The sequence below is a fragment of the Gracilinanus agilis genome, chromosome 1, assembly GCF_016433145.1.
Source record: "Gracilinanus agilis isolate LMUSP501 chromosome 1, AgileGrace, whole genome shotgun sequence".
In the NCBI taxonomy this organism is placed as follows: domain Eukaryota; kingdom Metazoa; phylum Chordata; class Mammalia; order Didelphimorphia; family Didelphidae; genus Gracilinanus; species Gracilinanus agilis.
This window is the reverse complement of record NC_058130.1, coordinates 739,946,479-740,001,417: the sequence shown is the minus strand read 5'-3', so window position 1 is coordinate 740,001,417 and position 54,939 is coordinate 739,946,479. Positions and strand designations below refer to the sequence as shown.

Below are 54,939 nucleotides of genomic sequence, written 5' to 3'. Positions count from 1 at the left end.
GCGGGGCAGGGAGGGGGAAGGGAGGCCGGGGGCGGGCCCAGGCCGGGCGCAGCCGCGCTCCGGAGCCGCCCCGCCGTCGGCGGATCCTTGCGTCTTGGCTGGATTAGTCAAGCCTGCGGCTGCTGAGACCCGTCCGCCCGCGCCCCATCCCCAGTGCTGTGTCCAGCGCCGCCTGCGTGCAGGCGGGAGCCCCGGAGCTGCGGAGCCCACGCCCGGGCCCCGAGAAGGGCGCGCGCTGCTCGGCCGTGGGGCCATGGCCCCCGAGCCCTAGAGCTCTCGGAGCGTGGCGTCCTGGTCTTTGTAGCTAGAGTCCTCGCTGGAGCTTAGCCCGAGCGGGAGGATGCGCGCCCCGCTCTCCTGGACCCTGGGTTAGAGCTCGGGCTTGGCTGAACAAGCGGGCCCGCGGGAGAGGGACCGCGCCGCCGCCGCCACTCCAGACCCACGGCCTCCCCGGGAGCGGAAAGGGAACGAGGCCGCCGCTGCGGCGGGAACTGTCCTGAGCCGAGCCGGGGCCAAAGGCCCCTCCGATTCTTAGCCCAGCTGCCTCCCGCGCCCCGGCTCAGGCTCCATGCTTCCAGTCCGGGCTGCCCGGGGCGGGCTCGAAGATTAGCCGCGTGCGCCCTGCCGCCCTTTGTGGATTACCGCTGAGCTGCGAGCTGGCTGGAAGCTCGGACCCGGACCCAGACCCGGCCCCTGCGGAGCGGTGAGTTCCGAGCGAGCGGCCGTGACTTTGATTGAGAACCGCAATGCCGGGGCCCCCCGCAGGGCTCGGACCAGCCGGGGCTGGCTGAGGTTGACTGGGCTCGGCCACGATCGCCCCATCCCTTTTTCTGGCCCTCCCCGATCTCCCGGGAGGCTCGAACCTGGGAGCCCGAGGGACCAGCTCGCAGCAGTCTTACCCGCCTAAGTCTGTACGGCGGTTCTTTTTGGCCCTTACGTGGGTATAGAGCACATGGAAAAACCCGGAGCTCCGGGCACTGTGTGTGTGTGTGTGTGTGTGTGTGTGTGTGTGTGTGTGTGTGTGTACATACAAGATTTGGGGGGGAGGGTGTGCCCTGGGTAGTAGTGATTTCCCTCCCCCTTCCACCACCCCCACCCCCCATCTTATCCGCTGAGAGGGAAGAGAGAGTTGGTTTGGTAGGGAAGAGGGCGACTGGGGCGGCGTCCGGCCCGGGGGAAGAGCGCCCTGTACACGTGCCCGGCCGCCTTTGTGTGTGTGTGTGTGTGTGTGTGTGTGTGGCTGCCCCTTTTGCGCAGCTGGTGTGTCCGTGTAGCCTACCTAGCCTGACCCCACCTTTCCCTTCCTGGGAGAGCTCCGAGCCCCTTCCGTGGCCGGGGAGGATTTCTGAGTTGGCTTTTCCTTCTTGGCCTGAGGCAGGCTCTTCCAGGGAGGGGTAGCGGCTGCTCCTGCTCCAGGAGAGCTCTTTTCTCTGTGGCATTCCGTCCGTGGCAGGCTCCCGGGCTCCCTGACCCAGGGGCATCGCTAATTTCAGGCTTCCAGAAAATGGTTGGGACTCTGTAAAGGGTGGTGATCAAGGGGCTCTCGACCTGCCCCCCTCCCTCCGCCGCCGCCGCGCACCCGGCCGGGGCCCCCTAGGCTTTAGCCCAGCAGTCTCCGAGACAAAGCCCGTTTCTGACCCTGCTGCTGGAGGAGGTGGGCTGGGAGCCGGGATTGCGCCTGGTGTCCCGGGATGCTTGTGGGAGGAGAGGGGGTTAAGGACCAGAGTGGTGGTCCCTGCTGATCCGGGAGAGAAGTTTTGTTTTGTTTTTTAAAAGGCTGAGCTTTGGGACTAGCCCCAGGCACAGGAAATCTTGCTCCTTGTGTCCGATGCCTTGCCTGCTGGGAAGCCCCTCCATCCGGTGACCTCTGTCGCCCTAAGACAGCACGACCCCTTGACCTCCGGAGGCAGTTCCCTTCCTGCCACCTGCCTGGGCAGGTGGTGTGTGTGGGGCCTTGGAATGACCGGAGGAGACCCAACTGGTCCATGACTGCCCAGCCGGGAGTCACGGAATTAAAGCCGCCTGGCCTTAGGAGAGTGAGGCTCCTGGGGCGAGGACCCTCCGGTGGGCCGGACCTCGGGAGGCTGGGGGAAGGGATGCCTCGGCTGGGCTTGGTCTGGTGCCGACCTTTCTAAGATTGATATGGGCTTCCCTAAGGGACGATATTGAGGAAAAGTCCAGGAAGAAATGGCCGGGTGTCTGCCTGCCTCGTCCTTCCTCCAGCCCTGCTCTCTCTCTTTTGCCCCTAATGAAGAGCAGATGGGTTGAACCGAAGCCGACCCCCACAGCCCAGGGAAGCGTGTCTCTGGGGTTTGGTGAACTGCCAGAGTGGGGTTCACGGGTCTTGGGGGCGCCCCAGGGAAGGGGGCATAGTATCATGGGGGGGAGGGGAATCCAAGGACGGCTTTCCCAGGGTTCCTGACTTGAGTTCCTTGGGTGGCCGGGCTATCGGACACCTATTGTCTCCGTCTGGCAAGTGCACCTGGGACTTCGGCTGTGGAGCCAGCCATTCTCCAGCCTTGCTCCTAGTTCTCTGTGGCCCCGGGAAGCCCTTGGAGCCTCCAGAAGCCAGACGCATTCCCAGCCTCCCTAGAGAGGACTCGGCAGAGGCCGGGGTCGCTGGCCTGAGGACGGGGGACCCTCCCAACCCCCAGCCCGGCCTCTGGACTCCCGGAGTTCTCTGGGTGTGTGTTAGAGCACAGAGGCTGGGGGAGTTGGGGGGGGGGGGGCATGATGGCGGCCCTCCTCAGGGCAGCCCTGCCGGACTGAGCTTTCCTAGTATGTGGGGCTCCACCTTGTGGCAGCGGCTGGTCCCTGCAGGGGCTGCTCTTCCTCAGCCATGGAGTGGGAGGGGAAAGTGAACCAGACAAGGTCCCTTCCTCTTACAGAGATGGTAGAAGGAGCTTCTCTAGAGTCTGTCCAAGGCTCCAGATCCATTCCGGAGGTCCTCCTGGTCAGCTGCGGGGAAGGGGGGAGTAGCCCCTTTCCCTGGATGGGGGGTGACCCACCTTCCCCCCCCCAAAGCAGGGCCCCCCATTTCCTGTGACTGCCTTCGTAGGCTCCACCCTGAAAGAAGAGGGTCCCTGGTACTTCTGAGGGACCCAGCTGGTGTCCAGACAGGACTCTTTAGGTGATTTGTTCTCGTGTGTCTGAAAAGATGTGCCCTATCTAGCCAGGAGGGAGCCAGGGTTAGGTATTCCCAGCATGCTCTTCATGGGGTCACTCATTGTCCAGCCACCTTGAGCTCCCTCATGATAGAGGGACCAAAGCTTCAGGGCCCCCTCCTGAGGATAATCTCATTCCATCTCCAGGCCTGAGTTCCAGGATGACCCCAGGGCCTGCCCCCTAGAGCTTTCCCCTCCAGCGAAGCCCCCCTCAATAAATAAAGCGCCTTGGCCCCGCTGCCCTTTCTTGCCTTTGGTAGCAGAGCTTGAATTTCCTTTCTCCTGGAAATGTCATGGGAAGGCCCCGAGAGTGGCATTATTCCTCTGTCCCTGAGCTCATTTCTTTTATCTGGAGCTGTAATGATAAGGCAGGCTGGGCTTGGCCAGCCTGATAAGATGCCTGTTTATAAAAGTTCATGCAGATCTGGGTGGGTTAGAGCCCCTCCCTGAGCCTGGAGCTAATGAAGATTTTAAAGGGGGGACCTCTTAGGGATTAGAGAAGCCCTTTTATCTCTCCTGGATGCTGTCCTTCCCTCTGCCCTGAGCCATCTGGGGCTGCAGGATGCGGGGATCAATTCTGCTGGCAACAGCTCAGCGGTAGCATCTTCTCTGAGAGCCTAAATACATAGGGAAGGGCCTCCCTCCCTGAATCTCAGGGGTGGAATCTGTCCCTGACTCCAGCCTCAAACCCAGCCAGTGGCTATTTGGCTTCTGATGGATCCTCTCTGGTGATGGGGCAAAAGCACCAACTCCACCATGGAATGATTGGCAGGAATTTGTCTGATGGTCAAGAATAGCCCCCCAGTGGCTGCCGGTTCTGCCCTCTGGGGCCTGAGAGAACCCAGCAAATCCGTCTTCTCCGTGATACTTCAGACACTTCAAGGCAGCGGGTAGGGGTAGGCTTCCTCCCCGCCACTTCCTCAGTCTTCTCCTGTTCTTTCATCTAGTTCTCTTAGTGGCATTCAATTCTGTTCAATAAGCATTGAGTACTTTGTACAGAACCAGGATGCAGAGACAGAAAGTGGACAGCCTGTGCTCCATCTTCCTTCCTCTGCCCTTCTGCCCCCTCTCCTCTGGGGGCCCCCCTCTTCTCTAGGAGCCCGTCCCTGGAAGCCAGGCCCCTCTCCGGATAGCACTGGCTTTGTTCCTCGGAGAAGCCTGGCCAAACTGTCTGAACGGCGCGGCCCATGTTACATCCTAGCTGACCTTGTACTACATCTGTCTATGACCCCCCACCCCTTCCCAGGAGAGTGCCGGCGGCCGCCTTCTCTCCACACTGCGCGGCGGCGGACTCTGGAAGCGAGCATCCCTGCTGGGGCTGTGGAGGAGAAGCCTGGGGCCCGAGGGGGGCAGACAGGGCAGGACCCCCGGAGGGGACGGGGAGGGCTTTCCCTGCCACCCATCTGGTAGCGTGGACAAAAAGTCATGGGATGTCATTAGCAGAGCCTGGATTTAACAGATGAGGCGGGGCAGGCCTTGGGGGTGGATCCCCAGGAAGAGACCCTTTTATCCTGGGTTTTTCGGGCCTTTTCGTTCCGTTCCTCAATACTGTAGCGTCACGTCGAATGGCTTCCCTGAAGTCACATCATAGATGAGCAGAATTTGAACTCGTGTCCAGTTTTCTTTCTTTCCCCCTTTTTTTTTCACTCTCACCTTCTGTCTTAGAATGAATACTGAGTTTCCGTCCCAAGGCAAAAGAGCCCTACAGGCTAGACCACCCGGGTTAGCTAAGGGACTTGGCCAGGGTCACACAGCTAGAAGTATCTGAGCTGGGCGTCCTGCTTCCCTGATTACAGTGTAGCAAAGGCTCCTGATGCCTCTCTCTGCTAGCTGTCAGACTTCACACAGAGCGCGTAAGGCACGCTGGCTGGTCTCCCATTCTCCCGGTTTTGAGTTTGGGGCTCTTTTCCGTGGCCGTGCGCATTAGAGGCCCCACTGCACGGGCCGCCCTCCCCTTCTCTGGGCACCGTCCCGCCTCCCTCTGGGAAGGCTGGGGAGAATGGAAGCTCGTGGCTGGGCGGGCTTTGTGGGGAGGGAGGCCCGCCCGGAGTCCTCCCCTCCGTCCTCCCCTCCCCCTCCTGGCTCTGCCTCTGCTCTCCTCGAGGGACGTCCCACCAGGACGCTGTTCTGGCTACTTTCTGACCTTCCCTCCCATCTTAGAGCCCGCATGGGGTGTCCATCCCGGGGCAGAGGAGCGGCGAGGGCCAGGCCTTGGGGCTCAGGGTCACCCAGATCTGAACCCAGGACCTCCCCTCTCCAGACCCAGCTCTACGCATTCTGCTGCTTAGCCACCCCTTCTGGAAGCTTCCAAGGAAGACTTTGGTAGAGCCGGGGCAACCCCGGGAGAGGCAGCTTTTCAATCCCAAGATCCCCCAGAATGGAAGGTCTGCCGGCCATCAACACCAGACCTTGCTAAGTCTCCCTTCCATCCACCAACCCCGTCTTCAGAGGGCGATGTGGAAGCGCTGGATTTGAACCTGGGTCTCTCTGACTCCCAAGGCTGGTGGGCCACGTGGCTGCATGTCTCCAGGGTGCTCCGGGATGGAGGCACCAAGAAGCCAGCCCCAAGAGGCTGACATTCTCCTGCCCTTCCTCCTCCTCCTCCTCCTCAGGCTCCCAGGCAGCCCCTTGGGGCGGCGGAGAGGAGCTTGGCCTCCGCTAATATCTCTCCCTGCAGGTCTTGGCGCTGATAAGCCCCAGGAACGTGGCTCAGGCTCATTCCTGGCACCGAATGGACCCCTGACAGGGCCGGTCTGTGGTGGATGGACGCGTCCTCGTCGCCCCTTCTGTGGGGTCCCTAGTGGCCTTTGGGGGGTGGGCAGGACCTTCCTTCTTCTCCCTCCCTCTCTTGGCCATGCCTCTCGCCCTCCGCTCTGGGTCCGAGAGGAGGAGAGATGGGCAGAGCCTTCCCCAGCCGGCTGGGCCGGGGGTGCCCTTCAGAATCAGGACCTGGATTCAAGTCCCTTAACTTCCCTTGACCTGAAGGCTTCAGCTTCCTCCTGGAGCCCCTGCGGGGATTTGGGGTTCTGGGCTCTCCCAAGCCCAGGCTTCGGCCGTGGCGGGCAGACGGCGGCCTCAGGGACCCCCGGTTTTCACATCTGGGGGAAATCCTTACACGCCGACCGCCTGCTCCACGCCGAGCCCTCCAAGGGACAAAGACGCGGTTCCTTCTCTCTGTGGCTAACCCGGCGCTGGGTCTGCAGCTTCAAACAGAGGTCGGCTCTTCAGATCTTGGGAAGTTGTGGCGCCGGTCCGGACCCGGCAGTGCCCAGCTCTGCAGGCAGATTTTATTTCCTTCTTTACACCCTCCTGCCTTGACATCAGTACCAGCTATGGCTCCAGGGTAGGAGAGCAGGAAGGGCTGGGCGGGGGACGAGTGACTTACCCAGGGTCACACTGCTAAGAAGCGTCTGGGGTCCCATTGGAACCCAGGACCTCCTGCCTCTAGGTCCGGCCCGCGATCCTCTGAGCCACCTAATTGCCCCCTAAAAGCAGATTTTAGATTCCTGCCTGTCACCCCCATACCCAAAGTCGGGGCTCTTCTTTCTCCCTCCGTCCCCAAGTCAGCACTCATTACATCATTTACCTCGTCCCAGCACTGGGATCTTCGTCTGGGAACCAGAAGAAACGGTCGGCAGTACCAGAAAATGAGTCTGCCCTGGGACCAGGCTCTGCACTCCTGTACACGGGGATACCGAGGCCCCGAGAGCGTCTGTGAGCCCCCCAACGGTGCCCAGCCGGCGAGGGCCAGGATTCGAACCTTGGGCCTTCCGGGCTCCGAAGTCCAGTTCTCGATCCCCTGCAAATCCCAAGCTGAGCCCAAAAGAGGGGGCGCCGGAGCCGAGCCTCCCACCCTTCCAGGGAAGTCCCCTTCCCCTTGCCCGCACGGTGGGCCGTCGTAGCTCCTTTTACAGATAGGGAGACTGAGGCCCACAGAGCCTCGGGGGCTCTCCCTGGGGTCTGCGACTCTGAATCCCGGCCTCTCTCCGGGCTCCTCCGGGGACCTCCATCTGACGGGAGTTGGGGGTCAGTGCCCTGACCACCGCCAGGCCGCCGTGTGCTGACGGAAAGAGCTGACGTCGGTGTGGCCGGTGCTCCTGCCACGGCTGCCCCTTCGCCGCGGGGTGCCTTTTCTGACCCAGCTGACTTGAACCCAGATCCTCCCCTCAGGAAATTCCCGTGTGACTGGCGGTCTGAGACGGGCGCCTCGGGGCCCTCGGGGCGACACCAGACGGTGACAGAGACCGCGTCCTCGGCGAGCCTCAAGTCATTAAGTCTGCACAGATGTTAGAACATCTGCCCTTCCCAGGAGCCATGCCAGCATTTCTGGCCTCCTCGCGGGGGCCTTCCAGCCAGGGCCCCCTCGGGCCGGATCGTGGGGCTCCCGCAGGGCAGGAAGCGAGGCTCAGAGAGCCAGGAAGACGGGAGGGGGATGGAACGTTGGACCGAGAGCCCCAAAGACCTGAGCTCAGATCCAGCCTCCGACACGAGCAAGTCGCTGAAACGCTGAATCCGCTTCCCCAACTGCAAAGTGGGGGTCCTGGCAGCCCCTCCCTCGCAGGATTCCTGTTTCCAGCCTCCTCTCGGAGGCCTTCCTCCTGCTCTCCTTGGGTCAGCGCCCCACTCTGGCTTCAGGACGCGGGAGCTTCCCCCAACGGCCACGGGAGTCACCGAACCAAAGGCTCGTGTCCGGGGCAGCCGCCTACGTGGGATCTGAGAGCAAATCTATCCACCAGTCGGTCCACAAACGTTTGTTGAGTTAGTGGGGTGCTAAACAAAAGTCCTTGGGGAAAGAGACAGACGGGGAGAGGGAAAGAGATAGACAGACAGAGGGAGAAGGAAAGAGAGAGACAGACGAAGGGAGGAGGTGTTGGTGTACAAAACAGTTTGAGGTCAGGGCTGCTAGCAACTGGGGGGATCAGGAAAGTGGGAGGAAACCAAGCCGGTGGGGGCAGCTAGATGGCCCAGTGGATAGAGTGACAGCCCTGGAGAGGGCCTGGGTTTAAATGTGGCCTCAGATACTTCCTAACTGTGTGACCCTGGGCAAGTCCCTTACCTCCGTTTGCCCTGGCTGGCCCTTCTGACTTGGAGTTGTTCCTAGGGCAGAAAGGGAAGGTTTAAAAAAGAAACAGCAGCCAGGTGGGTCTGGGTCCTTCATTTATAGATGAGCAGTCAGAAAGCGAGTGGCGTATCCAAATTCACCTACCAGGTAGTAGGGGGAGAGGTACCGCTATGTCTTTGGGTTTTCAGAACCATAGAGTGACCCGGAAGAAATTGGATTGTTTCAATCGCTTGCCCACTCAGTGGCTCCACAAATGGACCCCATCCACGCCTAAAATGAAAATCTCAGGGAAGTTTGGCCCCCGAGGAGAGGGGCTCTCTTGGCTCCCTCGGCTCCCTCAGCCTTGCTGGGCCACTCATGGGTGTCTGAGTGCCCGGTGCCGGAGCCGGCCCATTGGAGCCCATTTCCAAGGGCATGAGACAGAGGACAGAAAGGAGCCTGATGGGCCGAGGCAGAAAGAGCTGGGAATCGGGGATGGCCCAGGCTGCCATCAGAACCGGCCGGCCTCTGGTCCCCGGCACCCATGGGGGCCCCCTCCCCTCTCCTCCGAGAGCCCCGAGCTTTTCATCTCAGACCTTGACCGAGTCTGATAGTTGAGCCGAGGCGGTTAGTAAAAGGAAAACGAAATAATTGAGCTGTTCTCCAGCTAGTGGGGGAGAGAGAACAGGACACCCCAAACCTTCGGGGACCCTCCGGCTCCAGCTCGGCTGGAACCTCTCAGAAAGAGTTCCTGCCGTGGTTTTAATTTGGCGGTTTCCTTTGTAAACAAATAAACGAGGCCTCCGGTGGCTGGAGAGCCGGATAATGGGAACCTGATTGGGAAAAGAATTGAAGTGGGGGAATGTGTCCCCAGAGCCTGGCAATTGGGGAAATGCACACGCCGGCCTGGTGTGCTTTGTGGGGGCCCCACCTGAGCTCAGGGGGGCTCCGTGCACACAGTTATGGTTGCTCTTAAACAAATGCCCCACTTGGAGGCCAGGGGACCTGCGGGGTTCGTGCCCGCCTCTTCAGTGTGTGCGGGGAGGCCCAGGCTCTGTCCCTCCCTCCCGAGGGATCGAGGGAGGGGCCTGGCGGGAGGAAGATCTGAGTTCAGATCCTGCCTCGGGTACCTACCTGTTGTTCAGCCCCTCTGCCTCGGTTTCCCCATCTGTAAAATGGAGGTCTTCTGTACTAGCCCCTGCCTCCCAAGGCTGCCAATCAAATGAGAACATATGTGCAGTCAACTATTTGTAAAGGAGCTTAGCTCAGGTCCTGGCCGGGGTGGGGGGGGTCGTGCCCTTCTGCTCCTCTGGCGTCGCCTCACTGTCCTTCCTGGGCGGGATGCTGGACATCTTTCTGCCTTCGTGATTTTGCTCCTGCTGGAGGAGCAGCACTTCGGATGGGAATCGGGGGGGCAGGGCCTTCTGGCTGGCTCCCCGTTCTCGAAGGAGATGCCCATCCCCCGGGGGGCACACGCGTCCTTGCCTTGGCAGGCTTCCGGGCACGGGGCAAGGCACATAGCTAGTAACCCTGGGGTGGGATGCGTATCTGGGCCCCCTGACTTTCTGTTGAACCTCAGTTTCCCCTAAATAAGTGGCCTCCTTCCCTCCCTTCTCAGCTTTCCTGCGTCCCTGCAGGCCAGAGTGAAGCAGGGAGCAGCGGGCTGCCTTCCCTGATGTTGACTGTGGAGGCCCGGCTTGATGGCCCCGGAGAATAACTGCCTTTGTTTCTGGGTGCTGGGGGGGACGTGGAGGGGTGAGGGATGAAGAGCTGGACACCCCCGCTCCCAGCCTCCCAGGCTCCCCTGGCAGCCCTTATTGGTGAGACCGAGCAGCCACAGAACACATTCACTCCCTTTTCTTGACTGCCATCTTCCCTGGATCTTCTGATCCTGCCCCATTGGTGGCGCTGCCTTCCCCACTCTCCCCTCGCTGTCCCAGCCTCCATGGCCTCAGGGGGAGCAAAGCGGGTTCTCCCCTCCTCCTTCGGGGGGCCTGGGTCAGTGGAGAGAGCAACCCGACACCTAGGCTGTAGGGAAGCCGAGCTAATCAGCGCTTCTGTGGCTGCCTGACTCCCTGAGGGACCCTGGGACCACGTTTCTTCATCTCTTGGTCCTCAGTTTCCTCATCTGTCTAATGGGAGAGGGGTTGCCTCGAGCCACCGAGGTCCCTTCCAAGCCTAGATCTGGGAGCCGAGCACGCCTTCCTCTCACTGGCTCTGTCAGAAGTGGAGGCCGTTCCCGGTTCTCTCCGCCACATTGGGGTCCCTCAGAAAGCAAAAGAGCCGTCCCCATCCACGGCCCAGCAGGGCGCACCGCGGCATCCCGGGCCCAGGCGTCCTTGGCACTCCCCGTAGATGGAGGAAGAAGGTAAAGAGGCGAGCCCTGGGCAGCCTTCCAGAGGAAAAGGTCTCTACCTGCCCACCTGGACAACTCTGGAAATAGACACACTGACTGGGACCCTGCGGCTAACCTTCCAAGATCCCAGACACACATAAAGGGACCCTGTCACTCCCTCACTCAAGAAACCCCAGTGTGGCACTCCCTATTGCCTCCTGAATAAAATAGTAGCTCCCGTTGTCATTTAGAGCCCTTCGTCATCTGACTACAGCCCGCCCAGATAGGCACGTTAAAATAATAACCAGGGCCGCCAGATGGCTCAGTGGATAGAGAGCCAGCCCTGGAGATGGAGGTCCTGAGTTCAAATATGACCTCAGGGACTTCCTAGCACTGTGACCCTGGGGGAGTCACTTAACCCCCATTGCCCTTCTCTCTTAGAGTTGTTACTAAGACAGAAAGGAAAGGTTTAAAAGAAAGAAAGTGGATTGAATGAAAGAAAAAGTGCTTATTTAGCACCGTGCTAAGCAGGAGGGGCAGAGATGGAAAAGTAAGGCAGTCCCTGCTCCCAAGGAGCTCGTTCTGATGGGAGCAACAGCCATGGAAGGGCCTGCTGGTCCTCCGAGCCAAGCAGCCAAGCATCCTCCATAATGGGGTGTGTGTGTGTGTGTGTGTGTGTGTGTGTGTGTGTGTGTGTGTGTGTGTGTGTGTCTCCCTCTCTCTCTTCTCCCCTCCTTTCCCTCCTTTTGTTCAGCCCCTTCCTTTCCTGCCTGTCTTCCACCAGGGTGAGCCTTATAGAATGTGTCCCTAAAGGGAAAGATCAGGGTACCTTGGACAGCAGCAGAGGGCAATGGGTTGAATGCTGGGCTTGGAAGCTGGAAGTCTTAGGTTTGAATTCTCCCTCAGAAACAGAATCGCTTCATGACTTTGGGCAAGTCCTTAAACCTCTGTTTTATTGTCTGTAAAATAGGGATGAAATTAGCCTAAGACTGATGGGGGGAAGCTCCCTTGCCTGGATGACCCTGGGCAAGTCAGGGAACCTTAGATAGAGCTCAGTCTTCTCATCTGGAAAATGGAGACAGGTGAGACTAGATGTCTTCTAAATCTAGGATCTCGTGACAATGTAAATTGCCAAGTTTAAAGGATTGTAGAAATGTTATTATGCGTGATTTGCTGCTGAACAAAATCAAAGCCCAGCTTTGTCCACTGGTCACTTCTCGGATCACTCCTCAGCCTGCCCGGTTAGTCAGTGTCTGGGCCTCTTGGCCACGTTCAGGTGCAGGACATCTGCCGTCCCATCCAAACCAGGGTGCTCACAGCCCCGTGTGGCACGGCCATCACCACCCAGTTAGGAGTCCCCACATTCACAGAATTAAGGTTTGGCAACCCACCCCTTCTGCCTCTGTGGGAGAGAAATCTTCCCTCTGGTGTGGCTGCCAGGGTGGCCTTGAGGAAAGGGGAGCCCCCTGGCCCACAGAGCCAGCCACGGTATGGGGGGGCCGCTCTCCTCCGTCTCTGTGGCGTTCTCCAGGGTCCAGCAGAACAAATTGAACCCTCTTCTGCAGGGGAGCCCTTCCTCCTTCCCAGCCTTGTCTCTAGCCCTGCCATATCCTGCTCACTTGGACGTTATTCCCTCCTGGACTCCTCTGGGGCGGCTGCTCTGGGGGCTCTGCGAGGTCCTATGGGACGAGACCCCGACTCCCCTGCAAGATCCCAGGTCTGTAGGGCACCGGGCAAGCCTTCTGGGCCTGGGCCCAGCTCCGTTCTCCAAACCACACCTAGGCTGGCCTCGGAACCCAGATGCCCGGAGAGATTCCTCTTTGGATGTCTTGTCAAAAACTAGTCTGCTCCTGGAGGGCACTGTGGCATGGAGCCTCCCAAAGGACGGCAGTGTGGGCTGGACTTACCCCCTCTGATGAGTTAGAGGACCTTTGGGTTTCTCTCAGCCTCCATGTTTTCCTCATTAAACAGGGCTAACCAAAATGATCTCAAGCCAAACTTGGGCTCCGGCGAAAACAGCAGGAAAGCGTTTCCTTTTCCGCTTACCGGCCAGCCTGGTCTGTGTGGCCACAGAGGGTCCAGTCCGTCTGGCCCAGGCTCATTCAGAAGAAAATGGGGGCTGCGGCCTGCTTCCCACCTCCTGGGCTCTCTGCTCCGGGCCTTTAGCCACAGTGGGGCGGCCTTCGTTCTCGCTCCCATTCCCTTTCCTGCGCCTCTCTTGTGTTTGAGGTTGCCCTAAGCCGAAGAATGTGACTTTGGGAAAGCTGTAGGCAAGCCGGCGCAGGCAGAGGATCCGAGCACGCTAAAAGCTCGACACGTGCTCCAGGCTGGCTGAGGGAGCTGGGGAAGAAGAGCCCGGGGTCCGGCAGAAGGGCCAGCAAGCTTTGGGTGAATGAGAGATGACAGATCTGTTTGGGTGGCTCCATCGGGCAAAACATGGGATGCTCATAGATTTCGGCTAGATAAGAGGAAGACAATTTTTTTGAACCCTTCCCTTCCATCTTAGAATCCATACAAAGCTTTGGTTCCAAGGCAGGAGAGTGGGAAGGACCAGGCGATGGTGGTTAAGTGACTTGTCCAAGGTCGCACAGCCAGGAGGTATCTGAGCCCAGATTTGAACTCAAGACCTCCCCCCTATAGGCCTGGTTCTCTAGCTGCCCCAAAGAAGACTTTTCTAATGAACAGAGCTGTGGAATAGGCTGATCATAAGGTAGTGAGCTCCCCATCCATCCCTGGAGCCATCTGAGTGGAGGTTGGCCTTAGAAGGGTGTCGCATTGTGAATGGGAGAAGGTCCGATGTGGCCCAAGGCCGAGAGTGTAACTGCTCGACGAGAGGCTTCTGTCTAAGTGGGACCCCTCCTGAGGAAAGCCATCGGCTCCATTTAGCACCCTCTGGGTGATTGCTGGGGGTGGCGATGGGGCAGGAACCCCGGCTCCTTCCTCTCTGCGCAGGGTGATGTTGGAGGTCGGGGAGAAGCAGGAGAATGTACTCTGGTGCTTTGGTTTAACCCTTTGGGTCCTCGGGGTCTTCATGCCGGAGGGGCTTTACTGAAGGCTTGTTCGCCGCCTCGGGGCCAGGAGCTGTTCAGGGCCCATTGGGGAAGACTCCCCGAAAGAGCGCAAACACGCAGAGCTTGGTTTTATCTGCTTTCCTGTGGAGATAAGGGGTCGGAGGAGGCATTGGGCAGGTTCCCGGCGGCGTCCTCCTCCAGGCCTTCCAGGAGGAACAGAGGCCCTGGGCACGTGGGGGGCGGGGGCGTGTCTGCCCCCCGGATCAGGGCTTCAGAGCAGTCGGCCGAGCAGAGAAGGCGGGGTGGGAAGAGAGATCCCAGGCGGCCCTCCCGTCCTCTAACGTTTCCCCTTCCTGTGTTTCAGGCCTCCGTAGGCTCCGAAAAGCTCTTCGCTCCAGCAGCTAGTAAAGGTAAGCGATTTCACAGCCCCCCGGATGGCCCCCCGGGCCTCGCTCCCCCTCGGCCCCATCCCGGGCCCAAGAAGGGTGGAGGCAGAGAGGCCTGTCACTGCCTCTGGAATGAATGGGAGCCGAGATGGGGCCTATTTAATTATTCATCAGGAGCTCGCCAGCCAAAATTGGTTTTTGATTTAAAGCATCCAGGCGTCAGATGTGGTGGCAGAGAACAGTAGCAGATGGGAAGCCGTGATGGGGCATCCCTAGGGAAGGGGTGTGTGTGCGTGTCTGTTTGTCTGTCTGTCGTCGTCTCCCCGAGCCCAGTGCCGGCGCCCAGCCACGCCGGCCCATGTCACTGCGCTCCCAGCATCCAGAGGGAGGGCACCACCATGAGGTTCCGAGCTGGCTGTGGGAAGGGGAGAGGCGAGCCGGGGCTTGGCCCCCCCCCCCCCCCCCGGACTTACACATCTGCCCCAGCACAGCTCCCTAAAGAGGCAGGGAGGACCCCCTTCTTCAACACGAATCATTCTAGGGCAGGGGAGGCGGTGTTCCAGGTGGGGCAGCCCTCTGTCCCTCCCAGGGCTTCAGTTAATTAAAAACCTAAATTAGAACAAGCCTTTTCCTTTTTTTTAAAGAGAAGGCAAAGGGCCTGGGCGGCCTCATTGTCATCTGGGTCAGGAATCCTCCTCTTTGGACGGGAGAGGCCGCCGTCTGGCTAATAGAGTGGCTCCCTGCGGGAAGCCAGGAGGCAGTAGGAGAGCACCTGGCTGCCTTGGACGGCGTCCATCCCCGGGCCTCGAGGAGCCGCAGAGCCGGGCTTGGCAGCCTCCCCTCGGCGGCCTGAAAGGTCGCAGCAGCTGGGCTGACCCAACCATCCCCGGCCCCCACAAGGCAGGGGGGGCCTGGATTTAAGTTAAAAAAAAAAAAAAAAGGAAGAGAACAGTGTTCCTTCTAGGTCAGTGGGGTTGACTTCAGTTACTTGAAAAATTCTAGAACATACTATTAAAGCGATGGTTAGTGAACGTCGGGAAAAGGAAATGGTGGTGGCAGAGCTTCATCCAGGACAGGTCATGCCGGGGTAACCTCATTTCCTTTTGGACAGGGACGATGGGCGGCGGGTGAGGGGAGAGTGACAGCGAAGCCTCTGACCAGGATCTGACCTCCTGTCGGACTAGATGGGCCAGAGGGAGGTTGGCTGGAGGACCTTCTAGTTGAGTCTTTGTTTGGAGCGAGGTCTGGGGCCCAGGGCCCCTGGGCTCTGTCCTCCAGGCTGCCGCCGGCCTTTTACTTTAAAGGAGCGAGGCACGGCGGCCGGCCTTCTCCCTGGAGCCGAGGACACGAAACTGGGATCCAGTCAGCCTCTCGCCTCAGGCTCAGAAAATCCTGTCAGAAAGCGTAAGGCAGAGCCCGAGGGGTGGCCATTGAGGGGATCTAGCTGGCCAATGACCCAACGTGCGTAGAGCGCCCCAGAGCTTGGGGGGAGGGGCATCCTTCCTTCCTCTGGTGGACGGTGACCTGAGCCTGGACTGGGGAAGGGCCTCAAAGCCGTGTTAGGGGGATGCTCTGTGGGAGTGTGGCCTGGGGAGGGAGGATTCCGGGATTGGAAGAGCCGTGGTGGGGACGAGGCCCGAGCCTTGCTCTCCTCAGCCCCAAAGGCCGGACTCTGGAGGCCGGTAGAAGGTGCCTTTAAGGCACAGATCTTGGCTCAGTGGAAGAAGGAAAACTAAAAAGCAAAGCCAGCTCAAAGGACGACCCAGCCAGGGAGGCTCTCACCTGCCTCGGGATGCTGTTCGAGGAATCTCGTTCAGGTGTGGGGCTAGGCGGGAGGGCATCTGACCGTCCCACCCATGGCAAGACCTTCCCCAGGACACGGGGCAGCCAGGAGGGCCAGACCTAGAGCCAGGGAGACCTGCATTCTGATCCTGCAACCCAGCGACCCTGAGCTCCATGTCCTCTCTGTAAAATAAGATGAGGCCATGGGGAGGGCCAAAGGGCATGAAGGGACAAGCCTCAAAGCACTAGAAATGCGGCCTGTTGGCTTCTCGGGGACCTGCGGTGCTCCCATCGCCCCCAAGAGTGAGCCTGCCCGAGGCAGTGCGGATGGAAGAGGTGACTCTTTTTCCTTCTGACTTAAAAGCCCTTCACCTCTGTCTAGCACCAGTAGGAAGATGAGGAGGAGGCCGTTGGGGTTCAGTGACTTGGCCAGGGTGTCTCCTAGAGGTGTCTCGTGAATGTTGTCTGGTTTGTGTTGGATCCCCCAATGGGGGGTGGTCCCTGTAAGAGGGAAATTTAGGTATTTTATAGATAATGTATTTAAAGTGTGGCTGCCAGGAATCAACAATTCAGGTTGATTCCGTAATTAAATCAGACCCAAGTCAGCATCGGGTTAGGCAGTTTATTTACAATTAGGAAGGTAAAGGTGAGGAAATAAAGAGGAAGGCCACGAGCCACAAGGCCTAGCAACCAGATAGGCAGAGTTTGGAAGTGGCCTAGGTAGGCCAAGGAAGTCAGCCTAACTTACCCACATGACCATTCAGAGTAGAAGCTGCCTGAGGTCTCCTCCGCACTGAGTTCAAGGCGGGAACTGCCTCCACAGGAAGTCTTCAACATGTCTTTTGTCACTTCCCGTGGGTCCACCTCTAATTCAAGTGGACAAATGGCAGTCTCTACACTGATTTTGTTCTTGATTTGTTACTTATTGTCACGTGTGGGTAAAACTCATCCCCCTCCCCACTAAGGGAGGTGGGGGTGACATCATTTCTGTGCCTGGGATGAGTAGGGTTTTGACTGAATCCGCTGGAGTTAATTCCATTTACACATCCTGGAGAGGAGGGGGTGACGTAGAACAGGCCTGAGTGGCAGACAAGGCGGGGAGGTTTGGGTTTCTTCCTCGCCCATCCCACATCCGGAGACCAGGGACATTTGGATGGAAACGATGGGTGACCCCATTCGCCAGAGGCAGGAGATGGCCAGGAAAGGGACAGGCGGGGGGAGGGGAGAGAGGATGAGCCCATGCGCGGGGCTGGTGGGAGGAAAGGTGAAGGCGGACGTTGGGAGATCTCCGAACAGCTTTCCTGGGAGCCGGAGATGTCCAGAAGTGTGGCTGGGGAGAAGCTCGGGGAGGCCATGTCGTGGGGGGCAGCTGGGTTCCTAGCGGGGTGGCCCTGGGCCAGTCACCGAACCCCCTTTGCCTTGCCTTACCTCTTGTGATGGGACAAGTCCTTTGGCTGTTCCCTCCTGGGGCAGAAGAGGAGGTAGGACGAGCCTTCTCGCTCTCCATCCGTGCCGCTCGGACTGCCTCCCCGAGGGACCCCCTCCTGTGGCCTCTGTGATACCTTCCAGCGCTAAATCTCTGAGCCTCCCCCCAACACACCCCGGAGCAGTGGGGGTTGGGGGGCTGATAAGGGGGAGGGAAAGGCAGGTTAGAGAGGGTCGGTGCTGCTCAGGAGAGCCCCCCAGGAGAAGCTGGGCCCAGGGTGGGGGGTCTGGGGTCCTTCCCCCTTCTCAGATCCCCTGATCTCTCACATCTCCTCTTGGGCCTCTTCCCAGTGAATAGAGCCTTCCTTGAAGCCACCTTGTCTCCCGCACACACACACGCACACACACGCATGCACCGTGTCCTGGGAGCGTAGCCCCGTTTACTTGTAGCGCACACGCTGCCGCTGCCTCCCGGAGACCCGGGGAAGCCCTGTCTCTGCTGGGGCCCATCCCCAAAGCCCAGGATTTCTTTTCCTCCGAGGCCTCCCTCCCTCCGAGTCCTCTGATGGCTCCTTTGGCCCAGGCACCCGGCAGGAAGCGCCTTCCCATAGCGCCATTTCCACCAACAGCTCTCACGGGGCAGCCAGGTGGCTCTGTGGAAAGAGAGCCAGACTCGGAGACAGGAAGTCCCGGGTTCCAGTCTGGCCTCAGACACCTCCTAGCGGGGTGACCCTGGGCCAGTCACTTCACCCCCGTGGCCTAGCCCTTGTGGCTCTTCTGCCCAGAGCTGCTACACAGTGTGGATTCTAAAACAGCAGATGAGGCTTAGCGTGAAGCTGGGGGGCTTCACGGATGGAGACCAGAGCTGGGAAGCCCAGAGGGGAGCCGGGGGGCTCTGGAGCTCCAGGCCAGACTGATGGGGGCAGACACAGACGCAGACCCTTTGAGAGCAGGAGGGGAAGGGCAGGTGACTGGGGGGGTGTTCAGGGCCTGCCTTGCGGCCGCTCCCCCACCCTGCTAGGAGCCTCTGGCTGCACCCCTCCCCCAAACCCTGCCTCAGCCCCCCAGAGCCAAGCTGCAGTGGCTCACCCTCTTGTCTCCCTTCCAGGTTTCTCGCTGAGTGAGAAGCCCGAGGCAAAGGCTCCTGTTGGGCCCAAGGTCTCAGGGCTGGAGCGGAGCCGGGAGCTGAGCACCGACACCCCGTTTCTGCCGCCTGTGCCCAGCCCCCCCACCCCCACCGTCACCACCGTCCCTCTAGGCCCCCCCTCCGGCACCCGCACCAGCCCCCTGGTGAAGAAGGAGGCCCCTCCCCCGCCCCGCCTCACTCCTCAGCCTCAGCAGCTGCAGCCCGCACCCCCGCAGCCCCGGGCCCCACCCCCAGCACACGTGGGGCCCCCCCTCGGCACCTACCCCGGCCATCCCCCCGCCACACACAACGGCCTGCACAGCCTCAGGTAAGGTGGGCCCCCTCTGTGTCCTGGGGGAGGGGGTGGGGGGGGGCAGGGAACAGGGCAGCCGTGGGGGAGGGGGGCACCATCCGGGTATTGGGGTGACTAACTTGTCTCTCCTTTGTCTCTGTCGGCCTCTCTCAATCTGTCTCTCCTTCTCCCCCTTCCGGCCTCTCGTTCTCTCTGCTCTTCACCTCATGTCTCCTCTCCTGCCATCTCCTATCCCTACCTGTCCTTCTGTCCTCCCTCTGTCCATCTCTGTCTCCCACCTCTCCCTTTGTCCCCCCTCTGTCCTCCTCGCCTCGGTCTCTGCCTGTCCCTCTGTCCCGCCACGGTCTCTGCCTGTCCCTCTGTCCACCCTCGGTCTCTGCCTGTCCCTCTGTCCCACCGCGGTCTCTGCCTGTCCCTCTGTCCTCCCCCCTCGGTCTCTGTCTGTCCCTCTGTCCTCTCTGTCTCTGCCCGTCCCTCTGTCCTCCCCCCTCGGTCTCTGCCCGTCCCTCTGTCCTCCCCCCTCGGTCTCTGCCTGTCCCTCTGTCCTCCCCCCTCGGTCTCTGCCTGTCCCTGTCCCCGTGTCTTTGGGGCCCCCGTCTCCCCGTGGCCTTCTGTCTCCCTCCCTCTCCCCAGCAGGAGCAGCAGCGCCAGCAGCGCGGCCAGCCTCAGCCTCCCCAAGCACGTGTCCCCCCACGGGCCGGGCCCAGCCCTGCCTCTGTCCATCTCCAACCTCGCTACCTCGCACTTTGCGCTCCGTTCCCAGGCCCAGCATCAGCACCACGCGGCGGCCATGTTTGCTGCCCCCCCCACGCTGCCCCCTCCCCCATCGCTCCCTGCCAACAGCCTGGTTATCCCCGGACACCCAGCCGGTATGTCCCCGGAGCAGCCCCAGCGCCCACGTGGGTAGACTGAGGAACCGTAGCCAATGGGGCGGGTCCTACGACGGGCCGAGTTTGGGGAAGGAGAGGAAGGCCGGCTATCGCCCTGTCTGGCTAACCAGCGGGACGGGGAAGGGATCCGAAGGCCCCTTTTTAGAGCTGGACAGTCCCCCAGACGGGGTCCCTTGGAGCCCCCGAGGGCTCCCGGACATCCGTCCCGGCCTGTCCGTAAAGTGGAGCCAGAGCCAGGGCAGGCCCTCGGGAGGACGGGCTGCAGGGCAGCTCGCTTTTCTGGATCGGACGTCCGAGGACGTTGTCAGGGGGATCCCCAGGCCGGCCTTCTGGAGGGAAGCGAGTCCTGGCCCGAGGCGGGACGTAGGGCCCCCCTCCTCGGGCTCGGGGGTCCCTGAGGTCCCGTCCTCGAGCCTTAGGGGAGGCTCTTCCCCTGATGGGGCGTCAGCAAAGACCTTTCAGAAGGGAGAAGAGCCCCCGAGGAGCCCCTTCCCCGGGAGCAGGGCCCGTGGGGAGGCCAGCCTCGTAGCCAAGGGAATGGGGATCCCGAGGGGCTCTTCCCCACTCGGGTCTCTGGAGAGAAGGCCTTGGGGGCGGGGGGGGACCCCGGGGAGGACAGCCCGCGTTTTCTGCTGGGATGACTCATGGTGTTCTCTCTTGTCTTTAGATACCAGCCTGTTGATTTCATTCAACCAACCAATCATGTATTGCCAGCCTCATTCGGGGATTCTGATTGGTACTTTGTCACAGGCATCCCTCTTACCTCCACCCTTGAGTCCTCACGTAGAAAACGCCCACAGCATGGCCTGCCGAAACAGGGAGTGCCAGGTGAATATCTGCCCCCCGCCCGCCCGCCGGGACTCACGGCCGACGCCTCTGTGTCTCTCTCTCTTTTTCTTTTCTAGATCACGAGCTGCTCAGGAAAGAGCTGAACACGCGTTTTCTGGTCCAGAGCTCGGAGCGGCCCGGCGCCTCAGGGGGCCCGGGCTCGCCACTGCGGGCGGAGTTCCACCAGCACCAACACACACACCAGCACATACACCAATACACATTCGCCCCCTTCCCTCCCGGGCCGGCCTCCACGCCGCCGCTCCTCTCGCCCTCCGCGCCCGCCCCCGCCCCGGTGCGTAGCGGCAGGGGGGGAGGGCGCCCCTCGTCCTTCCCTCCGTCCCCCCTTCCCCGCGGCCCGCTCACACACCTTTGCTTGCAGCCTGGTCCGGCGAGCGTGCACACGCGCACACACGACACACACACGTACACACACGGGTGCTGGGGGGCCGGGGGTTCAGCCTCTTCTCTTTCTTCCCTTCGGTCTTCCTTCTCAGAGGCAGCTGGTGGTGGGAGGTCCCCGGACCCCCCCCGGCTCTGGGGCTGTGTGTGCTGGGGGGGCCTGTGGTGTGTGCTCTGTGTCCTGTCGCTGTGCTCTCACGCCCGGGCCCGCAAGGGCATCCCGAGGCCGGGCCGCGCCTCCCTCCGCTTGGCCTCGCTCGCCTGTCCCCCTCTGAACGCCAGTCCTGGGGTGTCCGTGCCCCGAGGCTCTGGCTCCCCCCTCCCCGGGGGCCTGGCCTCATGGCCGGATGCCCGCCCGGACACAAACGTGGGTGCGTCCTCCGCTTGGAAATGGGGGCCTCGTGACCCCCTCCCTCGGGCCCTGCCTCTGGGGCCAGGATTCAAATTCTGTCCCTGCTTCTTCTTAGCGTGTGTGACGACACGCCAGTCATTCACGTCTGACCTTCCGTCCAGTGAAGGAGGCTGGACTCGAGGGCCCCTAAGGTCCCGTCCGGCTCTCCTGGCTGCGGAGTGACCCCCCCCCCATGGACACACGCAGGGTCCTAGGAGCCGGCCTTGGGCCTCCTAGAGGCCCAGAATGTTGCCCCCGGGGCCTGCCATCTGGGCCTCGTCCGTGGCTCCTCCCCGGGACCCGGGGTCTGTGGGCCAGTGGGAGAGGAGGGCGCAGACCCGCGGGGAGTGAGGTCCCCGTGACCGCCCCGGCGGGGGCCTCAGAGTCTGGGGGGCTCCCCTTCCCTGGGTCGTGCGGCTCGTGGCCCCCCACTTGCTCCCTGCTCGCGTGGCGGGGGCGGGGTGAGCGGATCGAGGGTGACGTCCGTGCCAGGGGAGGGGCCTCACATGCCTTTCTTTTTCCTTCTAGTTTGACAAATACGGGCCCAAGCTGGACAGTCCCTACTTCCGACATTCCAACGTGAGTGTGAGTGTCCATCGGCCTCCAGAGCCCTCTGTGTCCCCCGTGTTGGTACTCCTCGTCCCCTCCGCGTCCGCAGGCCTCTCCAGTGTGTCCGTCCTCTGTCGCCCCCCGCGTGTCCCTCGTGTCCGCCATCTTGGGCCGCTGTCTGTACCTGCAGGGCTCGCTTTAGCTTGAGGGGGCCAAGAAGGACTTTGAAGCCAGAGGGCCCTCTTGTGGGGACGCTCTGCCGGCTCGGGAGGAGCCCCCAAAAGCTTCCCCCCGGCCCGCCGGCCAGAGACAAGAAGGCGGTGCCTGGCCTACCCTTAGCAAGCTCAGGCGCTCTGCCTGCCCGGCCCGTCCGGTCTGCGGGGGGCTCTCACTGCCCCGCTGGGACCCTCTGAGCAGTACAATGAGGAGGTGTCGGGGGGTGCGTGCGTGAGTGCGTGTGTGTGAGAGACACAGACAGACAGAGGTCAGGGAGCAGCCATGCTGGTCCAAGGGGGGTCTGAGCAGCCCCCAGAGTGTAAAAGACTGGCAGCAGCCCCAGGCCTTCCGCCCTCTGCCCTTCTTTCTTCACCCTGTTTAGGAAAGAGAAGGGAATACGCATTTTTATGTATGTTCTCTCATTTGGTCTTCACAGCCACCCTGGAAGGGAGGCACTCTTAGGATCCCGATTTTATAGTGAGGGAAACTGAGGCAGACCATTGGAGTCCCATAGCTAGGGAAAGTATCTGAGGTAGCATTTGAACCCGGGTCTCCCTGACTCCAGACCCATCCCTGGGCACCACGGCAGCCTTGAGCTGCCTCTTTAGAGGCCGGAACCTCTGAGCGAGGGGATGGGCCTGACGGCCCAGTTTGCTTTTTTTCCCTGGAGGCAGAGCTGGGGTGGTTTCTGGCCCGGCCACCGGGCCTGTCCCCGTTTCTGACCCTCCCGGCATTCTTGTCTAACTGACCTAAATGGAACTTCTCTTCTCTTCTTGTCTTTACAGTTCTTTCCATCCTACCCTCCTGCCATGCCCGGAATGGCCCCCTTGCTTGCCCACTCAGGCCCCTTTGGGTCCCTACAGGGAGCCTTCCAGCCCAAGGTACCAGCTGCCCTGGGGGTGGGAGAGGGAGGGCAGGGGCATGTCCCAGGCGCCCGAGCCCCTGGGGGCTGCATGCAATCCGCCTGGGCCGGCCTCTGAGCCGAGCTCCCTCCTGGGGTCTCTGATGCCTCCGTCGGCCCCCCTGCGTGGACGTTCTGTTTATGGCCCAGAGGAGCCGGGCATGCGGGGGACGCGGCGCTGCTGTCGGGTTCTGAGCTACCCACTGGAAAGAGCGTTTCCAGGAAGCGGCCGGGCTTTCTCCCCGGGAGGGAGAAGAAGCGTGCCAGACTCCTCGCCTGGGGCCAGACCGTCCTCCTCAGATGCCCCTCAGGGTCAGCTCTCCAAGGGGGGACCCAGGCCTTGGCCCAACAGCTTTTTCAGATGAATCCGAAAGCTGCAGGAGAGGAAGAAGGCCGCACTCCACGTGGGCAGAGACGTCCCGAAAGCCTCCCCTGCCTTACACATCCGGAAAACGAGGCCCAGAGCCCAAGCAGAGGAGTGAGCGCCTGCCCGCCACGGAGGCCAGCCCTGGAGCCAAACTCCGGACCGCCACCCCAAGAGGACGGCCCTCTCTCTGTGTCTCGGTGGCACCACGTCAGAGGGCAGTCCTGATGGGGGAGGGATAGAGCCCAAACCAGCGCCGGGCGAGTCCGCTTTCTCCCACCGCCCGGCCCAGCTCGGCCCCCAGACCTCAGGCGGGCAGGAGGAGATGAGCATTGTATGTCTTGCTTTCCTTGAAATGAATTCAGCTGGCCCGAAGGCCCCGGAATATTTTCAGACCCATCACCCATCCCTCCTTGGGCCATCTGAAGGCCTCTGACCTCCCTGGACGTCTCGGGAGCCTCCCCTTCTCTTCCTGGACACGCGGGCCCAGAAGCCACCCAGACAGATCTTCAGAAAGGAGTGACGGAGAAAGGAAATGGGCAGCACGAGGTTATGATGGCGCGGCCTCTGGAAGGCAGATTATCGGTGCCGGGTCATTTTTCAGTTGTTTAGAACCCCATTTGGGATTTCCTTGGCAAAGATACGGGAGTGGATTGCCATTTCCTTCTCCGGCTTATTTGACAGATGAGGAAACTGAGGCAAGCAGGGTTCTATGACTTGCCCAGAGTTGCACAGCTAGTAAGGATTGGAGGCCCAATTTGAACTCATGAAGCATAGTCTTCCCACCCGGAGGCCCCAAGCTCTCTCCAGTGCCCCACATGGATGCCAGCTGACTAAAAGGCCAAACCCCGGGGGGCCGCACTTCCACGATTGTCTCCCCGTCTTTCAGATGGGTGTTCTCCTACATTTACCTGAGGCTGGAGGTGCACTGCGGGGGCCGTCACCCCTGTCATTTTCCCCCATCCTGTGAGATGAGGCTGGGCAGAGGTCATGCCATCCATCTTACACGTTGGGGAAACGGAGGCTGGTGAGGAGAGTGCAGAGCGCGCTGTCTCTGGTTGATCTCGTGGATGGCTTTTCTGGGTGAGAAGGTCGGAAGTGAGGAAGCGGGCAGCGCCCGCCGAACAAGGCCGTGCCGCTCTCACCTGCTTGCCTCATCCGGATTTTGTCTGGGAAGCAGCCAGGCCTGAGGGACCCCTCCTGGGTCAGAGTCCAAGCCAAGCCCTTCGGGGTTGTTCCACAGACCTTAGCAGCCCTCCTACGTCACACCAAGTGGGCCCTGCGTTCGAGGTGAATTGGGGGGCCTGTGCCCAGCTCCCTTTGGCGTTGTCTCAGGGAAGCAGGAGAAGCAGAGCTACAAGGTCTCCTCAGCGGCGGGCAGAGGGGAGAATTGGACCGATTTACATTTAAGCAGACCTGGAATTGGCGCACAAGACTCGGAGCCTTTGTCTCCGTCAGGCCTGCCGTGTCTGTCTTCAGCTCGAGGTCCCGGGACTGGACGTCTAGCATCCCCGCCAGAAGTCAGACACGGACCCCACGGCGGTGCCGGCAGTGGCCACAGACACGGGAGCATCGTCTCGTCCACAGCCATCCGTCACCGGGAAATCACAGAATCCATGAGCAGAAAAGGGACCTCCGAGGGCCTCACCCTCCCCCAGGGTGTCTCCAGAGAGCCGTCCAGGCCGGCAGTTATCCAGCCTTCGCTCGAAAGACATCCGGCCGCGGGAGTCTTGTTCCCTCCCAGGACCGTGTCCCCAGAGGCCCGGGCACGCTGCCGGTGCTTCTGGATGGACGGTCCGAGCCCGGGAATGGTGGCGGGGCAGAGCTGGCCCCGGCTCAGGGCTCCACCCTCTCCCCCTTGCTCGAGGCCCCGGGCCCCTGGGGCGGCTCTCCTTGAGCCAGCATGGAACTGGCCGTGGTCTGTGGTGGCTTTTCATGTTTTATAAGAAAGGCAGCGTGCGTGTGCGTGAGTGTGAGAAGTATGCGTGCAAAGGGCCATCGAGCCATAGTAAAAAAGGACCCTCCGAGACGGCCTGGCCCAGAAAAGCGAGGCTCGAGCAGGGAGTCGTGATTCTGGGGGTCACGGCGTGGGAGTGGCCAGGCTGAGGCTCTCTCAGTCCGGGATCGTCCTTGCTTGTGTTTGGCCAGCTGGACTCGTTGGCCACCTTCCGTGTGGGCACCAGACGCTGAGAGAAAAGGGGAGGCGCCCGAGCTCGGGGAGCCTCCCTCCAGCGGAGGCCTCGGCCGGACGCACAGGAGTGCCTGGACATGCCATCCCCAGAGATCCCCGACTGAATCGTTTCGGAGGGTCGGATCTGGGGGGCAGTCGGGAAGGGCTCCCCGGGGAGGTGGCCTTCCAGCCTCGCCACCTCAGCCCAGGGCCGGCAGAAAGCACCCGCTCAGACGGCAGACCTCCTCCTCGCCCCCTTCAGGTCCCACTCGGATGCGCAGCCCTGTCAGAGCGTTAAAACTTCACGAGACGGGAGCCGGGCCGAGTGGGCAGTGTAGACGGGGTCTCCTCTGACCTGCCGGCTCCTCACTTACCCCCTCTTCTTTCCCTGCAGACGTCAAACCCCATCGACGTGGCGAGCCGGCCCAGCACCGTCCATCACGCCCTCCTGCAGAAAACTCCAGGGGTGGGTATCGAGGCCCTCCCTCCGAGCCCGAGATCGAGACCCTCTCATGTTGTACGAAATGGCCCTCGGGATGGGGAGGGAAGCGGGGCCCCAAGTGTCCCCACCCCAGAGGTCTGGTCGTAATTGCCTTCTCGTTGGTTGCAGGTGTCTGACCCATACAGGACACAGGTCAGGGTAAGTGAGTCTGGGTGTCCGTCCATCCCGGGGACCTTTCGTGGTGGGAAGGGCGCCATCCTCCGGCACAGCTTGTGCCTCCGGCGTGAGAGACCCAGGAGAAGCTCAGCCTTTCATAGCTAGCCCTGGGTCTCCGAGCTAAATGGGCCCCCATCCATTCATCTCCCCAGAAATCCGAGTCCCCGCACCTTCCCCAGGGAGGGAGGGAGGGAAAGGGAAGAGACCAGCAGGCCCACGAGCGAGCGCCTCCAGCCAACAGTCCGCATTTCTCCCCTTGCAGAAGCCGGGAAAGTGGTGTGCTGTGCACGTCCAGATCGCCTGGCAGATCTACCATCACCAGCAGAAGATCAAGGTGAGAGCCCTGCGCCACGGCCCTCTGTGCACACTCCGTGTTCCCACCCACCTCGTGGGCTCCCCGCAGGGCCCTCATGCCCTGGAGGGTTCATGGCCTGCATCTCAGACCGGCCGGCCAGCCTTGCTGCGCCCAACAGGTGTTTGGGTGGGTATGAGAGGGAGACAGACAGAAAGAAGGAGGGAGAGACAGAAAAGGAAGGAGACAGAAAAAGGAAGGGGTGAGAGAAAGAAAAGGAGAGGCAGACAAAAAGGGGAGAGAGAAGGACAGAAAAGAGAGGAGACAGATAGGGAGGGGGAGAGGGAAAGACAGAAAGGAAAGGGAGGGAGGAGAGAAGGCAATAACTTGGCACTTGGAACATCCAGAACTCCTAATAAGATATCCCTTTAGTACAGTCTAGCTACAGTTTGTCCTCAGCCTGGGAAGAAGTGTCACAGCAGCCAGACAAACACCTAGATGTGTGTTTATTTGGGAGAGCCCAAGCAGAGATGGCTGCAGCAGATGTTTCCAGGGAAAGCATTCAAGAAAGAGGACTTAGGACAGGGAGGTCTGGTTTGGGGGGAAGGCATATTGGCAAGAGGGCATTCCAAAGGTGGAAGGAGTGAGCCTTTGCTGGGGATCATTGCCTGGAGGTGGGAAATCAGGAGGCTCATTTGGAAAGCAAATCTCAGCCCTGCTCCCTGAGAACTTTCTATGGCTTTGGTTGGGTCACTCACTTCTGAAGCCTTAATTTCTGCCCTCTAGAATAACCGGCTTGGGGGAAAAAAAATAAGGGACTTGGATTAGGGCATCACTGATCTCTTCCAGCTTTAGACCAGTGATGGTCTGAAAGGGGATGAGTGAAAATGGCCCCAACAAAATAGAGAATCACTGGGAGATCCGATTCAGATTGAGAAGGACTTTGAGTGCCAAGGAGAGAAGTCTGGGGCTGTTTCGGGGAGGCCTATGTGGGATGGATGGAAAAGGGGCGAGAGCAGAGACTGGGAGGCCAGGAAGGAGGTAGGTTGATTGAGGAGGAGTGAAAAGGAAGGAGTCATCTGCTCTTTGGTGATCCATAGGCCATTATGATGTGAGAAGGAAGAGCCCAACATGGCCCTGAGGTTTCAGACAGTCTCTCCCTGTCCCAAACTGGATGTCCCGTAGACATCTCAAACTCCATAAGTCCAAGGTGGAAAGGTAATAGTGCCATGAATAGAAATCTGCAGCCCAGCTGTGGGCGTGTGGAATTGGAGAGACATCCAGGTAGAGGCGGCGGTGGGGCCCCCAACAAGCACGTGGATCGCAGCTTCCCATGCGCTAGGCAGGCTTTGTCCTCAGATCTGCCCTCCAGGAGCTCCAAGCTAAGCGGACAGAAAACACGTAAACCGCAGGGACGAGCCCTGGGGAGTGCAGTGGACGGGGACGGTGGGTAGAGGAAGCCGAGGCTACCAAGAGGGGAGGAAAGGGGGCTAGAGCAGACTGCAGAGACCGAGAAGAGGACATTGGAGGAAAGACCTGGGATTGGATCCCTGCTGGCAGACGCTGGCAAAAGCAGCTTCCTTCGAGCGATAGAAAGAGATTGAGGAGACACCGAGGGTACGCCAGAAGGGGGGATGTGAGGAGGTCTCTTTTGAGGCACATTGCCAAGGCCCAGGCCTTCTTAGAAATCTTGCTTGTATTGATCTCTTTCGTATGTTTTCACCCAAGTAATAGCTATGCTTCTACATCCTGACTTTCTTGTTGTGAGTTGGCATAAGAAACAAAATGGAAACTTGGGAGAGTTTTGAGGAAGCTGAAGACGACAACACAGAAAAAGTTTTAGAAACTCGTTTTTACTTACCGTTTTCCTACATACAGCCTAAGACCCCATACTTGACCCAAATTTTACAGTAAGGTACTGTAAATATCACTTAAAAGAAAGAAAAAATTCAGACTTCTTTCTCATGAAAGGAAGGCCAAAACATTTTATGTGGATTTTCCAGATGACGAGGCTCCACAGTGTAAAAAGGATTCCTGCCTGTCCGTCACCCTCCCTTACCTAGTGAGCCATCCCTAATAACAAAGGTTTTGCTTTGGGCTTTTCTTTTTTTTTAAAGGATAAGGGAGGAAACACGGATTGATTAAATACCTACTATGTGTGCCAGTCACTCTGCTAAGCACTTTACAAATAGGATCTCACTGGATCCTCACAACAACCCTGACAGAGTATACTCAGGTTCCCCACTTTATAGATGGGAAACATGTTACATTATGTCTGACTCTTTATGACCCTGGTTGGGTTTGGGGGGGGGAGGGTGGCTGGCAAATATACTGGAATGGTTTGCCATCTTTTCTAGCTCATTTGACAGAGGAGGAAACTGAGGCAAACTTTCCCAGACACACACAGCCAGGAAGTATCTGATGTTGGGTCTTCCTGAGGCCAGCACTATCCATTAAGCCATCTAGCTGCCTCTGGAGGGAGGGGGAGAATACCCCTATGCCCGTATTAGCCTTTGTGGATGAGCTGTGCAGTCAGAATTCCACTGCCATGGGCACCCCTGTCTTCAAAGAGGGGGAGCTTTTTAGGACTGGTCAGATCTTCAAAGCATATTTATGGAAAGGAGAGAAAGAACAAATGGAGACCAAAGATGCTAGAGATATGCCTGGAGAGCATATCCCGGACGAGACACGAAGGGGTTCACAGAAGAGCATCCTCCCATCCATGGGGAGAAGGGGACCATGATCACCTTGTAAATGCTTCCTCCTCACCCCAAAAACATCACCAAACACCTCTTTCTTCATTCTTTACATCCTGCATTGAGAGTGAGGGGTGGGAGCTTGAGCAGGGGGGATCAGATCCATTGACCCAAGGACTATGGAAAGAGCCCAAGATTAAAAGTCAGGGGGCAGCCAGACCTGGAGTAGAGACATCCTGGGTTCAGATATGGCCTTGAACACTTTCTAGCTGTATGGCCCTGGGCAGGTCACTTAACCCCAATTGCCTGCTTCTTAACTGCTTTTCTGCTTCAGAACCAGTACTTTGTATGCATTTTAAGACAGATGAGGTGAGTTTTGGGGGCTGTTTTTCATTTGTTTTTTAGTTAAATGATCTAGGTTGTGATTCTAGTAGTTCTGTTGGCTTCCTGTGAGACCTCAGAAAAGTCATAGTGGCCATTCTTCAGAGGCAGTATGACTTTGGACATATCATCTAACCCTCCCCAGGCCTCAGTTTATTCATAAGATGACTTCCACCTACAAAACCTTCTGTGGTTTCTAGTGAACCTTTGGCCTCATTTTCACCATCTAAAATGAGAGGGTTTGAGTGTCGACCCTCAGAAGTCTGAGGTTCCCTCTAACTCTATCTGGGTGCCTCTATTTCTTTGTCTGTAAAAGGGGAGAATTGGACTTGGCTAGCCTCTGAGGGCCTTTCTGCCTCTAGACCAGGGAGCCGTGGAGAGAGAGAACAGCACAAGAGGGACCGATCTGAGAGGCAAGTGTAGATGACAGAGAACTAACGGATCAGATGGTGGGGAAGGAGAGACTTAACGGTCCTTTTGGAGGGGGCTCAGGAGGTGCCACAGTGGAAGCCCACTTGGGTCTGTTCTGACCGTCCCAATGAGAGAAGGCAGCAGGTGATTGGGAGTAAGACGCTTAGAAAGACTGGCTTTGGCCGTTAGCCCTCTGCTCAAGGGGAGACTGGTGTGAAGCAAAGACTGACACTAACTGACCAGGCCCCAGGCCCTCGGACACTCTCACACACTCTCTCTCTCTCTCTCTCTCTCTCTCTCTCTCTCTCTCTCTCTCTCTCTCTCTCTCTCTCTCCTCCACCCTGGCTGCAAACTGGATGTCCCATAGTCAAACTCACTGTTTCTAAAATGGAACTGCCTCGTTCTCTCCCTCAGCCCCCCCCCATTACTGGGGGCCCTGCCCTTTGGGCTCTGGCAGCCTTGGGGTCCCTCCTTACCCCCAGCCACATAATACTGTCCCTTGGTGACTCTTCCAACATGGCGCCCCCTCTCCCCTTCCCTGTCTCAGCACGAGCTGTGCCCGCCACGTCCGGAATGTCCTCCTTCCTCACTTTGGCCTCTCGGTTTCCTCGGCTTGCTCGAGAAGGCTGAAAATCTCCCCGTGTGGGAGGTCTTTTCTGAACTGCCCAGCTGGCAGCTGCCAACAGCCTCCCTTCGTGCTTGTTGCTGGCGGAGGGCCGGAGAGCGCCTCCCTGTGGCTGTGGGGGCCCAGCGGGGACTCTGCCCCAAGCCTCCCCTTCAGCCCATGTCCTCTGTCTTTGCAGCAGATGCACCTGGATCCGCACAAGCTGGAGATTGGCGGCAAGCTGGACCTGTTCAGCCGGCCCCCGGCCCCCGGGGTGTTTCCCGGCTTCCATTATCCCCAGGACCTGGCCAGACCGCTTTTCTCCACCACAGGTAAGAGAGGCCGCAGGGCTGTGGTTCTGTCTGTCTGTCTGTCCACTCCCCCGCTCGCCTCCTGGATGGGGGCCCCCATGGCTACCACTCGCCTGAGCTCATGTGAGCCCGCGCGAGGAGAGCCCAGAGGCCGGCCTGGATTCCGGGCCCAGAGTCGTGTCTCCTTGGCTTTCCTTGATGATCATTTTAGCCTTGTTTCTTTTCTGGGGCCAATTCTCGTCATAAAGAAGAAGCTGGTTTGCATGGGGGGGGAGACGAGGGAGGGGACGTTGAAAGCCACACCACATGGCAGCACCACCTTGCACTTTGTGACGGGAGGAAGGAAGGAAGGAAGGAGGGAGGGAGGGAGGGAGGGAGAGAAGGAAGGAAGGTAGGTAGGTAGGTAGGTCAGTCCTGCCTGGAACATGTTTTGGAGGAAAGCCTGGGCCCGCCCGCTCCGGGAGGAGAAGGTGCTCTCGAGTCTAAGGAGAAGCGCTCAGAGCTTGCGGGTGTCCTGGGAAGGGAGGACAGAGGACAGGCCCCCGTTGCTCCTGGTGGATGGGGGAAGAGGACCGTCTTACTCCGCCCCTTCTCTGCCAAGAAGTGTCATTTTGAGATGGATAAGATGGAAACGCTCCCCCCACCCCGCCATGACTTATTCCCCAATAAGTACAGAGCTACACGGAGCCCGTTCAGAGGCACGTTGGTGGCCCGTGGATAGAGAGCCAGGCCTGGAGCCGGGGCCTGGGTTTAAATCTGGCCTCAGATACAAGTCCCTTCGCCCACTTGCCTAGCCCTGGGCCTCCTTCTGAGAAGAAAGGAAGGCTTTTTAGAAACTAGACACAGCCCGTTGGGCCCTCGCCATGACACGGGAAGGACCAGGATTGGGCTTGATGGCCGGGTCACAGTGACTCGCTTTGGAAAGACCCTGGAGGAGGGCGAAGAGGCTTTGGGAGGAGAGAAGGGCCGGCCTCCTGGTGCGCAAGAGTGGCGCCGGCCTGCTTGGCCTCCACTCCGTGTAGGATTAAAAGGATGAGGAGTAACACCCAGAAGAGGAAAACTGGGATGTTCATCCAGAACAGGCCGTGCCAAGGATCATGAGCTCCTCCCTACACCCGGGGGGGGGGGGGCACACCCAGGTGAAGTGACTTGTCCAGGGTCACACAGCTCGTCTGTGTCTGGGGCTAGATTCGAACTCGGATCTCGCTGGCTCCAGGTCCAGTGAAGTTACCTCAGGGTTCCATGCCGAATCTTGGCTAGGGACACCGTGGCAAGCTTATTGAATTGGTGGAGGACAAACGAAGAAACGAGATGAGCAGAAAAGTGGAGGGGGGAACCTCCCAAAATCACTAAAGCAAACAAAAATAGGGAACTGAAGCTTGTGAGGGGAAATGACGTGGGATGAACTTGTGTTAACTTGTGTTAAGGGATATCTACAAAAATGGGGGCGTCTGTTCACCACCAGAGCAAGATGCATGAACAAGGAGATGCAGCTACAGGAAAGCGGCCTGGGGCCAAATAAGAGGGGGGGGGCATTTATTTTTAATAAAATTCCATAGATACAGTTTTGTCTCTTCCCTCGCTCTCTCCTTGGATGTAGGGGGAAGGCCTCTCTGCAGCGTCTGATGGGGGTCAGCCCCCTGCCTCCTCCACCAGTGCCAGGCTCCCTAGTATGAAAGACCAAAGAATGGGGCCATTTCTCCATCTGACCCCCCTCTAAAGAGATGAGGAGCCTGGGAGAGGGAGCTCCAGCTCTCAGCCCCCGGCTCCTCTGACCAGGACCCTTTCCTTCCTCCTCTTCCCTCTCCAGGCACTGCCCATGCAGCCACCACCCCGTTTGGCCCCTCGGCCCATCACAGCAGCTTCCTGCCCACCAGCCACCTGACAGGTGAGTGCTGCGGGGGAAACCGAGAAAGAGCGTAGAATAGAGCATCTGGGCTGAAGGACAGAGCCCACTGGCCCGAACCCTGGGAGTGGCTTGGGGGATAGAGAGGCAAATCTAGAGCCAGGAGTTCCTGGGTTCAAATCCCACCTCAGATACTTCCTAGTCAGGTGATCCTGGGCCACTCCATTGCTTAGCCCTAACCATTCTTTTGCCTTGGAACTCTTACTGACTCTAAGAAGGAAGGGAAGGTTCCCATTTTAAAAATAAGTAAACCAGGCCTTGCCTTCTGGGAACCCAGACTCCATCAGGCCTCAGCATCAGTGAACAGCCTACCTTGGGCACTAGATCTCAAATCAACAGCCCTCGCCCTGGAGGCAGGTACATGGTGTATTAAGCCTCTCCTGTGGGGCCTCCTGCTGGCCTTGAGAACTTCTCTCTTAGAGGGCCCCCCCCACCTTGAGGCCCCCACAGCACCCCCAGCCTGGGTACCCTTGGGCCTGATACAGTTATGGGATGTTGGGGGGATCCCCAGCCTCAGCGCCTCCGCAGCACCCCCAGATCTGGCCCTGCCAATGTGGGCAATTCTGATTCCCCCCCTTGTCTCCGCAGACCCCTTCAGCAGGTCCAGCACCTTTAGTGGCCTTGGCAACCTGGGGAGCAACGCCTTTGGAGGCCTGGGCAGCCACGCACTGGGTGAGTATGCCGGAGGCCCTCCTTCATTTCATGGTGGGGAGATTCTGGGGGGAGGAGATCATGGGAATCACACACAGCAATGTGACGGCGGTCCGTGCCTGGGTGATGGGAGGTTTGCGAGGCACCTGCACTACCTGATGCTTTAAAAGAACCTGGGACAGGGAGGTGGCATCGGTGGGGAGCCGGGCCAGAGACCGGAGGTCCTGGTTCCAATCTGGCCTCAGACACGTCCCAGCTGGGTGACCCTGGGCCAGTCACTTAGCCCTTACCGCTCTTCTGCCTCGAAGCCAGTATGGAGTAGTATTCTAAGGCAGAAGGTCAGGGTTTAAAGAAACAAAAGGCAGCAGCACCCTTCCCTTCCACCCGAGACTGGCTTAGAGAGCGAGGTGATGTCAGCCAGACCTTTCTTCAGGGCTCTGGGTGGCCTGGGGGTCGCTGGAGGCCTTCAGACGGAGGCTGGGCACACAGAGGCCGGAACAAAAATTCAGTGATCCGCACAGGGTGCCCTGGGGTCAGCGTCAGGCTTGGGCTGTCCCTCCGCTCCCTCCTACCTTCCCCAGCCTGTCGCCCCCAGCTAGGGCTTCAGAGCACCCTGAGGGGTCACTTGGGGGCCCTGAGGAGTCACTCGGGAGCCACGCACTCCTCTTACACGTGGGGAAACGAAGGCCCAGACCGGCCTCTCCCTCCCGGGCACCTCAGCCACTCTCCGCTCCGGCCCCCGCCTGACCACGCCGCTTTCTCCCCTCCAGCTCACAACAGCATCTTTGCTCACAAGGAAGCCACGACGCTGCAGAGCTTTAGCAACCCCCACGAGCCCTGGAACCGTCTACACCGCACCCCGCCCTCCTTCCCAACCCCTCCACAGTGGCCCAAGCCCGGAGACCCGGAGCGGAGCTCAGCCCTGAGCAACCACGACCGAGACCGGGAGCCCGAAAAGGGCAAAGAGGAGCGAGAGCGGTGAGTGCTCGGTCCGCAGGCTGGACGCTCCCCCGCCCTGGTGACCCCGGGCGCTGTGACGATTGGGCTCGTGATGATCCCCATTTTACAGAGGAGAAAAGTGAGGCTCCCCAGGGAGCGAGTCCAGTCCAACACCCCAGGCACTGCCTAGTGTAGACGGGCACCCCTCCCGGAAGGAAGCCGCTGAGGGTATCGTCTGGTACTGTCGTGTTCCGTGTCCAGGGAAAGAGACGGCCCTGGGCCCTGCGCCCCTGCCCGTTCCTAGGCACACCTGTGGGCGCTCGGGCACGGCTGCCAGCCTCTAGGGGGGCGTTGGAGTGCTGAGGACGGCCCCCTCGGCCCATTGAAGGCCACTCTTGGTTTGACACTTGCAGAAACGAGGCCCAGAGAGGAGGGGACTCCACAGGGAGGGAACGAGGGGCTTCTTCTGGGGTTCTGACCACTGAGAGCAGCTGGGGCCGGGGGGCTGGAGGCAGCATTGTGAGGGGAAGGACCGGCCTGGGGATGGACAGAAGCTTCAGAAAGGCTAGCGTCCATCCAGGGTCAGGAAGAACTTCTAATCACTTCAGAAGGCTTTGGGGGGGGGGTGATTTTTTTTTTTTAAACCCTTGTATTGTCTCATAGGTGGAAGAGTGGTAAGGGTGGGCAATGGGGGTCAAGTGACTTGCCCAGGGTCACACAGCTGGGAAGTGGCTGAGGCCGGGTTTGAACCCAGGACCTCCTGTCTCTAGGCCTGACTCTCACTCCACTGAGCTACCCAGCTGCCCCGGGGGGGGGGGGGGGGATTCTTATTCAGATGTGTTTAGACTCCGTGGCCCCCCTGGGAGCTTCCTCCAAGATCAGAGAAAGGCCAGAGCCTGGTTAGATAGGTCAGGGAGGACTTCATGGAAGAAGCAAGGCTTATGGGGTTCCTCTAGGACAATATTTGGGGAAAGGATTCCAAAAAAGTATTCCAGGAGGGCCAGATAAAATGTGAGGTGACCAGAAGGGGGAGTTTGGGGAGATCTCCAGGAGAGAAACTTGAATAGGAGGCCAGAAGGTTTGTGGATGGTGAATGCATAGATCCATGGGACAACAGGCGGTTATGAAGTGTAACAGAGGCCCAAATGGAAGGGCCCCTGCCCGGGGGACTTCCATTCTATCAGAGAAGCCTTTAATAGGTGGTGCAGGAAGGAGAGCCCCAGGGACACCCCCACCCCCAAGGTTTGGCCCCAGGGAAGAGGGACGGGAGGGACAGTGGTCGAGACCACCAGTTAGGAGCCTACCATAGGGCAGAACAGGCCTAAGGGAGGGAGGGGAGGAAGCTACCCGCTGGGCCTGGACTGGGCCTGGGCGGCTCATTCAAAGAGAAGAGGGAAAGACTTGGAGCTTGGTGCCTGGAGGAGGCCAGGAGGAGGCCATGGGCAGGGGAGCTGACTGGATTGAGGTGGGGCCATTCTGGAACAGCCCAGGGACATCCAGAAGAAGCAGGACAGCAGTCAGCTGGGCTTGTGAAATTGGGCGCTCTTTACATGGAGGGGTCCTGGTCAGACCCCGTGGGGTGAATTAGGTCCTGAGAGAAGGGCCACGGTGGAGAGAGGGGGCTGGTGGCTGAGGCCCCTGACCCCCGCAGAGGGCTAAACCATGTGACTGGACCCAAAAACAGGGCTGGGCGCGGGCAGGTCATTCTTCCAGCTCTAACCTTGTAAGATGCTCCAAGTAAATAGAGATGGAGGAGACCAGATAACCATTGGGGTCCCTCCCTGCCATTGGGAGTCCTTCCCAGCCGATGGCCATGTCTATAGAAAAGAGAAGAGACCCACAGTGGGGACTAAGGGGGGTCCTGCTTCCCGTGTGGTCAGGGTGGAGCCACTCTTTCTCCTCTTGAAGCGCCCACTACCTCCCAGGCCCTGCTAAAGGCTTGCCGGAGGGTCTCATTGGATCCTCACAACATCCCTGGAGGGGAGGCCGGAGCGTGGGCCCGGGTTCACATTGGGGAAACCCAGGCAGACGGGTTCAGTGACTTGCCCAGGATTACACAGATAGGAAGTGACTGGTCAGATTTGAACTGGCGTCTTCCTGACCCCTGCCAGTGGCATGGAGCCTGGGATCTTGTGTTCTTTCACCGGAGCTGGACTAGGAGTGGCCAAAGTTGGGGATGAGGGGGGGGTTAGCGCCTGGGTTCCCCTCTAATCCCACTGCCAGGCCTCAGAGTCTTGTTGGGGATGGGGGAGGAGGTCAGGCAGGACAGCCTGAAGGAAAGGGCCATCGGAGGGAGCGTCCCATCCTAAGCAAAGTCCAGAGCCGCTCAGATGAGCAGGAAATGGCGCCTCAGCTTGCAGGAGCTTCTCCTGGGCCCCTGGGAGGGAGCCGGAGGGCAGCACGGTGGTGGCCGCTGCGGGCCCCTAGCAAGGTCTTTGTTTCCCCAGGGATATCCTGGACAAAAGCCGCCATTCAAACCGGTCCTCCCCAGCCTCGGCCCCCGTGACCCATCAGATCAGCAACCTCATCCGCAGCAACAGCCAGACCTCCATGGAGCCCTCCCGGCCGGCCGCAGGCCTGGGCGAGAGGGAGCCCCCGGACCGCCTCCGGGATGCCCCGCTGCCCGAGCACAAGGTCAAGGAGAGCCGCTCTCCGGTAAAGGAGGCCCCGAGCCTGGAGAAGCGGCCCCCGGAGGATGGCGGAAAGCCCGTCATCCAGTCCGTGTCCCCCTACAGCAAGCCCAGCCTCAGCGAGAGCCTCAAGCTCAGCGGCCTGGTGGCTGCCAAAGAACTGGAGCGGAACCCCGAGCCGCTCAAGAACGACGTGAAGGTGAAGGAGGAGCGCAAGGAGGACGGCGACGTGCTGGTGGTGGGGTCCGAGCCCTCCCGGGAGCCTCCCGCGGCTCCGGCCCTGCACGGGCTGCCCCTCCCCCACTCGATCGCCCCCGCCTCCGTGCCTCTGGCCATGGGCGGGGTGCACCCCCTGGGAGGCGTGAACGTGCTGGACCGCTCCCGGGTCATGACCCCCCTCATGGGCATGAGCCCCCTGACTGGGAGGGAGCGGCTCCCGCACCCCGGCTTCTCGTGGGAGCCGCTCCGGGACCCGCTGCGGGATCCCTACCGCAGCCTGGATCTGCACCGCCGCGTGGACCTCCAGCTGCGCTCAGACCCCTTGGCGCACCGCCTCCCCGTGGCGGGCTCGGGCTTCTACGACCACGAGCGCCCCTACCGGGACCGGGAACCCCACGACTACACCCCCGAGAGCCTGCTGGAGGCCCGGCGGGAGCAGCAGGAGCGCGAGCGCCTCCAGCTGCGGGAGGAGCTGGAGCGGGCCCGGGCGCACCACCTGCACCCACCGCCCATCGACAGCCACCTGGCCCACGTGCCGCCCTTCATGCCTCACCTGAGCGGGGTGCACTACCCCAGACTGAGCCCCTCGGCCGCCACCGCCCTGCACAACGGGATCCTGGCCAGGACCCCGCCCACCGCGGCCCTGAGCGCCCCGCCCCCCCTGGTGCCGGCAGGGGGCGCCCGGCCCGCCTCCCCCCGCAGGACTACGCCCCTCACAAACTCGGAGGCCAGGGACTACTCCCCGTCCCGGAACCCCAAAGAGGTGGAGGCCCGGTAGTCCCCTCCCCACCCCCACCCCGAGAATTTTAAAGCTCCTGTACAGAAACAGAATCTTTTACAAAATGCACTGCTGTAAACTTTTTTTTATGTAAATTTGTAGACCTTAAGCACAGTTCCATAAATCCTGGGGGTTATACAAACTTCGCACCACCAAGCTTGTGTAGCCGGGAATCGAGCGTGGCGAGACGGTCAGGAAGGCTCCCGCACCCAGAAGCGTCCCAAATGCCTTTGTAGGTGGTTTTTTCATTTCGTGCCCTTGACTCGCTTGACAGAAAGGCTGGCTTTTGGGGTCCTTAGTTGGCTTTGCCCTTTGCCATCCTCAGCTTCTTCCTCACCGAGGTGACTCCCAGGGTTTGTTTCTTAAAAGTCTTATTTATGGAGAAAACTGTTATTTCCTACAGCGCACTGTGAGGCTCCCAGACAAGACCAGCCGGTCCTTCCCTCCCCTTGGTACTTTGGAACCGAAGTTACAGATATATATTAAAATAATTATTAATAATAATAATGTACAAAACTGTTTGTTTTTTGCCTTATTATATTATGCAGAAATTTTAAGAGGGATTCTTTTTGACTTCTTGTTTAAAAAACAGAAACCAAGGAAACAATTGTAAATATCCTATTAATATAAATGTAAAACATTCAATTCTTAACCTAAGTAGACTTTATAAAACAAAAATGGTTTCTAGAACCACTTTGGTTATTCGCTAAAAACTCCTCTGCTATCTGGGGGAAACAGTCTCTAGAGAGCAAGGTGGCCTCCGTGGTCCCTTCGGGAATAGCCTAGCTGTGGGAGAGCCCCCGGGCAGCTTGGGTCGGGGGGCAGCCACCGGAGGGGGCACTTTCTTCAGGCCAGACACCGGCCCGGAGTGCCCAGAGGAACGCAGAGCTCGGGAAAGAGGCCACACAGAAAAGGGCCCGTCCTAGAAAGAGAGGCAGCCTTCGCAGCTCCTACCCAGAGATGGGCCCAAGGGGTCCGGGAAGGGATGAGATCATGGGGAGGGGGAGCAGAGAGACCTGCCACAGGGAGGGGGGTGCCCTCGAGGAGTGTAGACACAGCCGAGGAGTGTAGACACGACCGGGAGGGACTAGCGGTCCCCACGACTAGCAGAAACAATTTTCTATGGACCTTTGTGCTCATTGTGCAGTGTTCTTACTGGAACTGGTAAACAAAACAAGTAGAATTTTAGGAGTGCAAAAAAAAAAAAAAGTCTACTGGTTGATTTTTTTTTTTTTAATTTTTTTAATTTTTAAAGGCAGAAGAAATTCTGATATATTCTCTGTAGTACATGAAGCCCATCAGCCAACGTTTGTTTCTGTGTGGTTCTTTGGCCTTGACCTCTGTGGCATGACATGGTTTTGGTTTCCAGTTTTACTTTTGTGCATATATATATAAATATACAAACATATATATATGTCACCATGCTTTCCCTGCTGTACGCCCTCCTTATGTGTTTATTTTCCGGCGCCCACGTTTCAGAGAGGCCTCGCTCCGTCGGGGCGCTCCGCCCTCGTCGATTCTGCCATCCACTGCTGTTTCTTTCCTCAACGCTGTATTCTCCATCCCCATCCTTCCCTCCACGACCCTGTAATTTTAAACTTTCCGTTTCCTTGTAGATCAATGAAGATAAATACAACATTGATTTTGGATGAAAAGATGCTTGAGTCTTTCTGTGTCCTGGCTTGGTCCTGGTTCACTCTGAGGCTAAGGGCTTATCGACACATGCTGTTCCATCCAAGCTTCTCGGGGTGCAGGGCGGGAATGGGAGGGGGGGACCCACCAACAGACCCTGTGCTGCCGAGGATTGGGGGGAGGCCTTGGCTTCAGCCAGGGTCCTCAGTGAGGGAGAATCCAAGGGGAACTTTGGGCAGAAGTTCACAGTGAATGTGTAAGGGACTCTCTCTCTCTCTCTCTCTCTCTCTCTCTCTCTCTCTCTCTCTCTCTCTCTTTCTCTCTCGCTCACTCTCGCTCTCTCTCCCTTTCTTTTTCTTTCTGTTTCTCTTTCTTTCTCTTCCTCTCTTTTCTTTCTTTCTCTTTCTTCTTTCTGTCTTTCTCTTCCTTTCTCTTTCTTTTTTCTTTCTCTTTTTCTTTCTCCTTTCTCCTTTTTCTTTCTGTCTTTCTCTTCCTTTCTTTCTCTTTCTTTTTCTTTCTCTCTCTCTTTTTCTTCCTCTTTCTCCTTCTCTTTTCTTTCTTGCTTTCTTCCTTGCTTTCTCACTTTCTCTCTTTCTTTCCTAGAGTCTAGCCCTGCACCATGTTACCCCACCACCACCAGCAGCAGCAAGGAAACCTTGACCAATGATTGGTTCAATGACCCCCACAGCCTTAGGAAGCCAAGGTTTCATCATCATTTCTAATCATTGGTGTTTCTTTAGCACTTCTAAAAGTACCCAGTTTGCTAAGCTCAGCTCCCAAGTTCCCACCAAGAATACCAGCTCTCTATAGAGAGGGAAATGGCACCCCACCCTGCCTCCTTCACCATGGATGGTGCCCTTTAAATAGGGATTCTTATCCTGGAGTCCGCGAACTTTTAAAAATATTTTGAAAGGGGGCAGCTGGGTAGCTCAGTGGATTGAGAGCCAAGCCTAGAGATGGGAAGTCCTAGGTTCAAATCCGGCCTCAGACACTTCCCAGCTGTGTGACCCTGGGCAAGTCACTTGACCCCCATTGCCCACCCTTACCACTCTTCCACCAAGGAGCCAATACACAGAAGTTAAGGGTTTACAAAAAATATATTTTGAAAGAGCTATCTAGGTGGCTCAGTGAATAGAGAACCAGGCCTGGAGATGGGAGGTCCTGGGTTCAAATGTGGCCTTTGGACACTTCCTTAGCTATGAGACCCTGGGCAAGTCACAACCCTCATTGCCTAGCCCTTACCATTCTTCTGTCTCAGAACCAATACATAGTATTGATTCTAAGACAGGAGGTTACAGATTTTTTTAAAAACGTAATACTCCAGCTATGGGCTAACAAGAGAGGCTATTCCTTGTTTTATTTATATATTTGTATATATTTTTATGTTATGCATAATTACATATTTTATATATCAATTTAAATATATTTTATATATAATTTATGTAAGAATATATAAGATATTATTTTAATATATTTTATATATACTTTATATATTATATGTGAACCTTTCCATAGATTTGATTCCCTTTTTGATCTTATGTATTTTATGCATTTTAAAACAATTTAAATTTGAAACAATTAAAAACCATTCCAAGAGGGGGTCCTCAATGGGTTTCACTACACTGTCAAAGGGATTCTGGTTATAAAAAGTATAAAGAACCCCCACCATGCAGGGACCTCCTATGCACCATCCTGTTTGAGGGATGACTTATACCCTCTCATCCTCTGGGCAAGATGGCGCCCTCCATGGTGATGGGATCTGGAGGTGGGGTAAGGCCACTGGGGGCTTCTCTAGATTTGTAGATTTTCCAGAAAAATAAGCCATTCCCTGTGAGCATCCTTGGCATCAATCCTTTAAGCCCTCCCTCCAAGATAAAGGATCACAGATCTGGAAGGAACTTTAAAAACAGAATATCTACTCTAATTCCCACCCACCTTTGCCACTCCTCATTTTAGAGGAAACAGGGGAAGTGGAATCACCCAAGGAGTGTCAAGGCTCCAAATGTAAATGTTCTTCATATAAATGTTTTTTTAAGCCCTTACCTTCTGTCTTAGATTCAGCACTTAAGAATCCATTGTAAGGCAGAAAAGCCAGGCAATTGGGATTAAATGACTTGCCCAGGGTCACATAGCTAGGAGATATCTAAGGTCATATTTGAACCCAGGAACTCCCCTCTCAAGGAGACCTGGCTGATCTAGCCATTGCTATTAATACGCTGTTGAAGCTGGCTCGCCAGACTCATCTTTGCTTTTGGGTTTAGACCAAATATGGCTGTCCCACATTAAAAGAAAAGAAGAGAGGTCTTCCGTTTGAGGGGGAAATGGCCATCAGCTCTATGGGCTGAAAGCTGTTTTGGAATGGGGATGGGCATTCATTCCTGGAGGGAAAGCTTATTTTGGTGTGGATGCAATGGCTGTCTGCCTGTGGGCGCATGGTCTGTGAGTGTGTCCAGAGTGAGGGGGCCCAATATCATGCCCGTATCCCATCGCTCTCCACTAGGATCACACTAGCTTTCTCAACTATCTGCTTGCCCCAGTGAGATGAAAATTACACAGAAACCCATTTAGCCAAAACAGAATAAAAAACTTCTCATGAAAAGTGTCCCAAAGTAGAACGGGCTACCTGGAGAGATGCTTGAGTTCCTCATGACTTCTTCCTCACCTTCAGGATGGGTGACTCGATGAGAACGTTGTATTGGGTTGGGGTGGGAGGGAGGTTCTGGTCCAGTTTGGACACCATCTGATCCTCCTTCTACTTCTAAGATTACTTGAGGCCACGCTCTCTTTGCGAGCCCTCAGTGCTCACTTGGGAAGCATCAATGCTTCTCTTAAAATTTCTCCCAGGCAGGAAGTTCCAGAATACACAGAGGTTACATCATGGCGGCCTCTGATGGCTTCATTGGACAGAAAACTTGGAGAAAGGATCTGGAAGGAAATTAAGGGATGTAGTGAGGAAAAAAGGAGGACTAATGGCTATTGATTAAATCAGGGAGTTTACATTCCAGTCTACTCTAGCCCAGCTACCCTCTAGGCTCAGGTTCTAGGGGCCAGTTCCCTTCATCCTCCACTACCCCCAATCTTGTCTTGTCCATGCCTGTTCCTTTCATAAGTGAACTCAAGGCCCTTTACCATCTTGGTTATTTGTCTATGAATATTCTCCTGCTTATCAGTGTCTTTAAACTGTGAAGCCGAAGGGCAGGTTGGTGGTTCAGTGGACAGAGAGCCAAGCCTGGAGATGGGAGACCCTGGGTTCAAATTTGACCTCACACTTAGATATGTGATCCTGGGCAAGTCACTTGACCCTCATTGGCGAGCCCTTAGCATTCTTTTGTCTTGGAAATCAGTATTAGTATTGATTCCAAGACAGAAGGTCAAAACAAAAAATCATGAAGCTCAGAAGTTAACCTAGTACACTAGCCATGGACTGTAAAGATTAAAATTAATATACAATAACTTATATTTTATAAAGTTTATTAAAAATAACTAAAGTAAAAAGCTATCTAACCCAGCCCCAATCATAAGAGAAAGAGAGAAAGAGGAGTTACAAAACTATATACAAACATGACCAAACAACTGTGTGGAGAGAGGAGAGGAATTCTGGGAAATACTAAGGGAATTTGGGGGAACATAGTTCAAAGGTACAAATTTCCACTTATACAGGGCTAACAAGAGAGGCCGCTACTTCTTTGTTTTGTAAGGGGTAAAAAGGGTTTTTTGGTTGGATATTTTAAAAGGTTAGGTCACCAGGGAATTGAGTAATTATCAATTCCCAATGAAAGAATAACCTCAAGTCAAAATGACTTTTATGGAAGTTTACTTACAAATGAGAAGAGAGAAAGAAATTAAGAAATTTAGAGAGGATAAGGTAAGATAATTAACCTGACAAACTAAATAATTCCCTTAGGTTCCTGATTTAACCTAAGCAAATCTAAATAGTCCTCAATTAGAAAAAGGCCAAGCCTTGAGCTGAGGGCGGAGGCCCCAAGGCCCCTGAGGCATATGATGCAAAAGCTTCAGTCAGAGTCTCTTTTGAAAGGGAAGTTCCTTAAGAGAAGTTCAGGAAGATTCAGTCTTTATACTCACCACATGGAATTCCAAGGTCTCAGGGTCCCAGGTCCAGGGCTCCTCCATGTTCAAGCAAGAACCAGAAGAGCTCCTTCAGGTTCCATTCACAAACCAGAAGAGAGCCCTGAGCTCACTCAACTCTCTTTTTAAAGGGGCCTCTTTTGCGTCACTTCCTGTGTTTTCCTCCTAGTTTACATGTCCAATCACAAGAGACGCTTTTCTTAGGACTGCCCAGGAGGCAGTCAGTAAATTCTGATTTGTTACTCACTCTAGCACACGTGGGTTACAGACCTCCCAGCTTGTGAGTTAAGTGGAGATGTTTTCACCTTTGGTGATTAAATCTAAAGATGGACAGAGTAGATTTAATCCCTTTATCACAGTTTTTACAATAATTTTAGGGGGATGGTTTGGGTGTTTCCCTGCAGTGTCTAGTTTCAGGGCCTTACAGTTGACAGATAGGGACCTTCTAGTGATTACTAGAATTTTAACTGCATTGATGGCTCCTGCATACTTCACTTTCTAGAATGTCTTGCTCTCAGGAAACCCAGCATCGACCCCTGCAAACCAAAAATGAGTGAGTGAGAACCTTGAGCCCATATAGAGAAGTCCTCCTCCCATACACTGAGGAGCCCAAATACCCAGAAACACAAAACAGTAATGTTCCTAGGATATTACTACACCCACACTGGTGTGCTTAGAAGCGAGAACAGAAAAGAGGAAATATGAAGTCCAGTTCCCTTCTGGGCAATCCTAGCTGTGACGATCAGATCCATGTTCTAAGCAGAAATGGGATCTGAAGACCAAAGAATGTGCCCATCATGAGTGAAGAGAGAGAGCTTGTTGGCTGCTCACGTTCCTCATTCTGGAAGGCAGGGTAGAAAACAGGGGTATGTGGAGATGTGTCAAGTGTACCGAAGTCTGGGTCACCCAAGATATTTTGGGGACAGACTCTTATTCCCTCTTCCCCAGGGGCCAACTTCATGAGAGGTGGGAAGAGGGAGCCTGAGATTGGTCCCAGAATCCAGACCCAAAGCTGGGTCCCTACCTTAGGAAAAACAGGTTCACAAATGCTTCTTTGGGAGAGCTGAGACATTCTGGAAAGCAATTGGGAACCATGTCCCCAATGCCTCTAAACTCAGTGAACCCTTTACTACAGCTGTACCGCCACCAAACCTCTCCAACCCAGAGATCAAAGAAAGAGGAAAAGGACCCAACGTCCTACAATACTTATAATAGCTGCAAGTCTTGTGCCATTGTTGTTTAGTCATTTCACTCTTCACGACCCCATTTTGGAGTTTTCTTAGCAAAGATACTGGAGTGGTTTGCCATTTTCTTCTCCCTTTCATTTTACATATAAGGAAACTGAGGCAAACAGGATTAAGTGACCTGCCTATGGTCATATAGCTAGTAAGTATCTGAGGCCAGATGTGACCCCATTGGAGGTTTTATTGGGAAAGAGAGAAGTGGTTTGCCATTTTCTTCTGTTCATTTTACAGATGAGGAAACTGAGGCAGATAGGATAAAATGGCTTGCCCAGGGTCTTGCTACACAGCTAATAAGGTCTGAGGCTAGATTGGAATTCAGGTCTTCCTGACTCCAGGCCTGACACTATCCACTACACCATCTAGCCATCCCCTTTCCATTATTCCATGGATACAATTAGTGAATTCCTCCTCAAGCCTCCATCCTGGGGAGGAGCCTGGGTTCTGGCACCTTCGTTCCCCTCCTGCCTGTGCTTCTGACTTTCTTGATCCCATCCTTCATTTCCATGTGCTCTTCCAGATTCTGTTTTGGTGTGTTTTCCCCATTAGAGCTCCTCGAAGGTGAGGACTGGCTTCCCTTCTGCTCACACTGGTATCCCCATCGCTTAGTTCAGTGTCTGGCACCCAGGAAGCATTTCACGGATGCTGGTGTATCCCCAGGGCTATCCTGAATCAGGCTCCCTGAGAGCTAGTCCTAACGCTCATCCCTCACACGAGTTCTTGAACCCAGGTCCAGTCACTGAGTCCTAAAGTCTGGTTATCGGGCGCTGATCCCCTCCCTCAATGCAGTCCTCTTGGCCCTTTCCCAGGAGGGTGTACAGCAAGGGACTGAGCTTCATGGATCTGGACCAGTGTAGGGATGCGGATGAGGATGGGAGCTCACCAGTAGCCTTTGGTTTGCCCAGAACATTCCATACTGTAGCATGAGAGAAAGAGGCTACAACGAAGGAAAACCAACTCTGAGGAACCTGGTCTCGGGCGAGGAGGCCCAGCTTCCCCACATGTTCTCTCATCTGCAAAACAAGGACGTTGTCTGGACTTGATGTATCTGAGGTTCCTGCAAGCATCTGATGGACTCACAGTAACCTTTGAAGCAAATCCTATAGGTATTAACATTCCCTGTTTGGTATTTCCAGGGCAGCTAGCTGGTGAAGTGGATAGAGCACTGGGCATGGAGTCAAAAGAAACCTAGTTCAAATCCAGGCTCAGACTTTTACTAGCTATGTGACCCAGAGCAAGTCATTTCACTCTGTTTGCCTCAGTTTCCTCCTTTGTCAAATAAACTGGAGAAGGAAATGGCAAACCTAGCTGGGTGACCCTGGGCAAGTCACTTAATCTTGTTTGCCTCAGTTTCCTGCTCTGTCAAATGAACTGGAGAAGGAAATGGCAAACCTAGCTGGGTGACCCTGGGCAAGTCACTTAACCTTGTTTGCCTCAGTTTCCTGCTCTGTCAAATGAACTGGAGAAGGAAATGGCAAACCTAGCTGGGTGACCCTGGGCAAGTTACTTTACCTTGTCTGCCTCAGTTTCCTCCTCTGTCAAATGAATTGGAAAAGGAAATGGCAAACACCTCTGATATCTTGGCCAAGAAAACCCCAAATGAGGTCATGAAGAGTGGGACATGACTAAACCAGATTGACTTTAGAGATGAGGAAAAAGACTTAGAACGGCTGTCCGACATTGTAATGGTCTGACAGTAGATACACGTCAGAGGCCACGTTCAAAGCCAGCCCTTTCAGAGAAGTAATGGTGGAGAGAGCAGTTGACTTAGAGTCAAGAAGCCATGAGTTCCAGTGTGACCTCAGAGGCTTACACAGGCAAATAACTGCTACACCTCTCAGTTTCCCAATTTTTAAAATGGGGATAATAATAGCACCTTACTCCCAGGGTTGTTGTGAAGATCAAATGAGATAGTATTTGTAAAGTGCTTTGCCATCTTTCAGGCACTAAGTGTTATATATTATCATTACTATTCTTTCTTTATTTTTCTTTTTAAACCCTTACTTTATATCATAGTAACACCCTATGCGAGAAGGTCAAGGGCCAGGTAAACGGGGTTAAGTGACTTGCCCAGGGTCACACAGTCAGGAAGTATCTGAGGCCAGATTTGAACCCAGCACCTCCAGACTCCAGGGCCACCTGTGCCACCTCACTGCCCCTTATTTTTCTGATTCTAAGACCTGCCGTCCTTCTGTTCCACTGCCCCATCTCTCAGAAATAACAATGAGCTCATTTGAATGTTTGCAAAGCTCTTTCCTCATTTTACAGATGAGAAAATTGAACCTCTGCGTGCTCAAATCAATTTCCCAGGATGAGATTGGTAATAGATACCGGAGGCAGGACCTCAACCCAAATCTCCTGAGCCCAAGTCTGACGCTCTATCCCATAGACCGCCAACCCAAGTCTTGGAATAACAGGGAGTGAGGCTCACGGTCTATGGCAGGCAAGGATGGGCAAGCTTACTGTGAACTAAGCAACAAGGATCAAGATCCTAGCCAGAAGAAGGCCAGCCTTTGCCCTCAGGGAGCTTGCCTTCTAACGGGGAAAGACAGCACAAAAATGGAAGCTGGAAAGGGGAGTGCTGTGTGCAGGAGATGGTAGGAGGATGCCCTGCCCTCTGGAGCATGGGATTGGAGTCCTGAAAATCAGGGGCACAGCCAGGAAGGGAATACAAGTTGGCCAAACCTGGCCTCCTTCCCAAAATGGCAGCTCTAGGAGGAATTTGCTAATTAGACTAATGATGTATTGGAAAGGAAGCTAAGTGGTGCGGTGAATCAAGTCCCAAGCCTGGAGTCCAGAAGACCTAAGTTTAAATCCAGTCTCAGATACTTCCTAGTTGTGCCGTATAACCTTAGGTGTGAGCGGTAAAAAGGGGTTTTGATTGGGTAAATATTAAAAGGTTGGTCGCCAGTGGATTGAACAATTATCAGTCCCCAATTAAAGAATCACCTCAAGTTAAAATGACTTTGATGGAAATTTATTTACAAATGAGAAGAGGAAGAAGAAATAAGGAAATAAGAGAGAGGATAGGATAGGATAAGTAATCTAAGACACTAGGTAATTTGCTCTGATCCCCTAGTTCAAGCCAGGTAGATCTAATTAACCCTCAGCCGAGGGAAATCTGGCCTTGATCCCAAGGCAGGGAAGCCAGAGGCCCAAAAGGTCTCAAAGGCAAACGAAGCAAAAGCTTCAGCCACAGAGTCTCTATAAAAAGGAAGTTCCTTAAGAGAAGTTCAGGAAGATTCAGTCTTAACACTCACCACGTGGAACAGTCTCACCAGCTCCAGACCTCCTCCAAGTCCAGTCACTAACCAGGAAGAAAGAGCCCAGCTGACTGAGGTCTCTTTTTAAAGGGGCCTCTTTTGCATCACTTCCTGTGGGTGTCCAATCACAACAGACACTTTTCTTAGGACTGCCCATGAGGCAGTCAGTAAATTGTGATTTGTTACTCTTGCACCTTGTGGGTTACAGACCACCCAAGTTGTGAGTTAAGTGGAGATGTTTTCACCTTTGGTGATTAAATCTAAAGATGGGCAGGGTAGATTTAATCTCATTATCACATAGGCAACTCTCTTTGCCTCAGTTTCCTCATCTGTAAAATGAGCAAGAGAAGGAAATAGCAAAACATTCCAGTATCTTTGCCAAGAAAAGCCTAAAAGGGATTATGAAGAGCCGGAGTTGATTGAACAACAAAATGATGGAAAGGGCACCATATTATGGTCAGAAGATCTGGGTTCAGATCTCCTCTCTGATGCTTATTGTATAATCTTGGAGATATCACTTTTCCTCTTCTCTGGGCCTCATTCACTTTCCCTCCAGAGTCAGGGGTTTTGACAGATGACCACGAAAGCCCCTTCTAGCCCTTGTACTGTGATCAGATGAAGCCAAAGCCCCCAAGGCAGCTAAGAAGAATCAAAAGAAAGATGGCAGCTGGGCTTTAAGCCCACAAAATCACATGGGTGTGCCAGTAATTATCACTGTTGTCCTTCTGCCTAGCTAATCAGTTCTGTGGTTAGCTGAGTCCCCTGGAGAGTGCAGGCTTGGCAGGAGGAGGAAGGCAGCACCAAGCTGCCCTTGAAAACACAGCAGCTGACATCTTGCTGGGATGGATGAACCTGGAGCAAGGGAAGGGGTAGCCCAGAGAGCCCACAGTGTCCCCAAGGAGCTGCCCTCCACTTTTCTCTCTTTCTCAGTTCTTTCCCCTTAACAATTTCATTTCTTCCCATAGGGTCCCCTTACCACCTCTGCAGAGCCAGCTCCCAAACTCTGGTCCTAGGCTCTCCTCTGGGCTCCAGACCCTCATCTCCAGCTGCCTACAAGACATCCCACCTCATACATCTCACCAGCATCCCTAGAGGGAGCCATGTGGTCCACGGGAAGCCGTGATGACTTTGGAGTAAAAGGAGCTTAGTTTAGATTTCCTCTGTGCCCCTTAACGTATGACCTTGGACTCTTCTCTTCTCCAGGTCTGTTTCCCCATCTGTAAAGTGAGGGGATTGGGCTCAAAGAATCCCTTTTTAGCTCTAAATCTTTTCTCCTGTGTCTAAGCAAAGCTTATTACCTCTTCCCCTCAGTCTCTTGTGTTTTTGTTTGTTTGTTTAACCTTTACCTTCTGTCTCAGTACCAATTCTAAGTGAGAAAAGTGGCAAGGGCTAGGCAATAAGGGTGAAATGACTTTCCCAGGGTCATACAGTCCAAGGTCAGATTTCAACCCAAGTCCTCCTCACTCCAAGCCTGGTGTTCTATCCACCATGCTACCCAGCTCCCCCACCAAAATGGTCTTGCTTCCAATTTTATTATTCCTGATGGAGAGTGTCACTGCCCTTTAGGGGCACCTAGGCTTAAAACCTTAGTCCTTTCTGACTCCCTCCCCATGACTCCCAATCAGCTGTCCAATCCTATCAATCCTATTTCCACGAGGTGGCTCCCACCATCTTCCTCTTCTCTTCACATTTATTCAAGTTCAAATCCAGCCTCAGACTCTTACTAGTCATTTGTCTTTGGGCAAGTCCCATAACTATTGTCTGCCTCGGTTTCCTCAGCTGTAAAATGAGGGTCATAATAGCACTTCCCTTTCAGGGTCTCTGTTGAGATAAAATTAGATCAATTCTAAAGGTCTCTGTGAAAATCAGATAAATACAAACTATTATTCTTGTAACTGACTGTGTGACTCTGGGCAAGTCACTTAAACTCTTAGTGTTCCCCAAGCAAATCTCCACAATCACTGCAGTCCATAATTGCATTGAACACATCATCTGGCACTTAGGATGTGTTCAAGAAATGTTAATTGCTGAGTTTCAGCAAAAGATTTCCAGACAGATAAAGTCATCGATGATTTTACTATTCCTTACTACTAGTATGCCTGAGCAAATCACTCCCCCTTCCTTCCTATTGGTTTCTTCATTTGTAAAAGGAGGCATTTGGACTAAATGACCTCTGCGGTCTTTTCCAGGTCTAGATGGAGGATCCTATGAACCTTAAAAGCATTAAAATTGGGACTAAGGCAAAAGGAAGGATTTGAACTCAGGTCTTCCTTTCTCCCAGACCCAAGTCTGTTCCTTTTGCCTGAATCCTAATCTCAGTGCTATTGCTCATGGGAGTTTTAAACATTCATAGGATCTTTAGTCTAGACCTGGAAAGGACACTGAGTTCAAATCCAGCCTCAGACATCTATTAGCTGTGTGACCTTGAGCACATCATTTAACACTGTTTGCCTCAGTTTCCTCATCTATAAAAATGAGCGAGAGAAGAAAATGGCAAAGCATGTTAGTATCTTTGCCAAGAAAACCACAAATGGGGTCATGAAGAGTCAGTTAAGACTGAACAACAACAGCAATCCTACCCTCAACTCTATATAAACCAGGGAGGTAAAAATATAGAATAAATATTGGTGCAAACAGAAACAGAAACAACAATATCCTTGTCAAATCCTTCAAATAGAATTCTTTGAGGGCAGGGTCTTTATTTACACAGCACCAGGCACAGTGCCATGCCCATAGTAGTATGTTTTTTTTATTATTATATTTTGTATATAATAATAATAAAATTATTATATTTATTAATCCTAGTTAGTTAATCAGTGTTTACTGAATTAGATTGGACTGGGTAGCATACCGTGTGACTATCGACTAAAGAGAAGACTGGGTTAGATTCCTCTGTCATATGGAAGAAAAATTAAATAATTTTAAATAATATTACATAATATCTTATTAAATAAATTAATACTTTAATTGATAATAATTAATAATTTAATGCTAAATTATTGATATTTAATAATGAATAATAATAAATATTAAATATTAAATAAATTTAAATAATAAAAATGAAATGAAAGAAAAAAATAAAAATTTTGCTGCTTGGCCCTAGACAGTGATATGTAGACATTTCGGAGGCATGTTGAGGCTTGATGTTCAGGAAAAACTTCCCAACAATGAGAGCCCTGAGTTTAGAAGGAGAATGTGTTGCCCCAGGAGGGGGCGGATTCCTCCTCGATGGAGGTTTTAAGTAGGGGCTGGATAAGCACAAGGATTCCTTCCATCTAAGGTATAAGTTAGACTAGATGGCCTCTGAGACTCTAACTTTGAGATTCTGATGGCCCCAAACAAAACCAATGCAGCCAAGATTAGAAGACAAATCACAAAATGGGAACTGGAAAAAAAAAAATCTTCATAGCAAGTATCTCCGACAAAATCTCCCTTTCTCAAATACTTAGAGAACTGAGTCAAATGTGTAAGAATGTATGTATAAGAATAAAAGCATTCCCCAATTGACAATCAAAGGATATAAGCAAGCTATTCTCAGACAGAAAAATTAGAATTTTAGTCCTATGAAAAAAATGTTCCAAATCACTATTCATTAGAGAAAGGCAGTTGGTACCACCTCACATCTATCAGATTGGCTAATAGGACAAAAAAGGAAAATGATAAATGTTGGAGGGGATGGGGGGAAATAAGGATACTTCTATACTTATTGGTGGAACTGTGGTCTGGAGAGCGATTTGGAATCATACCCAAAGGGTCGCCAAATTGTGCGTATCCTTTGACCCAGCAGTACCACTTCTAGGTCCATATCCCAACAAGAACAAAATAGGGGGAAAAGAATCTACTTGTACAAAAATATTTTTAGCTGCTCTTTTTGTGGAGAATTGGAAACCAAAGGGTTGTCCATCACCCAGGGAATGGTGGTAGATGATTGTAACAGAATACTTCAAGATGATCACAAAAAAACCTGGAAAGAATTCTATGGACTGATGCAAAGTGAAGTAAGCAGAACCGGGAGAACATTGTACACAGTAATAGCAATAATGTTCAAAGACCAATTGTGAATGGCTAACTATTCTCAGTAATGGAAGGATCCACGACAACTCCAAGGGACTCTCGATGAAAAGACTATCCACCACTCCAGAAGGAACTGATGGAATCCGAATGCAGATCAAAGCGTCCCATTCTTCACTTTATTTCCTCCATGAATTTTTCTCTAGTGTAAGCGATATGTGTCTTTTTTCATAACTTGACAAACATGGAAATATACATTGTATGATAACATATGTGTCATATTATCTGCTCTATTGGGGGGAGGAACATGGATTACAATGTCAGAAAAGGATTATTTAAAATTATATCAATGTGTAAAATTGAAAAATGAAAAATGAAAAAAAAATCAAAATTAATAAAAATAAAAAGATTCTGATGTGTTCAAGGTACTTGTGGATGCTGAAATTCAGAGATGTGGTACTTCTTTAGGGATGCTATTAATTGTCTCTCATTAATTCTACTCTCTTGTGGCCAGTGAGTGTGTTCCCTGGAGGATGGAAGCAGGGCTTTCTTTTTTGTTTTTTGTTTTGTTTTGTTTTTAAACCCTTACCTTTCATCTTAGAATCAATACTAGGGGTTAAGTGACTTGTCCAGGGTCACACATCTAGGAAGTGTCTGAGGCCAGATTTGAATCTGGGGGACCTCTCCTCTGAGGCACCTAGCTTCCAGCAGAACTCCTAAGAATGACATTACCTTAGAGATTTTATTTTCTTGGGGTGGGGATGACACTTTCCTGAAGACAATCTTGTCTCATGCTCCCCTGAAACTGAGTATGGTGTCCTTGAATAGACAATGCACCCTGTGTGGCAAGGCACAATAGCAATATATTGAGCAAAAAGCTCAATAGTAATTCATCGGGAAAAGATCTAAGAGTAAACTTTTAGTAAACTAAAAGTAAAATATGTATTGGGAATAGGACAAAGTGACCAGAATTACTCATGCAATCTTAAACTGCCTTAAGAGGCACCATAGTCCCTCCATATCATCCCCCCCATCAGAGACATCATGGTCAGTCCTGGGTGCCAAGTGTTAACACAAATATGGAGAGTGAATAGAGGAGGGTGACCAGATGAGTGAAGGGTCTCAAAAATCATGTCCTTTAAATGAGAAAGGACCTGTTTATACAAAAATATTTAGAGCTGCTCTTTTTGTGCTGGCAAAGAATTGGAAATTGAGGGGATATTCCCCAACTGGGGAATGGATGAACAAATTGTGGCACATGATGGTGATGGAATGCTATTGTGCTGTAAGAAATGACGAGCAGGATGGTTTCAGAAAAAAACTGGAAAAATCTACACAAACTGATGCAGAGAGAAATAAGCAGAACCAGGAGAACATTATACACAGGAACAGCAATATTGTGGGATGATCCAATGTGGCAGACTTTGCTAATAATAGCAATACAAGGATCCAGGACAATTCTGAGAAATGTAGGACAAAGAATGTTATCCACATCCAGAGAAAGAACTGTTGGAGTAGAAATGCAGATAAAAACATATGATTTATCACTTGTTTATTTGAGAATTAAGGGGAAAATTGCACAAAAAGGGTTTGGAATGTTGGAGAGAGGATTGATTGACAACAAAGGCAGTTGATTTACCTTTGTAAGAGAATTTTCTTACAGAATATGATTTGGGGGTTTGGTTTTATAAGATTATTCTCGAACAAAAATGAATAATATGGAAATGTGTTTTGTGTGATAATACATGCACAACCCAGCTTGAATTGCTTGTCAGCTCTGGGAGAGGGAAGGGAAGAAGGGAGGGAGACAATATGGATCCTATAACTTCGGAAAACTTATGTGAAAATTTGTTATTAAAATAAAAATTAACTAAAAAGAAAATGTTAGTTATCATGTATAACCCAGATTAAATGACTTATTAGTTCCAAGAGCACAGAGGAAAGAAGAGAGGGAGACAATAGGGATCCTATAACTTCTGAAAATGTAGGTGGCAATTTGTTATTAAAATTTAATAAATTAAAAATAATTTTTTAAAGTGCTAGTTAGCATGTACAACCTAGATTGAATTGCTTGTCAGCTCCAGAAATAGGGAGGGAAGAAGGGAAGGAGACAATATGGATCCTAAAACTTCGGAAAACTTATGTGGAAATTTGTTATTAAAATAAAAATTAGCAAAAAGAAAGGGCTACTTATTTATCATGTATAACTCAGATTGAATGACTTGTCAGTTCCAGGAGCACAGAGGAAAAAAGGGAGGGAGACAACAGGGATCCTATAACTTCTGAAAATGCAGGTGGAAATTTGTTATTAAAATTAAATAAATTAAAAGTAAAAAATTTTTAAAGTGCTAGTTAGCATGTACAACCTAGATTGAATTGCTTGTCAGCTCCGGGAATAGGGAGGGAAGAAGGGAAGGAGACAATATGGATCCTATAACTTCGGAAAACTTGTATGGAGATTTGTTATTTTTTAAAAATCATGTCATTTGAGGATCATTTGAAGAAGCAAGCGATGTTTGATCTGGAACAAGAGAAGACGGGGGGGCCTATCTTATGGCTGCTGTCTTCCAAGCTTCCAAGGCACTCTCTCGTGGAATTAGATTAGAGAGATTAGATTTCTTTTTACCTGTTTTATTCCTGAAAGCTGAGTTAGGAACAAAAGTTGAAGCAAATTTAGGTTTTCCAGAGTTATTCATCATAACCCCAATTGCTGCAGTTCCTCAGTCTTCTTCCTCCTTGACCCATTTGCAGCCTTTGAGACTGTCCATCAACCTCCCTTCCCCGATTTTCTCTTCTTTCTTGGTTTTCAGGACACGACTCTCTCTTGGTTCTCCTCCTACCTAGCTGATGGCTCCTTCCCAGTCTCAGACACTGGGAACATAAATACAATGAACAAAATAATGCCAGCAGCAATGAGCCTACTTGTGAATGCTTTG

General features: G+C 54.6%; 1 protein-coding gene across 1 annotated transcript; it reads left to right on the top strand.

The window, feature by feature from the left end:
• Window positions 1-18,525: 18,525 nt before the first annotated feature.
• FBRSL1 (fibrosin like 1) lies at window positions 18,526-39,199 on the top strand. Its single transcript, XM_044673046.1, has 11 exons — window positions 18,526-18,598; window positions 19,220-19,452; window positions 20,379-20,590; window positions 21,623-21,673; window positions 25,689-25,760; window positions 25,905-25,934; window positions 30,539-30,668; window positions 32,458-32,535; window positions 33,142-33,225; window positions 33,975-34,182; window positions 36,591-39,199. The coding sequence occupies exons 2-11, from the start codon at window positions 19,374-19,376 to the stop codon at window positions 37,768-37,770; spliced, it is 2,124 nt and encodes a 707-aa protein (XP_044528981.1). The 5' UTR covers window positions 18,526-18,598; window positions 19,220-19,373; the 3' UTR covers window positions 37,771-39,199.
• The last annotated feature ends 15,740 nt before the right edge of the window (window positions 39,200-54,939 follow it).

Bases quoted from the DNA above. Each gene is read 5' to 3' on its own strand.
- FBRSL1 (XM_044673046.1), top strand. From the start codon at position 19,374: ATGTTTGCTGCCCCCCCCACGCTGCCCCCTCCCCCATCGCTCCCTGCC. The intron at 30,669-32,457 runs GTAAGAGAGGCC...TTCCCTCTCCAG, and splicing joins ACCGCTTTTCTCCACCACAG to GCACTGCCCATGCAGCCACC. The intron at 32,536-33,141 runs GTGAGTGCTGCG...TTGTCTCCGCAG, and splicing joins GCCCACCAGCCACCTGACAG to ACCCCTTCAGCAGGTCCAGC.